This window comes from Castor canadensis, chromosome 4 (assembly GCF_047511655.1).
Source record: "Castor canadensis chromosome 4, mCasCan1.hap1v2, whole genome shotgun sequence".
Taxonomy (NCBI): Eukaryota; Metazoa; Chordata; class Mammalia; order Rodentia; family Castoridae; genus Castor; species Castor canadensis.
The window spans coordinates 101928457-102000545 of NC_133389.1; positions in this window are offsets into that span (position 1 = coordinate 101928457).

The window sequence follows — 72089 nt, forward strand, 5'->3', positions numbered from 1 at the left end:
CTCCTTCATCTCCATTATCCCAATTCTGAAGTGTGAGTTTATCACTTAAGGTAATTACCTATCTGATTCTGATGAGGCCTTTCTTGCCCTGTGCCTGAATAAGTGTAGGGTTCTGTCTCAACAGGTCAGGGACTTATGACCCAGTATGGTCTGTGACCTGTAATACCTGAGAGCTCAAAGGAAATGCGTAAACTCAAGGCATGCCTTCAACCTACTGAAATGAAATGTGTATTTCCACAAAAGTCCCAGGCTCTGCAGGCATTGTAGAACAATTTCTTTTAATTCTGGATGTCCATAGAATTACCTGGAACTTAAACAATCAAACCAAATAACACAAAACCAATAAACCAAACAACAACAGAAAAATTCTTAATGGTTAAGTTCCATAAATTTGTCTGGTTGTAGATTCAAGGTATTTAGATATTTTAAACTGCTTCCATTTTTTTCAGATAAAAAGTATTAAGTATCACTCTTCATAGCCTTCCAGGTACATAATCCAGCTACTCTCTGCCTGTTACCCTCTTAGACTGAATTCCTGTTGTCTGAATCATAACGTAAGACACTTTCCAAAAGCCCAAACACCAACTGCCACGCAAGCTTCACATACTAACTTTCCTAAGATTCCCAACTTTGCTTACCTATTAGGAACTAAAGTTATCTTACATCCCTAACATTAATTATTATTCTGAAACATAATCACTTATTTCCAAACACTTCCCAAACCATAAACTTTCTCTTACAATATATAAACAATGAAAAAGAAGAAATCCAGGCTTTGCCTCACCCCCAGATCCTTCTCTTGTACTATCAGTTACTAACTTGAACTGGACAATGGCAATCTGCTTTCTACTTCTCCAAGTCTTCTGTGTGTTTGTTTTTGTTAAGAATGTTTTCATGCAGGGTGCTGGTAGATAGCATTTATAATCCTAGCTACTTAGGAGTCAGAGATCTGGAGGACGGTGACTCGAGGCCAGCCACAGTAAATAGTTTGCACGACCACATCTCCAAAATAACAAGAGCAAAATGGACTGGAGGAGGTATGGCTCAAGTGGTAAGGTCCCTGCTTTGTAAACACAAAGCCCTGAATTTAAACCCAAGTCCCACCAAATAAATAAATAAATAAGCCTTTTTTAGTGGATGACTATTGGTTACTTATGGATCACATCAGTATTAATTGGTTTATATACAGTAATCACTTTATTAATTTCTATAGCAAAAAGTTCATTAATTGTTGATATTAGTTTGAAATTTAAGGCTTAATCATGAAAATTTATGATCTTTCCTTGATCATCAATGAAATTAGCCAAATTATAGTATTTAAAACCAACTATATAAATACTTATCTGATAAAATCAGATATTATAGTATTAAACGCTAAATACTAATAGCATAGAAAATAGTGCAATATCAAACAGTATAATCAGGTATTATACTATTTACAAAATAATTTCTCCACATGAATCTTATTCTTCCCATTACTTATAAATACTCATTCCTTGCATAGAAAGACAAAGTTTTGTTTCAGAAAAATTTTGTTAAAGGTGTGAGAAGAATGTTATTCATAATGGAATATATTTTAATACCTGTGAAAATCTAAAACATAATACTTAAATCTGTTACTCCATTGATAGTGAAATATTGAATATTGTCTTCTTGCAGTTAAACTTGTTAAACAATTTTATTCAACTCACAAAATTCTACAATTAATCTAGCCCTACTACCTTCAAAATGAGCTTACAAAAGTGAATTTCATCATACAATAATCTTCACTGGACACTTTAATTCAACTTTACAATTATCGTTTCAGTGCCTTTTGCATGTCTGCACAAATTGCATTCCAGGTGTAAAGCATTCCGAGACTTCCGTAACTTTCGTTGACATCGAGGCAGAAGAAATCTGGTTATAGACGATGAGAATGCTGCATACACTTAATAGATGATAAAGAAAATAGCTGTCTGGGTAATATGCAAAATTAAAGTTCATAGAGTTTTATGCTGTGCACGATACTGAGAATTTTTGGAATAAGACAGAGACTGGAAAATTTGAACAGGGTCTGAGTAGACAATAATACCTACAAATGTTTTGTTTGACTATTTTAGAAGGATCTCTCCAGAGACACTGGATGATTGCATTGTGATACTATGATTGATCCATTTGTGGGTAACAAAAATACACACAGAAAAAAAAACATTTTGCCAGATGATAAAGCTGACTCAGAAATTAAGGAAAAATGAACTTACATAAGTAATATTTCACTGCTCTTTACCTATAAGAGGTTCTGAAGATGGGTACTAATGTCAGTAAGGTAAATAAATCACCTACCCTACCTCTTAGTGTCTCCTAATTTAGGGAATAAAACCCATAAATAAACCTTTCAGTACCTTATGATAATAAAAAGTAAAGAAATTTTGGTGACTATCCTTACCAAAAGCAGAAAAGTTTAGATTAGGGATTGGATACCAAATCTAACTAGTGGTCTTTTTCCTATAAAAACTTTACAGTGTGGTGACACATGGTACATTAGTAGAAGACTGAGAACTTCTGCATAGTAATTAGAAGTTTAATGTTGAATTTTTAAATCTATTATAGCTAAAAGAGGAGTTTGAGATCTGATCAATGCACTACATATTAGTTGTGTGTACATGGGCAAACTTCTTGTCATATATGTACCTAAATTTCCTTGTGTATAAAATAGATATAGTAGTAGCACTCTTGAATTCTTTTAAAGCCACATGAGTTAACATATGTAAAGAGCTTAGAATTATGCCTGACATGTAAGAAAGACTACAAAACCTTTGTGCCATTTTTATCAAGTAGAATAATAAATCACACATTAACATTATCATATGAATTCACTGTTCTTTCATATAAACCCCAATTTGTGATAATATATATATTGAAAATTATTTTAGTATGAACATTTGAAATTAACTAATGCTCCTGAATAACATTATAATAGTATTTCTCTAAATAATCTCATCCCTATGACATACTATTTTTATATTGAATTTCAATAAAAATGTCATATATATACATGCTGAAAAATTAGTGAAACAAGGACTGTTATGATAACACACAGATATCCAAGACAGAACCTGAATGAGTTAAGAGATATTCAGAAACACAAACAAAGGAATATAAAATAAAATAAATATAAATAGAGAAATGCTTTAGAAAGTTTTAGGGTTTCGTATTTCAAAGATTTAGTCTCAAGAATACAGAATAAATACTGGTTGTTATACTTTTTGGCAAAACATAAAATAAGAAAAAGGAAACCTTCATAATTTATCTAATGTAGATCTTGCCCTTTCTGACTCCTTAAAAGCTTCTGACAATTTTTCCTAATGTACATTCTTAGGTAATGTTGCAATAGAAGAACTTGGATCTTTAGTTTTGAAGATCAGTATTTTATCCTAGTTCTCTTTGGGTCAAGTGTAGTTTGGAGGATGAGCTAAACTCATTACAAACCACATTATCAAAAGGTGGAAACAATAAGATTGCTTTGCAAAATGCGTGAGTGAATGAGCAAAGATCAACTAGCTGGACAAATCATAAAGCAAGAGTATTTTAACATTAGCTGGGACTGTTTTGAAGAAGACAAAAAGAGAAGGAACACATCCCCTGATTTAGAAAAATGGTTACATTCCAACAGAACGATAGGTGTGTTCACAGATGTTGATGGCAAGGAGCTGGGTGGGAAAGATTGTATCAAAGCTGAAAGGCTGAAATCTTCACTTTGTGCTTTACCTAAACAACTTCCCAAGTGTGTAAAACTTGAAATTAAAGAACCATAGACACATCTTGACTTTACTCTCTCTTTTTCTCATTAATTGGCCCATATTTAAACTATTGTAAGTAATATCTTGCTGTTTGATCTAGCATCTCACTGGGAAATGCCTATATTATCTTCTTATATATTTTCCTCCAAAAATAGGTGAAAAAGGAAAAAGAGTTTAGATAAAATGTTCATGTAATAGATTTTCCTAGACAATCTCTTGAAAGCTCAGTATCAGTTAGTAACCAAGGTTTATTGCCTACTCCTGTTGTATGTTGCTATGTGACATATGTGGCAGTTCTTCTCCTCTTATATCGGCATTACTGAAGGAACACACAGCTCCATTATGGAACATACTGTACCATGACAGAGGAGATGGACAATGGCTGATCTGTTTAAAGGACCATCAATTTTTGTTTAGATGTGGCTGCACCTCTGCCTTTGTTCCCTTGGCCAAATTAAATCATATGACTATATTTCATATTAATGAACTAGAGAAGTAAATGCTGCAGAGGGAGTCACTTTCATTTACCAGATATTAGGAAGATGTGATGATTAGTTTTTTGTATCACCTTGACTATACTAGGAATGCCAAGAGAAATAGTAGTATTATTTCTGGGCGGGTCTTTGAAGGTGTTTGGAAAAGTTTAACATTTGAGTTGACAGAATGAGTAAAGAAGATTATTATCATCAATGTGGATGGATATCATTCCATCTATTCAGGACCCAAAAGAAGGAAAAGGTGCAGGAAGGGTAAACTCTGTTTCTTCCTGAGCTGAAACATCTATCTTTTCTAGCCCCTGGACATCAGAACTTCTGGTTCTCAGTCTTCTGGATTCTGGGACATGTTATCAGTAGCTTCCCAATTCTGAGGCCTTCAGAATTCCTTGTTCTCCAACTTGCAGAGAATAGGTGGTGGGACTGCTCAGATCTCCATAATTATGTGAACCAATTCCTACAATTGATCATCTTTCATATACATGTGCACACATGCCCACATGCATATATAATACAGATGATATGTATAATACTCTTACTGAAAAGAAACAAATGATTAGGAATAATGAAATCTGCCATACTCTATCTTCTTGTCACATATGGACATTTACTTTCTATCTGTATACAACACTAACACATTTTTTCCTAAAAAAGATACCTCAATAAGTTTCAATAAAGCCAGGTCTGGTGGTACCTGTCTATAATTCCAGCAAACAGGAGGCAGATGTAAGAGGAGCACAGGTTCCAGACGAGTCTGGACTACATAGTAAGACTCTGTATCAAGAAAACCAACCAACCAAACAAAAGTCTCCACTAAATTATTAGACTCAAGTTCCAGGGTCTTATACATGATTATATTGTTTGTAACAGATTAAGTTTTATTGTTAGCTCATATTAAAATAGCAAAATAGCCAACAAATTGAAATTGTGCAATACTTGAAACAAACAGCAAAAAAAGTAAAAGCATTCAGAATTAGCATGGAGTTCAAAACACAAAACTCCTCAGCTTTGAAGACAAATTAAGCATAAAATTTATATCTGTGGAGATTTAGAAATCAAACAATACTCAAGGAAGATTAAGAATTTATCAGACATCTTTTTACAAATATCCTTACAAAATTGAAAATGTTTAATATGTGAAAAATGCATATTCTGTGCTACCCAAACAGATGTGCCATAGAAATGGAAGAACATTCAGATTTGGATTAAATTGAACTTGTCCCTAGTAAAGGAAATGCAGAAATCTCTTATTCCTGCACAGCTGCCTGAGCTGTTAACAATGTTAGCAGCTAATGGAAAAGGTGACTTAGAAGCATGATTCTGGTGGGAACACCTGTGGGGCTCATTCTACCCTTGATAACCACTACTAAATATAGTCTTCACAGTTCTGAACATAAGCTGAATGTAGAATCCAACAAAAGAACGCACTCAATTATTTCAAATTAGCATCTGAGTATATGTAATCATGGAGTTTAGACCAGAGTTATTAAGCTGTCCTTTGTAGCACAGTGACAACGATTGAAAATGATCCCATGAAATAATGTAAGGGGTTTTACAAATGCATAGTAGCATCCAATATAATGGTTGGTTGCTGACACCAACCATTTATTTAACCATTTTAGGCAGGGCTAAAAGGAAAAGTTAGACTTGATCTTTCTCGATGTATTTTCTGATCATTTTAAACATTGCCATCTAACGAGGTTTGTATTTTTATGGCAATTTCAGATTTAGAAGAGTGGATGTGTGAAGACGATCAATAGAGGTAATTTCATACTACCTAGATCTTCACAAATGATTATCAGAACACTCTAAAAATTAGAATATTTATAACCCCACAACAATGCTTCCCATGTGCCAAATGAGTCTGAGACCTGTGTTTGTGGACAAACTCTGTAGATAAAGAACACATTGAACCAAAAAACCCTAATCTACTGCTACAACCAACATCTTTTTTCTTAAGTGTTTTTAATTAGTATATGATAGTTGTACAGAGGATTTCATTGTGACCTTTCCATATATACAAATAGTATACCCCAGTTTGGTTAATCTCCTCTAATATTCTCCCTCTTCCCTTAAAATGACTTTCCATTCTTAAAATGACTTTGACAGATTTCAATGCTCCATATTCATACATGCACAAAAGTACATAAACCATATTCACCCTCCTTTTCTATCTTCATTTACCTTCCCATTCTGGCTTCATCTGTTTTACATTCCTTGTCTTTCATTGTTTAATTGCCTGTTCATTGTTTAGTGGGATTTTGCCTTGGCATTTTACCTATAGTTATATTTTACTTTAATCAGTCTAACCCCCTTTATTATTCTTTCTTACCCTTTTCCCCCTGACTTGTATTGTTCAACAGTTTTTGATGCATTTCATTATGTCATGTTCCCACACAGATGTGATGCATTTCAATATTATTCATTTTCTGTTATCCTTTTCTTCTTTTCCTCCTCCCTTAGTATCCTCTAATAGTCCCACTTTTAGGAATGTTTTTGTGCATATACATACATATATACATTTACATATATATATATATACATATATATATATATATATATATGATATTTCTTGTATTTGGATTTGGATCTATCTTCCACATATAAGAACATGTGACTTTTGTCTTTCTAAATCTGGCTCACTTTACTTAGCATGATATTCTCTAGAATCAAGGATCCAGTGATGAAACAGACAAACAAACTGAACAGAAATTTTTCAAAGGAAGAATTACAAATGGCCACAAAACACATAGAATTGCTTACCACCCCTGGACATAAAGGAAATACAAATCAAAACCACATTAAGCTTCCACCTCCATCCTGTTAGACTGGCTATCGTCAAGAACACAAACAACAAGAAATATTAGTGAGGACGTAGGGGAAAAGAACCCTCATACATGCCAGGCACTGGGGGCTTATGCCTATAATCCTAGGTACTCAGGAGACAGAGATCAGGAGGATCATGGTTCAAAGCCAGCCCAGGCAAATAGTTCACAAGACCCTATCTTGACAAAAACCCATTACAGAAAAGGCCTGGTGGAGTGCCTCAAGGGGTAGGCCCTAAGTTCAAACCCCAGTACTGAAGAAAAAAAAAAAATAAAAAAGAACACTCTTACACTGCTGGTGAGAATGTAAATTAGTACAACCATGATGGAAAGCACTATGGAGGCTCCTCAAAAAACTAAAAATAGACCTGCCGTATGATGCAGCAATACATTCCTAAGCATGTATCTGAAGGCCTGTAAGTCAGGATACAATAAAGACACTTGCCCACCCATTTTTGTTGCAACATTACTCAAACCAACACTACTCAAGCCAAGTTATGGAAACAGCCCAGATGCCCTGAAACCAACGAATGGATTTTTAAAAAGCAATCAACATCTTTAAATAAATAACTGCTTCACTTATATGATACTCCTGTGACATCCACTTATAGTGACATCCACTATAATCCTAGGTGTACGACTAGATTTTTACTTGAGTGTAGGCCCAGTTTAAAACCAATTCAAGTATGAAAATAACCAGCAGCTACTCCTTCACCTTTGAGGCAAACAATGGATAATCGAAGCCATTAGGCTGGGCAACCTACCTGACCTCCTGATACCAATGGCACCGGATTGCGCTTGTCTCTGTAATTTAACTTCTTCTTAATATACTGCAAGTCCCTTGAGAGCAGAAGCCATTTATCAGACATTTCTGCAAGTTGGGAAAGACTCTGGAATTGAAGCAACCTGATTTGTAATCCTGACTCTCTCACTTACTAGCTATAACTATTCTAGTTCCCTCTTCCAAAGAATAAATATGATCACTTGGTAGATGACTTCATGGGTTTTTTTCCCCCATCTTCTCTCTACTCTTTTTCAACCTTTGAGGCTGCCGTACATGTACCATTTCAATGACTCATTTTGCCTACTTGGGTTTAATTACTAGTTTGGGGAGAGTAGTTCACAAAGGGAAGCAAAGTAAGATGACATGAAGCTCACTGAAGACTGGAGTCTTTTAACCCCTGTGAAATGTTCACCACCAGAACCACCCTTTATCCCTTTCTTTAGGTTAGGAAACCAATCTCTCCTCTTGTTCCTTAAAGCCTAGGGTAGGGTTCCTCTTATTAATTTAAGTTACTCAATCTCTTGTGGATTACCTAAACTCTAACTAATTCTTTGAATTAATCTGTTCATTAATTAATTTAATAGTCTTAATTTGAATATGACATGTTTCCTTGAAGATTCTAATTAATAGACGAGTGTATTTTTCCCTAGATTTAAAAAAAAGATACTATTTATGCATATGTTGTTGTACTTATTATATAGGAAAATTATCAATATACACATATATTTAGTGCATTTTCAGTAAATCAATTAATTAATTAATTAAATATGTGCTGGGAAATATGTTTTCAAAAATGTTATACAGGATATGTTGTAATGATGAATCCAAAGAATAAAACTTTTGCAAATAAACAATAACATTCTCCATAGAGTCAACGAATACCTTTCATATTAGGATGATCATTCATGAATTCTTAGATGATCTATAAAATTCAAAGTCTTTTACTTATGCTTTTGACAAACTAGCCCAAAATGATTTGCTCAAATTTGATTAAGGAGAAATATCAGAACTTCCTAAAACACAGAGCAAGTATCAAGAGTAACAGTTCTGATTCCTATTGACAGCTTGTGCCTGAAACTTATGCACGTTCATGTCTGTGACATTTTAATTAAGCTATAATTCAAGTTATAAAACTCTGTTATTGTCATATAAGACCTCCAATTTGGAAATCTTTTCTCAATGAAAAAATTCTATATTTAAGTAAGTATACTTTGTTACTTCTTTGTTATTTTCCTGAGTAATTAGAATCATGAAATGATTTCTTACTAATCATAACATCATGGGGAAAGTAATATTATTCCTTAATATCAAGGCAATCAACAATAAACAAATATAACTTTAGTTTTTAGTAATTCTTTGTGTAATAATGGAAAGGACTTATCAAATGTAAATTTTTTTTGCAATACTTTCATCTCATTGTTTTACTTCCAGCTTTCTATAACCATGAGACACAAATGTATTATAGAAAAAATGAGTGAGACTATCCCTTTTGAAATGCTTCATCTATTTCATCATCTATTTCAACAATCTGCCAAAAAATTCTGAATGCTGTGAAAAGTGAGGCAATGAAAACCCAAAAGGATTATCAAATAATTTCTTAAAGTATTATAAAAAGAAATTAATATCATTTAATCATAAGATAAAGGGATCATTTTAACACAATCCTAGGTAAATTTTATGATCAAAATCTTTTTTTTTTCTTTTAGCAGTACTTGGGTTAGAAATCAGAGCCTTGTACTTACTACCCAAGTGCTCTATACTAAAGTCATGTATCTAGTCCTTTTTTTCTTTAGCTTATTTTTTAGGAAGGGCTTCTCTTTTTTGTTGTTGTTGCTGTTGTTTTCTATTATGACTGTTGTGCTGGGGGTACACTGTGAAGTTTACAAAAGTTCTAACAATATATCAAATATATTGTAGTTGAATTCACCTCCTCCATCATTCTCCTTTATCCCCCCCCAGTCCTGGAATAGTTTCAACAGGTCTCATTTTTCTTTTTACATACATGTGCACACAATACTTGTACCATATTCACCCTCCTACCTTTTTCCCCACATCCTCCCCCTTTCACTGGTACCAAACCCCAGAGAATACCTGTCCTGACTTCCTGTTCTCTGATTTTGTAAAAAATAAGATAATATTTTTGTTTGTTTAAGATAGCTAGACAGAGTGTTTCATTTTGACATTTCCATATATATATATTATAACTCAAATTGACTCATCTCTGTTTTTCTCCTTCCTAGTTTAGTACCATTCTTATGGTGATTTCAACAAAATTAAAAATTCTATATTCATTCTTGTATAGGAAGTACAACACATCAACCATATTCATTTTCTAATTATCCTCCCTGTCTTGTATGTGACCTCCCATTTGTGTGATCTGTTTTTCATAATATTTCTTGTTAGGTCTATATTCCCCATATAAGAGAAAACATGGACTTTAGCTTTCTGAACCTGGCTAACTTCACTTAAGATGGTGTTCTTCAGTTCCATCTATTTACCTACAAGCAACAAAATTTCATTCTTTTTTTATGGCTGAATAAAATGCCATTGTGTATAAATTCCACATTTTCTTAACCCATTCATCAGTAGTGAGGCATCTTGTCTGTTTCCATACTTAGTTATTGACACTAATGCTGCAATAAACATGGGTGTCAGGTCACTTTGTTGTAACCTGACTTACATTCCTTCAGGTATATCCCTAGCAGTGGTATTGCTGGGTTATATGGTAGTTTTAGTTTTAGTTTTTTGAGGCGCCTCCACACTGTTTTCCATAATGGTTGTACCAATTTACATTCCCACCAGCAGCGTATGAGGGTTTCTTTTCTGCCACATCCTCACATTTCTTGTTGTTTGTGTTCTTTTTTTTTTTTTAAGATAAATTAAGGAAGATAATAAGAGCAAAGTCATTATGAAGGAAGTAGATAATAGAGTAATAAATGAATTCAAACTTCTTTTTGGTGATACTAGGATGAACTCAGGACCTCATGCTTGCTAGGCAAGCATTCTACCAGTTGAGTCACGCCCATGCACTCAGTATTTGTGTTCTTGATGATAGCCATTCTAACAGGATTGAGGTGTGGTTTTGATTTGCATTTCTTTCATGGCCAAGAGATATTGAGCATTTCTGCATATATTTTTTTGGCCATTTGGATTTCTTCCTTTGAAATAGCTCTGTTCAATTCATTTGCCCATTTCTTCATTGGATCATTGATTTTTGTGGGAGTTTACTTTTTTGAGCTTCCTGTATATTCTAGTTATTAATCCCTTGTCAGATGTATAGCTTGTAAAGATTTTCTCCATTCTATGGACAGCATCTTCAACTTGGTGTCCATTTCTTTTGTTGTGCAGATGCTAATTTCACCTAGCTTCATTTGTCAATCCTTCCTCTTAGTTGCTGAGCCATTTGAGTTCTTTTGAGGAAATCAATGCCTATGCCTATTGATTCCAGTGCATTCCTTCCTTTTTCCAGCACTAGCTTCACGGTTTTAGATCTTATATTAAGGTTGTTAATCCACTTTGATTTGATAATTGTATAGGGTGAATGACACAGATCTAGTTTCAGTTTTCTGTAGGCAGATATCAGATTTTCCAGCAACATTGGTTAAAGAGGTTGTCTTTTCTCCATCATATACTTTTGGTGCCTTTGTCAAAAATCAGTTGATTGTAGCTGTGTAGAATAATATCTGGGTCTTCTGTTCCACTGGTTTTCATGTCTGTTTTTGTGCCAGTACGAAGCTGTTTTTATTGCTATGGCTCTGTAGTATAGATTAAAATCAGGTATTGTGATATATCCAGTGTTGCTCGTTTTGCTTAGTATTGCCTTGTCTATTCGTGGTCTTTTGTGCTTCCAAATGAACTTTAGGGTTGATTTTTTAATCTCTGTGATGCATGTCTTTGGAATTTTGTGGGGATTGCACTGAACGTGTAGCTAGTTTTTGGTAATATAACCAAAATAACTTTCACAATGTTGATTCTGCCCATCCATAAACATGGAAGATCTTTCCATCTTCTGCAGTCTTCTTTGATTTATTTCTTCAATGGGTCCAGCATTTTTTTGGCTGGGGCCCGCCTTGGACTACAATTCACCAAACTCCACTTCTAATTAGCTGAAATTATAGGCTTGTATTACCATGCTTGACTTATTTTTTAACATAGAACCTCTCTAACTTTTTGTTTGGCCTGAACTTGAACTATGATCCTCCCATCTCTACCTCCTATAAAGCTTGGATTGTAGGCATGCACCACTATACCTGGCCCATGACCATAAACAAACTAAAAGAGTCATTGAGATATATGACTTGAGCTGAAAAAAGTGAAATTACTTAATAGAGAAACCAATATTCAATATATGGATTCTGGTTTTCATTTAGAGAGTTGCCTCAACCTCAGTATTTGTGCATTGAAACATAGTATTCATACCCTGAAGCTTGGGAGAAATTCTTTAAAACAAAAATGTGTAACTGTGTAAAAGCAGTATCTCATTGCACCAAAACCTAGTCATTAAAAATTTGAGTTGGATGCACCATCTAAATCCAGTGGTCATCTTTATCCACAAATATTTCTATCTAATGTGACTCGATTCTGTGTAATTATGTAACTTGGAGTTTTAAGTGAACCTCTGAGCCAATATATCACTGATATATGGTATAAAATCCAACAGCCAATATTTTTGAATTTCCTAGTCAACTATCAAGATTATTTGTACCAACCTTTCAGACATGATTTTTTCTTTTATCTTTTTTAATTAGTGTGTATTAATTGTATGAAATAATTGATTTCACAGTGATATTTTATACACATATATAACTTACTTTGGTCTTATTCACACCTTAATTACGCTCTCTTATCCCCTTCCACTCCCCTAGCACCCTTCCTTTACCTGAAAATTCCCTGTTTTATTGTAATGGCTTTGCACCTATATTCTACATATGAGAGAAAGCATGTAGTACTTGTCTTTCTGAGTTTGACTTATTTTGCTTAACATGGTAATTTCCAATTCCATCCATTTTCCTGCAAATGACATGGTTTTGTTCTTCTTTTTTTTTATTATTCATTTATTCACGTGTGCATACATTGTTTGGATCATTTCTTTACCCTGTCCCCCTCCCCCACCCTCTCTCTCCCTCCCCTCCCTCAGTTCCAGGCAGGTCCTGTTCTGCCCTTATCACTAATTTTGTTGAAGAAAAGACACAAGCATAATAAGGAAGACAGTGTTTTTACTAGTTGAGTTAAGGATAGCTATACAGAGAGATTCCTAGCATTGTTTCCATGTACAAATGTGTTAGAACCCAAGTTGATTCATCTCTAACTGATCTTTACACTGGTTCCTGATCCTCTTGTCATGTTGACCTCTGTCACTTTAAGGTTTCTGTATTAGCTCCTCTGCAGTGGGGGCATCAAACACGTTCATGTTTTGGGTTTCTTACCTATTCCCTTACCTCCAGTATGTGCTCTCCCCTTGTCTTTATATCTAAATGAGCTTCCCTAATGTATGTGTGTGAGTGTGGTGTGTGTGTGTGTAATTTTTTTTATCCATTCATCTGATGATGGCATATTGGATGATTCTGTACCTTGGCTATGGTGAGTTGTGCTGTAACAAACATTATTGTGCAGATTATATATTATATGCTAACTTTGATTTTTTTCAGGCATATATGCAAGCTCAGTAAAGCTAGATCATATAGCAATTAAATTTTCAGATTTTTGAGGAACTTCCATACTATTTTTGTCATGGCTAGACTAATTTACACCCCTATCAAGAGTGTATGAGGGTTCCTATCACATCTGCATCTTCATCAACAATTTTTTTTTCTTGATAGTCATTCTGACTGGGGTGAGATGGAATCTCAATGTATCTTTGGTATTTATTTCCCTGATGGCTAAAGATGTTGAACACTTCTTCAAGTATTTATTGGCCATTTGTACATCTTTTAAGAACTGTCTGTTCAGATCATTTATCAAATTGATTGGATTATTCTTTGGGTATTTTGATTTTTTAATTCTTTACAGATTCTGGATATTAATTTACTTTTGGATGTATAGCTGGCAAAAATTTTCTCTTCACTCTTGTGATTATGTCCTTTGCTGAGCAGAAATTTTTAATTTGATGAAATCTCATTTCTCAATTTTTGCTACTATTTCTTGAGTTATTGGAGTCCCATTCTAAAAGTTTTTGCCTATGTCTATATTTTGAAGTGTTTCTCCTATGTTTTCCTCTAGAATTTTCATAAGTTCAAGTTTAACATTAAGGTTTTTGCTCCATTTTGAGTTGATTTTTTGTATAAGGAGAAATAGCTACAGGGATCTGTATCAGTCTTCCATGTGTGGAAATCCATTTTCCCAACATCATTTGCAAAAGAGGTTGCCTTTTCGCCATTGTTTTTTTGGCACCTTTGTTGAGAAAGAGGTAAATATAGCCACATGAATTTATATCTGGGTCTTCTAATCTGTTCCATTGGTTTTCAAAATACATGAGTTTTGACAGTCAAATTCTGTGTTGAGAGTACCAAGTTTACAAAGAAACAAGTCTGTTTTTTAGGAGTGGATGTGTTGGTACAGAAAAATATACATATCTTATGTACTTTAATACAGGATTTATTTAAAAAGCATTCTCATTATTGCAGCAAATAATTCTTAATGTTTGGATTGTTAGAACAGTACATGCAGGATATGCCAGTACTAAAGAATCAATAGGTTTTTAAATAATGAGAAGTTTACTGGAAAGTTGAACAGAATAATCAAAGTCACAGAGGATGAAAAGTGTATATCATAAGAGAAGTTAAATGAGCCTGTGATAGAGGGTGCAGCAGGGAAGAAGCAGAAATTTGAAATACTTGATATGGTATGGCTTGAAAGGTATAGTAAAGAGTTTTAACTTCTGTACACAACAGAAATCTGCTGAATATTTTAGAGCAGGGAAGAGAGAAATGACATCTTTCACAGACTTAGAAGAATATTTATTGACGAAAGAGGGTATTAGGAAAAGACACCTAAAAAACTAGCTAGCATTTGTTGCCCTTAACGCAGAGAAACTAAAGCAGATACCTTAAAGCAAATGAGGCCAATAGGAAAAGAGGAACAGGTACTAGAGAAAAGGTGAGATTAAAAAGAATTAACCTAGAAGGTAACACCCACGCACAGGAAATCAATGTGAGTCAATGCCTTGTATAGCTATCCTTATCTCAACCAGCAAAAACCCTTGTTCCTTCCTATTATTGCTTATACTCTCTCTACAACAAAATTAGAAATAAGGGCAAAATAGTTTCTGCTGGGTATTGAGCGGGGGGGGGGGGAGAGGGAGGGGGTGGAGTGGGTGGTAAGGGAGCGGGTGGGGGCAGGGGGGAGAAAAAATAAACAAAAAAAAAAAGGAAAAGTAAACTATGAAAATGAATGAACTCCGTACTTCAGTGGGTGGAACACTATAGAATTTTCTTTCTCTTTTATGATAAGTGCAGGGCAGGAGCTCCTGGCAGAATCTGGGAATGAGAAAGGATATGGCTCATTCACAAACACAGGCTTAAGGTTGCTCATCCATAATCGACAGATGTCTTTCTGAGAATCATCATTTACCATCTTAAGGGGAAGGTTGGGGGACCCAAAAGGAGCACATGTGGGAATTTTTATGGAAGTGGAAAATGCTACAACCCCACACACTCCATTGAATTGCCCTTAGTCCTGTAGCCAGATTTAACTGAAAAATAGGGTGGAAATTGAATTGTCTGGCCAGGCAGTTACATCGTGAATAAAGCTTGATTATCATGGAAGAAAGAATAACATAGATTATCTTGGTTAACTAGCAGGTTGCACCACAGACCATGACATCTTCTCTCTTGATGACTAGGATTCACATTGGAGAGCAAAGGGAACCTGAAAATTTCCCTCCTTTTCTTGGAGACTTCTTTGATTTTCCCTGTCCAAATTTTTTGTTAATGAAATTATCATCACTGATCCTATCTCCCAATCCTACTGTAACTCCTATCTATCCCCACCCCATCTTCTAGGTAGAACAAATTATTGGTAAAAATCTAACTAAAAGTAGCAACAACAACAATCAGGATGGCAGTTATTTACTCTTATTCCAAACCTTAGCAACATGGTAAATTCTATAATTGCATTTACTGATATAAAATTATCTCCAGATTATCCACATCCCCCATAAAATGATTATACATTGCTACCCATTCTCCAATGATTTACTAATCCTTCCTGCAAATGACATATACTATGGTGATAAATAAGTGTGTAAATTTTATGATTATGTATTACTGCAGCATAACCTGGCAAAAGCTAACTAACACACTAGAACCCCATATTACTCTGAAAGGTGGGGGATTTTTTGTTTCTTTTTGGTATGTTGTTAAATTCTACAGTGTGAATTTCTGCCTGGACATAAATCACCAAAACATAAGATATCACTCTTTGCTGAATAGAATGGACATTTCATTGAACAACATAATGATAATATATACTAAGTAAAAATGCTGTGACCAAAGAGAGAACAACACAAAGGAAGATTTTTTTTTCAAAGAAAACCAGTTAGGTACATTTACTTTCAAAGCACAGAAAGCAAGCATTTTTCTTTATTTCTGTTTTATATTTCAGCTCTGTCTGCACTTAAAAAGGAGGAAAGTGTAAAGGTACTTTACCCTTGCTGTTTCCAGTCTTCCAGTGCCCTTCATAAGTGAAGATTGAATTAAGATCTGTTTTTCCAATGTCCTGACAATGATGGGTCATTGTTCTTTTGGTGTAGTCATGTTCTCTTCCTCTCATGATTTATTTCTCATTTTAACTATATATGTTTACTATAACCTGTACCTCATCTTTTTTCTTTTGCAAACACTGAAAAGCATGTCACTCTATTCCCTTTCTCTGTAAGTCCCGTGTTTATATGATTTCTAATAAGAGATGTAAGCGCAGTAACAATGGTTATTTTCTGTTCTTGTAGTTTCTCCATCATTTCTCTTATGACTTTCATATCATTTAATCTTTCTCTTTTCCTTGCAGCAAATTAACAAATGTAATGAACAATATTTAGTTTATGATTTTGTAGTGGAATATGGAGTCAACTTCCTGCAATGGATGTCTATTGCTCTTTTAAGAGGATGAATATCACTTTAGTCTGTTTGAAAGAATTTTGAATATATCACAAAATCTTTAAAATAATTATTCCTAACAGAATGATATAAGCAATATCTATGAGGAGTTATTAAATAAATCAGTAGTAGACACTATTAAGATGAGGTCTATTACACAAGCTGAATATCTATTGGAAGTTCTTTGCATTTAAAAATCTCATTTTAAATGATCCTGAATTTTCATTCTATCAAATTCTGTTTGTCTTCTACCTGGCCACAGTGTGTTGATCCCTAGCACATTTGTTGGATGTGCCAAAAAATAATATTGCCACACATTTTTAAAAGGTATATTTCTGTAGAAGTATGTATAGAATAAAAATTTTAATATTTTATGTATATATGTATTTGCATTCTTAGAAACAATGCTGGATTAGTGCTTATGAAAAAATTTAAATACCTATCATTGTGCTGTATATAATAGTTATTTTTATACTTGTTTATATTTTTAATAAACACTTTTGCTTGCATACAAAAATCTGCATTTCCGACTTTACACTAATACAATTTTTTTCTCAGTTTTATTTGCTCATTGCTTGCTGACTTGAATTTATGCTTTATAAACTTTATTGTATGAATCATCCTATTCCATAAATAACAAAACAAATTACTAGAAGAAAATTGAGCCATTAATCTAGAAATGAGTACTTTTTTTTCTACTTAACTTGTGGAGATTATGCAAAGATACAGATAAGTTTAAAACTTTAAAAACCAAATTTTTGAGAGAATTATTAGTTAGCCAAAGGAATATTTTCCCTTAAACTATTTGTTCTATTCCAGATCAATGTACTCACCACAAATTGCTACATTTGCATAAATACTTCTTTATCATTAATGTCCACTGATTGTTATTGACTCTTGCCTTCTCTAAGCTATAACTTTTCACTAATTTGCTAGGTATATCTAATAAAAGCTCAGACTTTAGTTATAGATTTTGCCATATTCCATGAAGCAAAAACCTGTTACTAATTTAGTGATAATTTTAGCAACACTATTTTACCATGAATGTCATCTGAGCAAATTTCATGCTAAAAAGAAGTTTTTAAATAGATCTAATTTTTATTTAAAACAAGCTTACTATCCTGCATGGGTCAGTCCCCATTCTCTGTGTATCATGTTGGTGCTTCAAATTGCAATTTAAAAGAATAGGATCAGTAGGCACTGTTTATATTCATTGAGTAAAGTTTTATTTACTCTTTGAAATTATAGACTTCCTTGAGAACACACACACACACACACACACACACACACACAATCCAAAGAATGCATTTGAAAATCTTCTCCGATAATAAACTTTCCTAATATTTTCCTGCTAAAGATTAATAAACTTCTCTTGAAACTTATATCTAATTTATGTGACTTTAAGGGTCATGCTTTAATAACAATGATGAAACACGATTATTACTTCCTAATGCTGAAATTACAGTTTTTACATTGTAAATTTTTCCTGCTATGCGCCCCGTGGCACTAACATCTTTATCACTCCATGTGTTTCTAGTTTTAAAACCTTTACCCCTGCTGTTTGAAAAATATTTCTCATTTTCATCCCCTATGGAGTACAGAAATCCCTAAAGGCAAAGCCATTAGTGATCTCTCTGCCTTTCCCCAAACACGTATTATGATCACCAGTGCTGCTCCCCCTGCCTCATTGGCTTTTGGTAAAGTATGCAAATGAGATGTTCAAAATACACACTTTTTGCAACTGTGCAAGTTCATACTGATTTATAAAATGGGCAGGCTATTAAAGTGACTGAAAATGTCAGCAAGATTTATGCATGGGTGACAAATTATATTGGAAATGTTCATTTTTAACATGCTGCCCTAGGTTTGTTTTTTTTTTTTTTAAACAACCTAGCTTGTCTCTGTGATACATTTGTTTTAAGGCAATTTTTCCCTCCCCAAACATACTTTTGACAGTGACTTTTTGACTGGAAGAATAAACAATCATACAAATTGTATTTTGTCACAGAAAGCAGTACTTGGAAAATATAATAAATTTCTCTTTGACACCCATTTTCCCTATGTACCACCAGTACACTAACAGTTAAATAGTTTCCCTTCATAACAGATAACTTGAATTGCACATACAAATATTTCATCCCTAAGGTATAAAATTATGTAACTATCTAAACAATTACCCAATCACCTCTGAGGAAAATATTTCATTCATATTAAAAAGGCACAATATATAGAACAAAAGATGGGAGTAACAACTGATATATATATTCTGAAGTTTGATTTCACCTTTGGAAAATTCTGAAGAAAAATAAATGGCCTTTGCAATATTCAGATCACTTTTCTCTAACATTTGTGAATCTGTTCCAGTATTTTCCAGCTCTGTCTGTGACTCAAGCAGGAAGTCCAAATGTAGTTTCTGAACAGAGGTCTTGATACTTTATATCTCTGGATGACAGCCATTCATTCCTGAATGAAGCAAAGGAATACAAAAAATGATAGTGGAGCCAGTTTATGAAACATTATTTAAGAAACTAACTAGAGCATTCTGGAAGACCTCAAAACATGCATACAAGGCACAAATATCACAAGGAAAATAGTGTAGAGTGTCACAATAACAGACAAATGGATTGTAGAAATCAGATGCAGTAAAAGAAGAACCACCTATGATTAATTTTACAAAGCACATATTTTATGGCATTATTTTGAAGACTTTCTAGCTGAAAAAATTTGGTATTAGAATTCTAATTCTACTTTTTATATTCAGATCAGTGTGTACCAATACTGTTATTGCAACTGATTTTCCTAATTAGTTCATTAAGTTGCATAACAATTGGTTTACAACTAACAACTCTTCTTGATGTTAAAATAGTGAAGATAAAATTGATTTAAAGCCTACTTCTGATCAGTCATTCTTACACATTCGTATGTCCTGGTGTTTGATGAAGCTCTCCTTGTATGCCCATGCTAGCCTCTCTACCCTGTTTTTACTTAAGTGCTATGGTTACATTCTTGCTTACTAAAAAAGGCTTAACATTATGCATTATACTAAGAAATCCAAACACTGTTAAAAAGAAAAAGAAACAAAAACATCTGCTTTTCATCAAGGGGCACCATCTTATAGCTTACATGGAAATGAAGGTTTTAAGAGAAGGCAGTGGGAATTATGAACAGGCAGATTTGTATAGGTGAAGATGCAGCCAGAAAAGACTGGGAGAAATAGCGTTATCAGGTTTTGTTGTTTCTACCTAAAATACTTTTTTCCTTAAACACAACAAGTGCCAAATTTATAAGATATTGTTTGTTCAAATATTTCCAAGTGAGCTAAACCATATTTTAGCACTGACACAAACTCATAATCGTATTTCCCTCTATGTTTTTAGCTTTGCATCCAGGACTATTAGAAACCATCAGCTATTCCCAATGGTAAGTGTTTGCCTTCAAGTTATTATCAAGAAACATACTTTCCTGATTTATACTCACTCCCATAGAAATATTTTCACCCACAGGATACAAGTAAAAACGTTCAAAAAAAGGAACAGAGCGTATACTCAGGAACATCTGGTGTAATATCAAGAAAATCTGTATATGAGAGAAGAAAAATCCTTCTCTTTTTTTCATCCCTGCACTGTGATGCTAGAGGACTAATTTACTCTAAGCAGTCCATTCAGAAATCTAAACCACAAAGCTTAAAATTAACAGATACAAAGTACATATGCTTGCACATGTAGGTATATATTATATATGAGAAGATAATATTATAAGATAATTTCAAAATCTCACTTAGTTTTGTTGCTATCTTTAAAAATTAAAATAGAGGAACAGTAACTATACCATATATGTAGAGCCTTTACCTTCCATTCAGACTGCTAATTGCTCCGCTTGTACAATTGGAAATGTCATCATTTTCTTCACTGTGGTGTTGTGTCTCCTGCCAGAAGTTTCCTATTGATTTATTTCCTTAGTAATAACTCATTATTTGCATAGTTAAACTTACCAGATCAAAAATGGATTCGTTTCTACAAGAGCTGTTAACTGAGAATCTAAAAAATGCTAAATATTGAGCTGGGCTATGGGGGTACAAGGTTAAAAAAGGCATGCTTCCCACCTGTGAGGGCGTGAAGCGTAATGACATGGAGAAGATTCCCTACCTATCCCTTGAGAAACGGTTCCTTTGTCAATGTAGCCATTATTTGTTGGGGATTCAAGGAGTTGGGAGAGCTAATCAAGTATTAGAATTTTGATGTTTCATTATTTTCACAATGTAGAGTAATCTCTTTTATAAAGCAGTGTTTCTCTAATGAGGCATCTACTTTAAAAACTATATATTTTAAAATATATAAACCTTCTAAAACCTATTCCTGAAAGATACAGATAAATTTCTAATTTCACAAAAAACAATTCATACAAAACAGACCTTTTAACTGAGTTCCACCCACTTATATCATCCTCATTTATCTTTTGAAATCTCAGTCTTGATGTTATTGGACAGTAAAAGGCTGCAATGGGACCCCTGTCAAAAGACAATTTTCTTCCTTGAATGATAAGCAATGGAACATGTAAGAACAAAAAGCCAACTGATTAATGGCATGCAATTCATCTACAATTATCTTGCCCATGTTACACAGTCATTGTATAGATTGGACTAGATCATTAAATTATGTGACAGCAATCAGCCATCTAACTTTAAAAGAGGTGGGAAGAGCCAATTTAAAAACTTAATATCTCAGGATGATACAGTAGCCTGAGAAAACCAGCCAATTTAGAGAAAATTACCATATGTACCAACTAGAATGATAGATGTGAGCCTTAGCTAAGCACTTGTCCCTATGCTGCTGTTTGCAAGTGAGTAGAGAATTCTGCATTTCTTTAATAAACGTTTGGGAATTATAGTGGTCAAGGGCATCAAATACTTAGAAAAGTGAAGTACATATCCAGGAGGATATACATTCTCATGTTCCATGGTCCCACTCCAATGACTCAATCTAAACCTAATTATCTATCCAAAGTCCCAATTCCAAATACCATGATATTGAGGGGTAAGTCTTTAATATATCAATTTTAGGGGGAAATAAACCAAACATTCAGTTCATAACACATACCTTACTTCAGGTAAATTCATCTCACTGTCACTCAGTGATGACTACATTACGTGCAAAATTATGTCATCTTCTTTACTTCATATGTGCAATTTGATCTATTTTGAATGCTTATCATTGAATTAGTGGATGTCAGAGAAGTTTACGAACAGTGTTCAGGGTTAGCTAGCATTTGAATTCCCATCAAGTCAGGAATGACTGCCCCCAGTGCATCCACACTAATTCTCAATTTCTTCTCTTCTGATGAAGAGCAACTTAATTATCTCACTGTATTTTGAATGCAGTGTTAGTGGACCCTGAGCAAATGTGGCTTTAAACGGTGTGATTTGATTTTGAATCATTTTAAAAGTCTACAGGAGAGATTCATATGCAATGATTTCTTTCTCCTTTAAATTGAAAGGAAAATCCCCTTTAAAGAATTTCTACATGTTGTGTGCAAGTCATTGATAACTGACTCAAAACCACAGCTGCTGTTTTTCCTAAAATTGAAAAGAACCCATGATGTAGCAGACAGGTCAAATTCTGGATGAATCTCATGTAATGTTGCATAGTGAGCACCACTTCAGGTCACACGCTTTTCACAGAGCTACTTTATTAGAACCTATCTATCTTTATGCAGACAAATAATACATAGTTGATCCGTAAGATTTGTAAGTCTCACATACTCATTTATACCTGTTTATTTTATTGGATTATAACAGGTAAAATTTTGCCTTAATGATGATGTTAATGTTAATAGCATTGCTCATACTGTAATGAGCCTTTATTTGTCAGCTCTTCTGAGAGGTCTATCACATGGAATATCTCACTTAGCACTACAAATACTCTTATTGACACCATTTAGGTATAAATGGAGTTAAGCGATTGTCTGAGGTCATACTGGTGAAAATTGAATGGGACTTGGGTTGAACACAGGCTATCTGCTACCGCAGATAATTCTAACCATCTTGCCACAGCAGTGGGTAACTAACTTAAAATCATAACTGTTCTCTTTCTTAGAACTGAAATGAATCAAGGTAAAAACTAAAAGATTAAATACAATATGAGCATGACCTAATGAATTTCTTTATAATCCTCACTCCATTACTTCAAGTTTTAGCATGCACTATTTTGGTAGCCCTTTTTCAGAGGAAGGACTCAAAATTATGAACATGTAAATACTTACCAAAAATAAGAAAGCACACTAATTAGTATAAACTATTGAAGATCATAAACAACACAAAATCTTGCAAAATAATACTTTTTTCTCACACTTTCAAATGACCATAATTTCTTAGTAATTTTGATTTTCTTTACAATGAAGAGGTAAATAATTATTTCCTCTATCATAAATGATCTTTATTTGCTAATCAGTATAATTCGAAGAAGTTATTTTCAGGATAACAGCTTACTGTTTGTTGGTTAGAGCATGTGAACTTTTGTGCTTATTGTCAGATGTGAGGAAACTTCTTTCAAGGGTTCAATCCCCCCATATATGAGCTGTAAGACTTGGAAAAAGTTTCCAACAATTAGCTTCTGGTTTAGGAAATTCTGAACCTTATTTCTCTTCCCTTATCTATGATCTTCCAGTACCAAGATACCATAAGCCATGGTCATCCTGTAAAGTGACCCTGAGACTTCACTCTGAAAGGGCCTGGGGTCATGGGGAGTGGACAAATGGGAACAGGATACTTGGTAGCCTTACACTAGCAGAAGCAAAAAACAGGAGTACACCGTACTGAGACTTAGCAAGCAATATATAGGCTACCCAGTTAAATCTGCTTTCCAGATTAACAGCAAATGAAAAGATTTAATATACTTACAAATTTAACTAATGTTCTGAATATTGCTTTCTAACCTTGTAGGAGTGGCTAAGGAACACACTACCAACTATACTTCATATAGAGAGAGCTCTGAATGTTCAATGTCTACTCTAATGCAACCTGACCTGAGGAAAACGTAATATACAAGAAACTGGTATCTTCTCAAAGTTTGGGACTGTGAGCTGACCATAAAGCCCTTTGAAATCTATGGGAAAATTGACTGGGACTGGGGGTATTAAATGGTGATCAAAAGCTATAGTTTTGGGACATTACTTTCTTTGTAGAAGGAAAACTGGATCAAAGAAGAGAACACGATGCTATCACATTGACAATGTACAGCAATTGGCTCAGCAGCTTTCTATTGTCACTCTCAACCTACTTTACCTTCTGCCACACTTTTATTTTTGTCCCTTATCCCTCATCCATCAATGACTTGAGTAAAAAGTAAAGGGTTTTTGTTAACTCATGCCACTTCAAGCAATGTCTATTTCACACTGCATTTTATTCAAAAATCTGTTGAGTATCTCCTGTTTTCTCTCTGCCCTTTATTTATACAACTTTCAGCTACATGCCCAACACAGGTAAAATGTCAGGCAATATAAACCATAGTTCCCTGAGGCCCTTTGGTCAGATTATAAAGACAGCACCTTTCATTTATCATGTCTTCCTTGAATGCCCACAGCTGCTTAGCAGAGCTCAGCATCCTTCTGTGCAGAGCTTTGAGCAATTTGACAATTTTACAAAATAAAGGGGTTATGTGGGGCAGTCCCTTCCAGCCCTAATATTCTGTGTTGCTATGACTCTATTCCCCACAGATAAACGTTCAATTCAGTGCTGAACAGCCCTACTTCATTATATCCTGTATCAAAAGCAAGGCCACATGACAGCATGTGAAATTCCTGGCTAAATATCTGTCAACCTAAGCTATAATGTATGCTATATTATTATTTTGTGAAACAGAAGTAAAATTTCTATTTAATATCTATCCATGTACCTTCCCTAGGAATTTTAATTGAATAAGTAAGGACTAGGTAAAGAGAATGTGTGCAGGGATTTCTTAAAAGCATTATTTAACATGTGGCTAAAAACACCAAAAAAATATTCTTTGAAAAAATATAGTCTTAATGGTAATTTTATATTTATTGCACTTAATTTAACAAATTATTGCAGGAAACACATAGACAGCATTTTCCCTGTAAAATTATTATACTTAAATGAACTTTTGACAATGTATTAATTACAAGGACATGACCACATTTATTCTGCTGATCTAGTAATTACACACATTAAAGAAATATTTATCCACAAACCATGCAGCATACTTCAAAACACCATTTATTGCCAAATTACATTTCCTGGATATCTGTGCCCTATTTCCAGTTACTACTAATTTTTTTTTTAATTTCAAGAAGAGGGAAGTGATGAGAAATTTGAAAAATAGTGTATAAATAAATGCTTACTCATGTGAAAAATTGAAATGCAGATCTTTTAACTATAGACTACTTTCACTTAGAAAAATCATTCTGAGATAACTAAATTTATGTGTTTCAGATGGAAAGATTATAGGAGTCACAATATTTTAAGCTTCTTCCTTCTTTTTTGCTAAAGATGTTCTATCATTAGTTATGAATGAAACCGCAGCCTAAATTTTAAACCACAATATGATTTCACACTAAAACAATAGGAGAAAAAGTAGTATAATTTGTAGCAAACCTGACAGATTCAAATATACAGTTTATTTCAAACAACATGAAAATTTTTATGAAATATCAGAAATGGTTCATGATACAATGAAAAATGTTCTATATCTGTAGCAATTCATAGATACATCCTCAAACTCACTTCAGATGTTGTAAAGCATTGTTGAAGAAGGGAAAGAAGGATGCCTTTCTCAAAATTCTATTGCTTGGGAGTGGTATAATGAATTGTGAGTTGAAGAACTAGCCCGATGAACCTAACCAAAGGGGCTATTTCTTTTTCAGTGATGTATTTTACAATGCTTACTAAATAAGAGAAATATATCTCCCTAGAGCATTCTGAGCTCTGGTATTCAATTCACTTTTATGGACGAGTTCTTCATTGAATATACCAAACATATTACCTAAGAGCTATTTTATGCCCTTGGGTATTTGGAAGAAAATATAAGATCTACCTTGATTTTAAATTTACATGAATTCAATGGAGAATTCAAAATTTTGTAGTCCCTTATTGGAGGTTAAAAAAAGGAGGCAATGTTACTAAAAGTCTAGGACTTAGTATGAAAATGATCATAGTAAAACTAAAAAGAACAGTGAGCTAGCATTTTATACACATTAAATCATATAGTCATTGGAGTTAATTGCAAAATACACATAAACTTAAACAGGTTGATGCTAATATAAGCTATGTAAGATCTGACCAAAGTGAGAGAACCTTTAAAACATGAACTAACGCTAATATATTGGTTGCTTCTACAGTTAAACTTTTAACAAACTCGTATGAACATCATTGCATTGAGGCTTATATTGAATGTGGCAGTATGTCTATTCCTTTTAAACTTCTGCATCAATTACCAGAAAACAATTGCTTCATTTTAGCATTGATAAAATAAACGAAAGTGCTTCAAATATCTGCAAGAGACAGACGCAGAGAATTTGGTTATAAGGATCATTGACCTTTGCCTAATGCTTCAGATGCTATCAAACTCATACATGTATAAAAATATATCACCTAATTTGTTTGTGCTGGATCTAATTCAAGATGGGGAAGAAGACAGAGTAATGAGACGGTTATTAGGCCTGAATACAGAGTAGGAAACTTCAGTTTTGAGTGTCTTTCTGCAATGGAAAACAGATATATTTGGGATGAATAAAATTCAATAAAGATATTTTTTTACCAGTGGTACTGGGAGTTGACTTCAAGGGCCTTGAGCTTGCTAGGCAACTACTCTACCACTTGAGCCACCTGAAATGACTTTGGTCATTTTTGAGATAGGGTCTAGATTACCCACAGTCTGGCCTTGAAAGAAATCCTCCAATTTATGCTTCTCTGCATAGTTGTAGCTGGGATAACAGATGCACACCACTGTGCCCAAATTGTAATTTAAACTACAGTGAACACTGTTTATGTACTTGTTTTTCATCTGCCAGCCCAACCAATTGTGGATAAAAAAATTTGAAAAATTTCATATGTAATGAATATGCAAAGACATTTTTGTCATATTCCCTAAACATTACAATATAACAACTACTTATATAACATTTACGGTGTATAACAGACGATAAGTAATCGAGAGATGATTTGAAGTATGCAAGAAGATGTACAGAAGTTATGTGCGAATGCTAAGCTATTCCACATAAATGACTTGAACATCCATAGATCTGGGCGTTCATGGTGGTCTTGCAACCAATGCCTCATGAAAATTAAGGGATAATTCTCTCACTCTTATCAGAACACAGAAGTATACTACTAAAAACATCTTTTAAAAATATTTTTAGGCAAAAGGTATTGAAGACTATTCTTGCTTTGAGGAGATCAAAGTAGAGAAAAATACTGAACAGTAGCAGAACTCTCATGTGTCTGTAATTATATTTGTTAAGATTAGAACAATCTACCACCATCAAATCTAATTAGAAGTTCCTCATTGTACTTCTGTCTGAGCTACTACATAAACTGTTTCTACTGCTGGCAATGACTGAGAAATAATATGAATTAAAGTACATTAAATCAAATAGATAAATGTAGGTATAGCTAAAAAGGAAAATGAAAGATTAATATAAATTATCTTCATTTATTTTTAAACCCTCATTTTGATAGCCTACCTTTCTGTAATATTATATGTAGATGAACAGGCAGGGAAAATGTAAGAGAATAAAAGGTATTTTAGACTGTTTCTTCTTCATTTAACTATATATTTATTGTTCCTGATCTAAAACTACTGATGTTTTTGGCTTCCAAAGTACTCTAAAAAATTCAGTGATAAATGGTTTGCTTTGACTTCATACACCAAAGCCTTAACTATCTGTCCAGAAATCTATTTCTGTGGGTTTTGTGGTTATGGCAATTAGACTTCTACATCTGGCTATGTCCCAAGAGTCAAAAAGGCTGATCATTATGAAACAGGATTCACAGCATAGAATCCTACTACTGTACAATTAGATTTGAAAGCTAAGCTTTCCTTTCAAACAAGTCATGAAGTTGTCAATCCAGCTTCAATCTTTCTGTCCCTTCTTTCTCATCATCCATCACAACCAAGGTGAGTGTATGAAAGTGACAGCAGGATTTTAATGATAAGAAATCAATCACTATATACCACATCAACAGACAGAAATCACATAACATCAATATATGCTTAAACTGTGATAATATTTACCACCCATTCTTGAAAAAAATCTCCCCTGTGAAATGTTAGATTTTATTTTTTGTCTGAAATCTATAATCATGCTCAACATTTACTGGTGAAACTAAAATCAAGAGTAGTTAGCAGGTTTATTATATCAAACAGTTTTTAAAATGGCTTAGGAAGTTATAGACATAAAAACAAATCATGAAATATGAATAAAAAGTAGAGACATCATAAATAATAATGAAAATATATTTTTATAGATAAGTTTTATTCACATTATTATTACTAGTTAGGTAATATTAATAAATATTCATCTAAAATAGCAAAATTTATAATAAAATTATTTGACAAATACTTTAATAATGTTTATATAGTGTTATTTATGTTTGTTTTTATAATGACTTACAGAATATGATAAGTACATTTTAGCATATAGAACATAGAATATAGATTTATATTCACAACGACAAAATAAGGAATCAGCATAGGAGCTATCAATCAATGAATGGATAAAGAAAAACAAAATACATACATATATATGCAATGGCGTTTTATTCAGCTAAAAGAAGGAATGACACCATGTGATTTGAAGGTGCATGGATACAATTGGAGGAAATCATGTTAAATGAAGTATGAAAGACAAGATTCAGAAAGACAAAGTCTGCATGTTGTCTCTCATATGTGGAAAATAGATCCACAAGATAAACATATACACAAAAACAAATATGATCATACACAGACTAATATGTAGAACATGTTTGTAATAGTGGAACTACTCTTTGGAACTGGGGGAGCAGGAAAAGGAAAAGAGAACAATACAGTGTCAACAATATTGAAATACATAACATGTGAGCAAGTAGAGGATATAACAATGCTTCTTAAAAGCTGTTAAATAATGGAAGGTGGAAAGGAAGGGGTAAGAGAGAATAAGGGAGAATAATGGAAGGGGTTGAACCCACCAAAATAAAGTATACTCACAGCAGGGATACATTGAGAAAACCCTTTGAACATTAACTTAGGAATTAATAACAAAAAACAGGACTTTAAAATAGGTACAGTGTGTGGGGTGTACTTGTGGGTGGGGGAGGGGGAATAGAAGAGATGAGGTGAGAGAATATGGTTGATGGGCTTCATATACACATATGAAATAGAGCAATGGAACCTCTTGCAATTGCTTTAAGTAGGATGGGGAGAGGGTCAAGACCGGGAAAGATGGTGGTAATGATATAAGCAATAAACAATGTAAGTCTATTAGGAATTGTCACAATGAATCCCTCCTGTACCTCAAATTGATCCTAATAAAAAATGAAGAAAAAAATGAAATATAATAATGCAGCATTGTTTAGCCATAAAGAATGAAATTATTTCATTTGCAGGAAAATGGATGGAAATGAAGATCATCAAGTTAAGTGAAACAAGGCAGATTGAGGAAGACAAATACCAGTCTCTCACATATGTGGAATCCTTTCCTTAAAAATTAATTTCAGCAATGTAAAACAGGTTCTGTTTAGGGATGTGTACTAGCGGGAGTGGGGAGAGTGAAAGGAGATGGTGGTGGGAGTGAATATGGCTCTTTATACCTATGTATGAAAACATATGAAATTATGTCAAGAAGGTGGGAAGAAAAGATGAGGGGAAGAGATAAAGGAGGTGAATTGATTAAGGTACATTGTATGCATGCCTGGAACAATCACAATGAGACCCCTTTGTACAACTATATATGCTAACAGAAATACAAAACAAATTAATATATAAAATCAGAACTCTTAAGTTTTGTGAGTACATTATGGGAGTTAAAAAATTAATGAGACTATTTTGAGGTTAATGAGACTAATAATGAGATTATTAGCAAAATAATTCTAAAATAGATAAAAAGAAAATAAAGTGTGTCTGATGTAGTGTGGGGCCAATGTAAAAGGTATGTACTCTATAGTTATTTACAACAGTGAATGATAAACCAAGAATCAAAAGATAGATTGTTTGTCTTTATTACCTAATAAATGCTTAAATAAGCACAGCCAACTTTTCACATTTGAAATATTGGAAACCCTTTTGAAAATGCCAAGAGTTAAATATGAACGAAATAGTTAAGTACTTTCCCTCAGCTCCTCTCTTTATTAAACAAGTGGACTTTGGTTTTTCTATCAACAGCTTTATAAAATGTAAAATAATGGTAATAGTGGCATAAACTAGAAGAAAAGTAATGCAAGCATGTTAAGATTGGTCATCTCCAGGCCATGCAATTATAGATGACTGTTATATTCTTTATATATACACTTGTATCTTCCAAAATCTTGGGCCAGGTTAAGTGGTTCATGATTGTAACCCTAGCTACTCAGGAGGTGGAGATCATGAGATTCGTGGTTTCAGGTCAACCTGGGAAAAATGTTAGCAAAACCCCATCTCTCATACAATAGTTGAATATGGTGGTGAACACCTGTTACTATAGGAAAAATCAAAGTCCAGGTTGACCCAGGTATAAAGAGACCCTGATCCCAAAATAAAGCAAAAAGTGCTGGGAACATGGGTCATGTAGTAGAGCATGTAGTAGAGTTCACAATCTGGTACTGCCATAAAAAATTCACCAATGATTTCATATTATTTTAACTGTAAAGAAAAACATTAACATGAAAAGTCTTTCCATGTATTCCCTACCAATCAAGTTGGCCATTCCCTGACAATTTACCATGTGTCAAATACTGTTCTAAGCAATGTAGCAAAATAAACTCAATAAATAGTAACAACTGTTTTGTGGATTGGAAAAGTTAGACATTTTTTTACTAAATAAGTAGTAGAACAAGGATATGACCCTCAGCAATATTTCTCTAGTGCCCTAATTGATAACACTGGCTTTAGGTTTGTATCAGGTTTTCCGACTCTCAGTGTGTCTCATGTTCATACACAATAGAGGTAAGATTAATAGCTTCATGCAATGCCTTGCTTTCAAGGAATTGCAAATATTGATGTTCATATACACCCAATTAAGTGGACATAACCTGGTATATATTTTAATTGAATTACCCAATACCCAAATAATTCTAAATAAGGTGCAATATGGAAACTTACTCACTAAGCATAAGTTTATGCACTTATATTTTTAAATGCAGTACATAGGATCTGTCTTTCGGTCATGATAACAAAATTGCTCCTATGGACACCTTAGGTGAAATCTGAAGGAGTGTAACTATACAAAGGCACAATGCATAGGCCCATGAATTAATTTACTGTTGTTGACTAGAGAGCTCTCAGGTATCTGCACTCTAATTTCTCTGTGCAATAGAAGGTAGTTACTTTAGCTAAGATCAATAAGTAGTAAAAGTGGTTAAAGCTATCCTAAGAGCAATAGTAACTGAGGAATAAAACTACATGTGTGCTTTTGTTTTTCAAGGAAAAAGAGCAGTTTTATCCTTCTCATTAATATTTTTTTCTTTTGGTCTTTGGAACAAAAAAACCTCAAAACATTTTAAGGCTACCAAACAACTTTCTTTAGTGGCAGGTAGTTGTAATTTTTAACATTTAACTTATTAAAAATTAAAAATTATTAAAACATATTCATTGGATTATTTGTAAGTAACTATTGTTAATGTATTGCCTGTTAACTTCAATAACATTTTAGTATTGTTTGAAAAACAGATTTAACTTCTGAGACCCTGAGCAAGAATCATTGTCATCAGGTAAAAAGTCTGTTTTATGTTATAAAGAGTCTAATGAAAGAAAAAGGTTGGAAAGTGTACTTTGTTAACCTTGGGATATAATACCAACATCTATAAAGAAGTGATAAGTGTTAAAATGTCAGTAAAGTTCACTTAATCTTAAAGACTTTCTTCCTTCAGTTACTGATTGCCTTTAATTGTGGTATGAAATGGTACACCTCACCTCTAACTAGACCTCTGGAAAACCAACAATTGCATGTTCTACTAGAATATTTTCTGTGCATTATGTTGACTTAATTATACCTGTCACTACTGAAAATAAAACAAAAAGATAAAAACTCCTTTACTTGTGAAACAGTTATAATTCTTCAAACTCATGTCACTTCCCACATCTATTTTTTAATTTTTTTCTCACTGGATTGTATAGCCAAGTATTGTCTTTAGTTGCCAATGATATTCTTCAGTGTCCAAATCTCATCCTACACATAGAGTTTCTGTTTCTCAAATCAGATCTTAACCATACTGGAAAATAAATTATTTTATAAAAGTTAGCATATCTTTGACAGCTGAAACATACTTTGCCATCTAAATCTCATCCCAGAATGTTCACTGGAAAATTACAAAGTATTTCTTCTTTTATTTAATAAACCAAAAAAGAAATTAAATATCTGATTCTCACTGACCTTCAGAATCCAGAAATTTTGCTAAATCTTTCTTATGTTTTGGACTGATTTTAAAGTCTGTTTTATTCTCTGATTCCAGACATGCAAATATCTTTTAAAATGTCTTAGTGGTTTTAAATTTTTTCTTTTATTACTTTAGCAATATAGTTCTTTAGGTTCAATAAGAATCTGTCTACGACTTAATTACCATAACACAGTTGTGGAATCAATGGTATAGTTAAGGCCTTACCAGGAATGTTACATTGAAGAGTTATCTTTTATAATGAGGTAGAACAAGGCACTTTTTTTAATTCATTTATTCACATGTGCATACATTGTTTGGGTCATTTCTCCACCTTTCCCCCTCCCCCTCACCCCTTCCTCCCCCTCTCAGTTCCAGGCAGGTTCTGTTCTGCCCTTGTCACTAATTTGGTTGAAGAAAAGACACAAGCATAATAAGGAAGACAAAGCATTTTTCTAGTTAAGGATAGCTATACAGAGAGATTCCTAAAATTGCTTTCATGTATCCATGTGTTACGAGCCACATTGATTCATCTCTAACTGGTCTTTACACTGGTTCCTGCTCCCCTTCTCATGTTAACCTCTGTCGCTTTAAGGTTTCTGTATCAGTTCCTCTGGAGTGGGGACATCAAATGCTTTCATGTTTTAGGTTTTCTACCTATTCTTCTATCTCCCCTATCTGCTCTCCCCTTAGCATGTGACCCATGACCAACACATTGCTGCATTTGCCCTAGATCTCAAGTCCGCATATGAGGGAGAACATATGATTTTTGGTCTTCTGAGCCTGGCTGACCTAGCTCAGAATGATGTTCTCCAGTTCCATCCATTTACCTGCAAATGATAAGATTTCATTCTTCTTCATGGCTAAGTAAAATTCCATTGTGTACAACTACCACAGTTTCTTGATCCATTCATCAACAGTGGGGCATCTTGTCTGTTTCCATAACTTGGCTATTGTGAATAGTGCTTCAATAAACGTGGGTGTGCAGGTGCCTCTGGAGTAACCTGTGTCACAGTCTTTTGGGTATATCCCCAAGAGTGGTATTGCTGGATCATATGGCAGATCTATGTTTAGAGTTTTAAGAAGTGTCCAAATCATTTTCCAGAGTGGTTGCACCAGCTTGCATTCCCACCAGCTGTGGACTAGGGTTCCTTTTTCCCCCACATCGTCGCCAACACATGTTGGTGGTGGTGTTTTTGATGATGGCTATTCTAACAGGGGTGAAGTGGAATCTTCGTGTGATTTTGATTTGCATTTCCTTTATGGCTAGAGATGGTGAGCGTTTTTTCATGTGTTTTTTGGCCATTTGAATTTCTTCTTTTGAGAAAATTCTGTTTACCTCACTTGCCCATTTATTTATTGGTTCATTAGTTTTGGGAGAATTTAGTTTTTTAAGTTCCCTGTGTATTCTGGTTATCAGTCCTTTGTCTGATGTGTAGCTGGCAAATATTTTCTCCTGCTCTATGGGTGGTCTCTTCAGTTTAGACCATTTATTTTGTTGTGCAGAAGCTTTTTAATTTTATGAAGTCCCATTTTTCAGGTCTGATATTTTGGTCCTTGATCAATTTTGAGTTGATACTAGTACAGGATGATAGACATGGATCTAGTTTCAGTTTCTTGCAGATGGATAAACCACTTTTCCCAGCAACATTTGTTGAAGAGGCTGTCTTTTCTCCATCGTATATTTTTGGCACCTTTGTCAAAAATGAGGTGGGTACATAGTTGTGTGGATTCATATCTGGGTCCTCTATTCTGTTCCACTGGTCTTCATGTCTGTTTTTTGCCAGTACCATGCTGTTTTTATTGCTATTGCTTTGTAATATAGTTTGAAGTCAGGTATTGTGATACCTCCAGCATTGCTCTTTTTGCTGAGTATTGCCTTGGCTATTCGCGGTCTCTTGTGTTTCCAAATGAACTTTAGGGTTGATTTTTCAATCTCTTGATGGAAGTCATTGGGATTTTGATGGAATTGCATTAAACATGTAGATTGCTTTTGGTAGTATAGCCATTTTTACTATGTTGATTCTACTGATCCATAAGCAAGGGAGATCTTTCCATCTTCTGTAGTCTTCCTCGATCTCTTTCTTCAGGACTTTGTAATTCTCCTTGTAGAGGTCATTCACATCCTTTGTTAAATTTACTCCTAGGTATTTGATTTTTTTCTTTTTTGAGGCTATTGTGAATGGAATTGTTTCCATATATTCCTTCTCAATTTGTTCGTTGTTGGTGTATAGAAAAGCTAATGATTTTTGTAAGTTGATTTTGTACCCTGCCACCTTACTGTAGCTGTTTATGGTGTCTAAGAGAAAAGGTTAGATCAAAGGGCAAAATAGTTTCTTCCAGGTGTTGAGGGGGTGGGGGGGAGAGGGAGGAGGTGGAGTGGGTGGTAAGGGAGGTGGTGGGGGCAGGGGGGAGAAATGACCCAAGCCTTGTATGCACATATGAATAATAAAACAATAAAAAAAGAATATCTAAATTCAAAAAAAAAAAGGTATAGCATCATATCCATTGCAAATAAGGATATTTTGACAGTTTCTTTATCTATTTGAATAAGACACTTTTAAGAAAGAAAACTTAGTTTACATTTTGAAACAGTGGCAATAATGACTTTGCAGGGAAACTGACTGGTACCTGATTTACTGGGTCCTAACCTTATAGAAATTAGGAATGTTCTTAAATCAGGCCCAGGATATTTAAAAATTATAGGGATTTAAAAGAAACGAATTCATCAAAATTTACAGAAATAGCTTCATATATCTGGTAGAGTTCCTTTGGCTTAATTTCCTTACATTGGAAGAGCAAATTTTCAAGCTGTTAAAAATCAGATGTGCGATTCCGTATGAAAACTTCCACAGAGAATTTAATTTATGGCTTTACTAATTTTAGTGTCTACCTCAAGATATAATCTTTGAGACTTTTATGATTAAAATGAGGGTTTGCTTAGGAAAAATGATGAAAGACTGTGAAATAGAACTAAAAGGTTGCCAGATGCCATGACTAGGGCACCCCTGGAGACTATCTTTCCTTACTGTGTGTTGCAGCTCTTCTATGATTTGGTGATTTATAGAAAACAGATAGTCATGAAAATGATTCTTGTCCATAGAATCTAAACAGATGTTGTCAAGTAGAATGCAAGTGATAATCGCCCTGTGATTACTGATCAATATTCAATGTTACCTGGTGATATTGATCAGATTTTAATTTTATTTGTAAATTCCTTTCAGTGGTCCTTGCTGCCTCTGTCTCTCCATTCACTTACATACAACACATGTTTATATGTATATGATATATTCTCAATTCTTTGCATTTTATTCATATGTATATAATACATTAAAATTTCTCTCTTTCTCTCTCTCTTTTGGCAAGATTGGGCTTTGAACACAGGGCCTCATGTTTGCAAGAAGGTGCTCTACACCTTGAGTCACACCTCCAGCTCATTCCTGCTCTGGTTATTTTGGAGATCAGTGAATTTTGGAGTCTTGTGAACTATTTGCTCCAGCTTGCCTTGAACCACAATCCTCCTGGTCTCATCTTTCCAAGTAGCTAGGATTACATGTGTGAGCAACCAACACCAAACTGACTTGAAATCTCTTTTAAACTTGTTATACAATCTTACTAATTCCCTGTTAATTAATTAGTTAAATAAAATATTGTATGTGTATCATAAAAAATATCAGCAACAACAACTTGTCCAGAGGAGAGTAGGAAGAAGGAAGAATGAGGTATATTCCAGAAGGTAAAGAAACATGAGTAAAATGCCTGCAGCAAAGGTTATTCAAGGAACTGAATAAAGGAAAGGGCAGGAACACATGAAGAATTAGGAGATAAGGCTCAGGAAGGTAGGAAGAATCTTATAATGTTAGAAACTTCAGTCCGTATTGAAGAGTTTCATTTACATTTTTATCTCAATGGAAATGCAAGTCTATTGAACTGCTTTCATGTGGATAAGAGGAGATGGATTTTGGGTACTTACATCTGACTTTAAAGAGAGAATATGTGCATTGTGGAGAATGTATTAAAGAAGAGACCATAGAAGCAGGTTTATTGTAGTTTAATTGAGATATTGTGGAAGCTTAAAAAAATGGTAGCATTGAAGAGAGAGATAAATGGATTAAGTTTAGAGATACTTTTGAAAGCAAGGACTCATCTGCTCATTATTTTTCTAGCTTTGAGACATATTTAATTTTGTTTTATAATATACTGAAAGATGGGGAATATTCTATAAATTAAAATATAAAAGTAAATATAAATTTTACTTTTGCATGTGTATTAGAGTCACTATTTGATTGAGACAGACATGAAGGAAAAAAGTATAGAAACATTTGGCAAGTGACTAATGACAGGCAGTATTTGTTAGGGATAGTTTTTGTTTTTGTTTTTTTTTAATTGTTTTATTATTCATATGTGCATACAACACTTGGGTCATTTCTCCCCCCTGCCCCCACCCCCTCCCTTACCTCCCACTCTGCCCCCTTCTTCTCCCCCCACACCCTCAATACCCAGCATAAACTAGTTTGCCCTTATCTCTAATTTTGTTGAAGAGAGAGTATAAGCAATAATGGGAAGGAACAAGTGTTCCTGGTTGAGACAAGGATAGCTATACAGGGAGTTGACTCACATTAATTTCCTGTGCATGTGTGTTACCTTCTAGGTTAATTCTTTTTGATCTAACCTTTTCTCTAGTTCCTGGTCTAGGGATAGTTTTTGAATGAGTGAGTCAGAGTTGCGCACTGTTGACACCAACCAGCAGAAAAGAGTAAAATTTATTACAGCATAGAAATGACATGAATTTTCTTTTTATTTTTTAATGACTGTGTGTGAGAATGTGAGGGGGGGCTCAAAAGGGGGAATTGAAGGAAGGAAAGAGGGGAGGGAAGGAAAGAGAAAGAGAGAAGCCCTTGGAGCAATTTTGTGCTGACATTATGGGACTTCCAGTCAATCACTGAGATACAAACCAGATTCCAGTTGCATGTAATTGAAAGAGGTGGAGCTAGGAAAGTCATGGTTTTGAGTCGTGGGACCATCACTATCCTCCCCAGGAGGACTTGAAATAGGACTGTAGCTGCCAGTTTCACTCACCTCCACCAGCAGCACTTTAATTCATCACAGAAAATAAATAAGTAAATATTCAAAAACTCACAACTATATTTATTTTAGAAAGAAATCTTGAAGATTTTACCTGATAAGCAGAAAATCAGTTCATTCCAGTTTCTAATATATCCATGCATGAGGCCGCCTTGGCATTTGTAGAATGTTTCCTAGGTTTGTGAAGAGAAACAAAACAAAGTGGAATTAAACCACAGAGTCTAGGTTTAGGAGAATTGTATTTATTCAATTAGGAGTGTGGCAATGAAAGTAAGAGATACTGTATTTAAATTGGCATGAGTATTTTAAGAATCCTATTTCTACAGAGACAAGGGAGAAACTACACATACATGTCACAGATTCTGAGCCTTTACAAATGTTCTTTTACGGAATTCTGTGAGATAGCTTTTGTAAAAAATAGTGTAGTATCACTGCCATAGATTGCTTATTATTTACAAGACTCAAAAGGTATAATCACTGTTGAGAAATATGGCAGGTATCAATTAAATTAAGTGATAATTCAGCCTTTCCCATAATGAGGAAAACTAATATAGCTCTCCACATTTCTGGACTAAGAAGGTCTCATCAACTAAATAGTAGTCCTGAAAAAAATATTTAATTGAACTCCAGTCATGAGAAAAAGGTTCTGACAAATCCAAAAGGAGAGATATTAGATCTAGAAACTTAAAATATAAATCTTGTTAATTTTAAAATGCTGAAGAGTCAAGAAGTAAGGTGCATGATACATTACTGCATCCTGGAATAAAAACAAAATTTCAAAAATCAAACATACAGACAACAAAAACTGTTATAGAACATATAAACAAAATGGGGGAATATTGAATGTAGAATACTTATTGTATAAAAGAATTATATCTGTGTTAATATTTCCTGAACATTCTGTCATATGCTTATGCAGAAAAATATTCTTGTTTTCAGAGATAAATTCAAAGGAATTTTAAGTTGAAGAGAAAGACTGAAGGAGAGGTGAATAAGGCCAAATGTTAACAGCTCAAAAATTTTGTTGAAGAGTTTATTTGTTCATTTTACTATGCTTTCAATTTATTGAAGTTTAGATAATTTACATTTATTAACAAAATAGAATTATTAAAAATCCATTGTTTCTAGTGCATAGTTGTTTTTAAATATAAATCACTGTTAGGTCACTTATGTGGGTTTAAGTACAATGGTTACTCTCAAAAAAACTAGAAGTTAAGTGACCTTTTCCTTTTCTTGATGAAGAAATACTAAGTCAAAGATCGCAAGAGTCATGTGCCAGTTCTACCTTTCCACGCCCAGTGCCACTGGTGCATAACCTTTTCAGAAGTAAGTCAGGCTACCATTCAGCAAGTCTTCTCACAACCTCTTTAAATTCCTCCAAGACCCAGATTAGAGAAAATCTTCCTGTACAAATTGTATTTCTGAAAATCAAAGAATGATTGCTCTCAAAACAAGAAAATTTAATTTTGTTTCTATGCCATCTTCTAATCCTTAGTTCATCATTTCACCATTTTTAAAAGCAGTGTCTCCAAAAGCCCTTTTAACATAAACAATAAATATTCTTCTCAATGTTTGTCACTTCCTCCCAAGAATCTTTAAGAGCATTTTGCTTAAGTCTTCAATTTCAAGTTGCCTAGTGAGTTTATCAACTAAAATATCAAAGAACTCTTTCTGCAGTTTAAACTTCACTGTGCCTACCTAATTGATTTCTCAAATGCAGCTAACAGCCACACAACCTGTGGTGCATATCCTGCAGTTATGATTGTGCTATCGTGCCGGCTTCCCTAGGGGGCTGCTCCACCATGGCTTAACATTAGACCTCTCCATTCTTTTTCCCCAGGATCTGCTGTACAGAGGCACTGGCACTGCTGACATCAGCACTGTGCTGTCACTCTCAGAATTCCTTGCTGCTCCTTTATTCTTAACCGTTTGTAAATTTTGCTATAAATCTGGTGTTTGTACGAATCATGTTTTTTTCCCCATGTGTATTTTTGTTCCTCACTCTTTTTGTAGGGGAAGAGTTATTTTGCGAGTTTTTTTTCTATGAGATATAAGACAAAACACAAGTGCTTTTCAAAATTTCCTTTGCCTCCCTTTTGTTTTGTAGAGGATTCAGCTTGAACATTATATAATTTTAGAATACTAGGATATTTATATTTATCTGAAAGCCAAATAGAATGGATTGAATAAAAATGAATTTTGATACATTAATTGAAGTACAAGTGTGAAGACAGAGGACATCTTAAAGGAAAAGAGAGTAGAGATGTTTTAAAGTCAATGGTTGTGCCAACAAAGGGTGACTCACCATCCCCCTGTTCCATCTCTTGTGAACCCAGGCCTGATTCATGAGGAAGAGGATATAATAAATGGAACTAAATTCTCTAAAATTCTACTGGACACTGAGAGCATGCCACCAGCACCTCAGCACTGGTAGAAATTCTGATGGCTCAAGCAAGCTTGGCAGTAGCTAGTGGTGATGGCCATAGTGTCACTACACACAGCAGCTAAACTAGTGATAGCAAATATTTGAGATCCTGGAGATTTGGAGATAAGATATAATTTAATACAGAACTAAGAAAGAGCAATAGAACTTATTATGAATGGTGAATTTGGTTTCGTACACACCAATTATAGTATCACTATGTAATTTATTAATACGTTACAATGAATAAGCTGTGGAGTAGATACATATGAAGTGTCTATTGCTGGGAAATAATGATGACATCTTGGCTATATTCTATTGGTAATACAATGCAGCTAGGCATCAGCTCAAATCAAGAGCCTCCTGATGATATAATGACCATCTACACAGCATCATGTCCTCAAAGATGGGAGGACTGATCAAATGAAGATAAATTCAGTAGACATAGAAGAGCAAAGAGGAATGATACCTTGAAAAATAACAAGTGTTTTTATATGGTTTTAGTGCCTGATCTGGAAGAATTTAAGACTGGGTCTGGGTGGTATTGACAGTATTTATGGCATAAGAGTGTGGGGAGGGGATTATGAGAAGCCTATGAGAACTTGACATAAGCACAGTTGTGCTCAATGACAGATTGAGTTTGGCATGGCCCCAGCCACAGAAGACAGTGAGGCAGAATGGAGCACAGCTGCTTTTCCTAGGTTGTTTATGTTCTGAGAAGTGGGAATGCAGGTTTCTCTTGTTACAGTGTCACGCCCCTCCTCCAGAACCACTGCTCCACCTCCTTGTTTACCACTGAATATAAAAGACTGAAAGAGGATGTGAGGCTTTTTGATGTAAGGTTTTTTGAAGGGGAATGGATTGATTGGTGGGCTGCTTTCAAGAATGATGCTGCTGGTGGAATGCTGAGTTATGCTAGAGATTATAGAGAACAAGGGACAGCATAAATCTGCCCTGAGAACTTTATACATAGACTTAAGAAAAGCTAAGCTAAAGAGAACATGGGACAGTGCAAGTCTGATGGGACAGTGCAAGTTTGAGCGCAAAGACTCCAAGAGAGATTATGCTAAACAAAAGTTAAAGAAAACATGGGACAGAGTGAGTCTAAAGAAAGAGACTTTAAAGAACAGAAAAGAAGACTTTCAAAGCAAGGTTTTAAAGAAAGACTTTAGAAGCAAGGCCTTAAAGAATACATATAGAGAAAAGAAGCAGAGTAAAGAGAAAAGAAGTAAAAAAGCAACGAGGTTGTTGTTTGTCTCCATCCAAGCACCTAACACACCTGATCCCAACTTTCTGTCTGTCTGTCTATCCTTTGTCCTTTCTGCATCTCCCATAGCCTCCAGTTAGCCCCAGTTAGGTTCAGTAGTAACAAGAGCTAGAGAACGCTCATTCCATAAAAGCTTCAGGCTGTGCGTACTGAGATATGGGTGTTGAAGAGTATTACGGTTTGAATATGAAAATAAAACCCCAGCTGGTGGTGTTAATTTTGGAGGTTCTGGAATCTTCCAGAGATGGGGTTTAGATGGAGGAAGTAGGTCAGTGGGGGGTCTGTCTTGTGGGTATCTGGACCCTGGCCCCTTCCTATTTTACTCTTTGCTTTACATCTGCCATCAGGTGAAAAAGCCCCTTTGTCTCATGCTCCTGTTGCCATGATTTTCTTTGTATGCATGTAGGAACAAGCAACCGTGGACTGAATCCTCTGAAACTGTGAGCTAAGCCAAATTCTTCCTCCTTTAAGATGTTCTGTCAGATATTCTGATACAGATGTAAGAAAAGTAACTAATACAAAGATGCAAACATATTTTGGTTTCTGATTTCACAAGATATAAAATTTTAAACTCATTTGTAAAACTTTCCCTTAAGAAAAGAGTGCTCTTGTGGTACCCTGCTCACACTGAGCTACCTGAAAGTATTTTCCCAGGTTCAGCTGCCCAGGCACTCAGAGGCTATACTGCATCCTTTGTACAATGAAGCTTGAATACTGCTCAAGGCAGCAGAAAATTTTGCTGTCATCTATATTATGCTGGTTTTGCAGGCATGCAAAATGCAAGAGTTGACGGTGAGGGTGGGTGTCAAGGATTTTTCCACCCAGGTTTTGAAGGAAGACCTGAGGTACTCACAATGTGTGGCATCATATGGATGCTTGCAGGCAGCCCCCAAGATGATGATGCATGAGGGAAAAGAGACCCCAGGGTGTTAGAGATGCCAAGAGCATAGAACATCTGCCAAAGAAGCCACAAACAATGAGTGGAGCCAGGCTAAGTTAAAGACCATGTGGGCTGCCAACAGCAAAGCCATAGGGATGGAATTGCCCCAGCCTGTCAAACCTCACATTAGACCACCACATATCTCAAATTCTGGAAACAGAGCTGCAGGATTTAATGTTTGTCCTGTTAGCTTTTAGTCTTGTTTTAGTCCCCTTTTTCCTTTTTCTATGCCCCCATTCCTTCCTTTTGGATCATTGCATTCTGGAATTGTTTAGCTTTTTATTTTACAGGGGATCACAGCTAAGAGTTTGCCTTGAGTCTCAGCAGAGACTTTGAACATAAGCTTTTGAAACTGTTGGCATTATTAAGTTATGGGAACTCATGGGGAAGGGCTGAATGCATTTTGTATTAGGAGATAAACATGAGACTTTGGAGAGCCAGGGATGGAATGATATGGTTTGGTCATGAAGTGTTGCCCCCAAAAGCTCATGTGTTGGCACTTTGTCCCAGGCTAGTGATACTAATTCAGAAAGTTCTAAAAACTTCAGGAAATAGGACCTAATAGGTTATTGAGGAAGGGGTATCTTGATCCTGGCCCTTTCCTGTCTTATTGTCTGCTTCGTGTCTGCCATTAGAAATGGTCCTCTTCCATATACTACCCACACCAGAATGTTCTGCCCAAGCACCTCAGGATAAGCAACCATGGACTGAACTTTCTGAAATCAAGAGCCAAAATAAGCCCTTCCTCCTTTCAACATGTTTCTGTCAGTCATGAGAAAAATAACTAATACAAACATTTTGGCTTCAGAATTCACAAAAAATTCAGATTTATACTTTAACTCTCTTGGGTGTGTTTATGTTCTTTTCCTACCTAACAAATATACATTCTTTGAAACTCGGTCACCCAAACCAACAAATGTAAACTGACTAAATTTTAACTTAAACAAGTAACTTTGGCCAGCAAAAGATCGATGACTTTATATTTCTAATTTTCTCTAAGTAAATGTTAATCCTTTGATCACACCTAAATATAAAAAAGTGTGCACATATATGTCTGTCTTCTGTGTGTATATGTTCATGTATGTATGTAGTGGATATAATAGGCAGAATATGCATATACATGCTTATAAAACTTTAAACATAGCTTTTGTTTTCAAATAATGGACATATGTAATGAGGCATTAGTTTTTAAAAGATATGTTCTTAGAACTTCAGTTATTTTTCTTATAATATGCTCTGAGGTTTTCACATATGTTTCTATCTGTCCATAATCCCTGAAATGGGGGAAAATAATTTTTACTTCATAATTCTGTTATGTGGCCTATGTTAGCATATGTAAATTACTTTGAGAAATGTTAGGCACATAATACATATTACAGTATTTTTTAATACTTTTCCAGTGTTACAAATAATAATGTGTCATATTTTCTACAGAAGCTTGAGTTAAAGTTTTAAGCTAAGAAAAATTATTTGTCTATTTAATTTGAAATATCACATTTTTTATATTAATGAGGTTATGTATATAAATTATTTTTTCTCTAGAATCATAATATATTTTTCTCATTTATTCTGTGCTTTTATATCTATAAGGATGTTTTATAATTGTTTTAACAGAAAATTTTCATATTTCCTTTATATACTTAGGCATTTTGATTTGCTATTTCTTCATGTATGGATTCATTTATTAATAAAAAAAATTTCTGAATTTACTTTCTGATGTTTAGAAAAACTATTTTGTAATTTGATTTGTATCAGGTATCTTATTTGACCTGTCTTTCCTCTAGATGTTCTTCTAATAATTATCCCAAATTATCTAGAAAAGTTAACATGTCATCTAGAAAAAATGATGGAGCCAGACTCCTTCACCATTTTCTTGTCCAAATTTTTTTCTTCTTGATAGCCTAAGTTGAACATCCAGTAAAATATTCATAAGTAGCAGTAACAAAGGGCATAGTGACTTCTATAATATTTAGTAAATTTATGTTTTCATCATTTCTTTTTCCCCTTACGATATAAGAATACTAGTAACATATTTTCACATGCATCCCCTCACTTCTATCTCCTGTATTTAATTCAAATAAGATCTTACTTTTAAAAAGTTGTTTTAACACAAGCACATTAGTGTTAGCTATGTATTACTCTTTCCTGGTGTTTTCTTTATCTTTTCTCCTTTTTAGAAGTATGTATTGATTGTACAAAGGGCTTCATTTTAAAGTTATACATATTTATAGTGTACTTTGGTCAAATTCACCCCCTCTACTACTATTTCTTATCCCTTCTTCCTCCATTTTTGAAGAATTTTAATGGTTTTACTATTCAATTTTCATATATGCATATGAAGTGCTTTTAACATATTCACCCCTTTAACCTTCTTTATTCACCTTTCTCCCTCCTGTTGTCATTTACTCTTATGCAGTCTCTCCATTTTTATACTCATGTCCTACTTTTTTTAGGTCTACATTCTGCATATGAGAACGAACATATGATACTTTTTCTCAGTCTGGCTTATTTCATATTACATAATGATTTCCAATTCCATTTTCCTGCAAACAATATAATTCCATTCTTCTTTATGGCTAAATAATATTTCATTGTATATATATATATATATATATATATATATATATATATATATACACAATGTGATATATATATATCACATTTTCTTTATCCATTTATCAGTTATTGGCTATCTAGGCTGATTTCATAGTTTTGCTATTGTGAATAGTGCTGCTATAAATAATGTAGGTATCTCTATTCTATGCAGACTTACATCCCTTCAAGTATAGGCCAAAGAATGGAATAACAAGACAATAGTTCCACTTTTAGTTTTTTGAGAAACCCCATACTGATTTCCACAGTGGCTGCAATAACTTACAATGCTAACAACAGTGTATGAGGGTTCCTCTTTTGGCACATCCTAGCCAACCAACATTAGTCATTATTTGTTTTTTGGATGATAGTCATTCTGACTGAGGTGAGACTGAACTCATAGAGTGAGTCATTTTATTTTGAATTTCCTCAGTGGTTAAAGATGTTGAGCACTTTTTCATGTGCTTTTTGGTCATTTGTACTTCTTTTGAGAACTGTCTGCTCAATTCACTTGCCCATTTTTTAATGGGTTGTTTTTGGGGTGTTTTGTTTAATTTTTGAAGCTCTTTAAATATTCTGGTTATTAATCTTTTATCCAATAAATAGCTAAAAAAGATTTTTTCCTACCCTGTAGGTTTTCTCTTGATTCTGGAAATTGTTTATTTTGCTGTGCAGAATCTTTTTAATACAATCCCATTTGTCAATCCTTGTTCATATTTCCTGAGCAATTGGAGTCTTATTCAGAAATATGTAACCTATGCCAATATTTTCAATGATCTTCCTTATGATTTCAGCTAATTGTTTCAAAGTTTGGGGCATTACATTTAGATTATTGATCTACTTTGAATTAATTTTTCCATGGTGTGAGAGAAAGGAGTGTAGATTCAGTTCTGTATATGTGAAAATTCAGTTTTCTTAGCACTATTTGTTGAGGAGGCTGTCTTTTCTCCAATTTTTTTTTGCACTTTCATTGAATGCCAGATGGTTGTAGCTGTGTGGGTTTATTTCTGGACATTTTATTTTATTCCATTGGTCTATGCCAATGCCATGTCATTTATGTCACTAGGGCTTTGTAGTATAATTTGAGTCAGATATTCTGATACCTCTAGCTTTGCTCTTTTTTCTCAAGATTGCTTTGACTATCCAGGCATTTTTGTGCACCCATATGAATTTTAGGATTATTTTTTCTATTTCTTGGCAAACTGCCACTGGAAATTTTATGGGAATTACATTTAATCCATGGATTGCCTTCCACAGTATAGCCATTTTCACAACATTAATTTTGCTGATTCATGAACATGGGAGGTGTGTCAACTTTTTAGTGTCTTCTTAAATTTCTTTCTTAAAAATTAGATGGTTTGGGAGAAATGACCCAAGCCTTGTATGCACATATGAATAATAAAAAAAAAAAAGTCAGAGCCTAGCACAAATATCTTCTTTTCTCAAAAAACTCAGCCTGGGGTTGGAATTATGGCTCAAGTAGTAGTGCTTGCCTAGCAGGCACAAGACCTTGAGTTTGAACCCTAATAAAAAAATATATAAAAACAAACAAAAAAAATTAGATGGTTTTCATTGTACAAGTTTTTTACCTCCTTTGTTAGATTTATTTCAAGGTATTTAATTTTATAAGTATATTGTAAAAAGAATTGTTTTGTTAATTTCTTTCTCAGTCCATTCATTATTAGTATAGGAAAGCTACTGATTTTTGTATTTTGATTTTGTATCTGGCCCTTTGATGAAAGTGTTTTTCAGAAATAAGAGTGGTTTTTTGCTGGAGTCTTTAGTGTTTTTAAGTACAGGATTGTATCATCTGAAAATAGGGATAATTTGATTTTTCCTTTTCTATTTGTATCCCTTCTATGTCTTTCACTTCCCTTATTTATTCTAGTTAAAAATTCAAACACAATATTGAAGAAGAAGGGAGAGAGAAGAGACCCTTGTCTTGACCCTGAATTAAGAAAATGGTTTCAGTTTCTCCACATTTACTATGATGTTGGCTATAGGTTTATCATACACAGCCTGTTACACTGAGGTATGTTCTTTCTATTCCTACTTTGAAAAGGCTATATACATGAAAACATGTTGAATTTTGTCAAAGGCATTTTCTGCATCTATTTAGATGATCTTTTTTTTTTCTTTATTTGGTTTATGTGCTGTATTACATTTATTTATTTGTATATGCTGAACCATCCTTGGATCCCTGGAATGAAATGAAGATGATCATGTTATATGATCTCTTAAATATGTTATTGAATTTAATTTATAAGTATTTCATTGAGAGATTTTACATCTATGTTGATAAAGGAAACTGGCCTATAGTTTTTCTTTTTTTGTCATGTCTTTATACTGTTATTGGATCAGAGTAATACTGGATTCATAGAATGAGTTAAGTAGGTTTTTTTTTTCTGTTTGTATTTTATTGAATAGCTTGAGGAGACTTTTTGTTAGTTCCTTAAATGTGTCGTAGAATCCATCAGCACATCCATCTGAATTTGGGGTTTTCTTTGTTGGAAAATTCTTTATTATTGCTTCAATTTAATTACTTCTTACAGATCTATGTAGGTGGTGTATATCCTTCTGGTTCAATTTTGTTGGGTCAAATGTATCTAGAGATTCACCCATTGCTTATAGATTTTTTTCAGTTTATTAAAATATAAGCTTTGTGACTTTTTAAGCCTTTTATTTCCAAAATTTCTACTAATTTTTTTTTAGAATTTCTGTCTTTGTTGAATACTTCTTTCATGTCTTCCTAAACTTGTCTTCTTTATTTTATTCAGGTCTATATTTGCATTTTCTTGGAATTCACCAGGCATTTATTCATGTCCTCTTTAATTTCATTGGTCATTCCTATAATCATTTTTTGAGTTCTTTGTCTAAGATTTCATTCACTTCACTGTCATTACTATTGCTGTTAAGGTGTTGAGTTTGGAGGAGTCATGTTGCCTTATTTATAAATACTTATTATGTTTTTGTATTGAGATTTACACATCTGACAGCAAGTAGTTGGTTAGTTCTAATCCTCTGTAGTCTTTCAATTTAAGTATTCTCACAGCCAGGGCTGTGTAGAGGCTGGGTTGAAGTGCTACTTTTTGTCACTATACCAGGGTCATGGCACAGTAGCCCAGCATTCACCCATGTGCTCAGGGCACTGGACTGACCCCAAGCACTACTCATATCAAGGTAAACTAATTGGAATCTCTTATAGGAGAGGCAGTCAATTGCCCTCTTTTGGTCTACTTTCTGTATAATAGAAGCTTCCCTTCTTTGTGTACTGTGAGCTGCTGCTGGCTGTCAGGAATTTTTTAGGCTACAGGATGAGCAGGTTCCCACTTGTTCTACTAGCCACCCCAGTTTGTTTCCCCAGGGTAGCAAACATCCAGGTCTTGAGGTAGCCCCAAAATGTGTCAGAGAGTAGGGGGAAGAAAACAGAGAACAGAGTTCTGCACTGGCTAGGGGAGAACTGAAGTATCTATCTATCCATTTTGCCTATTGGTCTCAGTGCTTATAGACTCAATCTAGTAGTTTATCTCCCTATGGTTAGGATAAAGTTGTGGAAGTCTTGTGATTCTGAAATTTTGAAATCAGGACTTTCAGTTCTTCTGTCAGCAAATACATGGCAGGGTACAGGTCCTGGAGGTGGTTCTCAGTGTTTTTCTACTCCATACAGAAACTTATCTTGCTGTGGAGCAGAGGAGGCTATGGGAGTCACATGATTTCAGTAGGGTTTCCTCAAACTGTCCTGGCAGGAAACAGAGGCATAGATGCAGTCCAGAGGTGGACCTCAGTGCTTTCAGAATCTGTTGAACCACTTACCTGCCTCTTGAGGAGAAAAGTCTGTAGGTATCACATGATTGAAAGAGTCTGGTCTCAGGGCTCTGACCCACCTAACAGACAATACAACAGCCAAGAGTCAGGCTCTGGAGGCCCAATACTATGGCAGCCATGGAATCAATAGGTGTTTTGTTTCCACCATGACCCTTAGGCAACAGGACTTGTTCCTCACCAGAAAAGGTGGGGCTTCTGCCCACCACACTCTTTGCTGGAGTATCTGTCCCCTGGTTGAAGTTCTCTGCAGAAGCACATCAGACCTTCTCCATTTCCAAGAGCATTTCTCAAGGTCATCTCCCTCCTTGACACTGGCAAGAGTCACAAGTCTCCCTGAGTCATGTGACATGGTTTTGAAGCCATGTTTTCAAAACCCCAGATTGTTTTAGAACCTCGAGATTATCTCAGCCTCAAACAGATCCTCTCCAAAGATAGTATTTTGCTATAGCTTTGCAAGATGAGGGGAGGGTCAGAAGGCTTTCTTCACCAAAGCTAGCATTCCTCACAGAAGCAATCACTGTCTCACCAAATCTCTGCTTGAGGTTTAAGGCTTGAGGAAATACAGGTTTATCTTGCAAGTAGCATTGCCAATTTCTTGCAAAGGGCATCTGCTTTACCTTGTGAATGCACCTTCAGCTTTCCCTCTCCCTCTCATGGAACCAGAGATGAGGCTTGTAACTATTGACTATTTTGCTCTGTTGCCTCAGTTTCTCCATGCTTTTCTGCAGTCTTGCTACCTCTTTTAGGATTCCTAGGCTCTTTCTCTCTTTATCTCTTAAGAATACAATCTCTCCATTGTCACCTGACTCTTCCTTTACAGAGTCAAATTGGTGGATGCTTCTAACCTGCTAACTTCAAATAGCCTCTATCTTAGCCTTTTATATTGTGCTCTATCTCTATACTTTCTCTTAAATTAAGATGTTTTTGCTGGAGTACCACCTCTAAAATTTCTTCCAGGTACAGTCATGTGTAGGGAAATTTTCTAAATCATTACATTTCCGGAAACGGTTGTATTGTTCTGTGATTTAGAGCATTGTATATGAGATAATGTATTATATATTAGATAATGAGTTTAAATTAATTTATTCTCAGGACCTTGTAGATACTGCCATGGAGAAGGCTGCTGACATTCTGATCATTGCTCCTTTATTTAGACTTAATCTCATGTTGATTTCTCCCTATAAATAAAATCTGAGAATATAATAGGCTACTTGCATTTTGTTGATGCTATTTTTAGTCTCTACCCCAACTCCAACCCTTTACTTTTCAACAGTATACACAACACAACAAAGAACCTTATCAAAGTCATTGTGTTAGAAGTCTTAGAAGTTATGTTAAAGTAAAAGGTAGAGTCTTGGAAGTCAGCTGGAAACAAGGGATTATTAAATTGGTGAGAGGGGATAACTTATTTGAGTGGAAAAAAAAAATGGGAACAGCAGAAAGCCAAGTGTTGAATCTCAGGACAATTGTACAGCTAAGTAGAAAAGGCTGTTCTTTGTACTGTGTTGATAGCTGCTGATATTTTCTCCTGCATCCTCTGACTAGAATAGGTATGTTTGCCTGACAATGTAAAGAGTCACCTGTAATTAGTGGCACATTGTTTGTTTCTTTAGCAACTTATTTTGTCTAAAGTACTAATTTTTGCACTATTTTATCAACAGTTCTAGGAAGCAATATAGAAGCTTTTAAGTTCAGCCTTGATGATTTATTTAGGATACAAATGTTTATTTTACTATCATACATTGAATACTTTACACTATGTGATATAGTGATTTATATTCTTAAATATTTCCTTAAAATATTAAAGATATCTCTCGATTTATAAAGCTAGAAAGCTATTTTTTAGTTTATATTGTGTCCAACACATTGCATTTGTTAATTTTGTAACATTGTATGATAATTATATTGCACATTTATTATTAAAAAATAGATGTAAAAGAAAAGAAAATGAAAATCATATGTATTCTACTATCCAGAAATAGGTACTAAAGTTTTTAGTATGAATATTTCCCCTCCTTTATCTGAGCTTAATTGTGTCAGATTTGAAGAGAAGAGGCAAGTTTGCTGGTTATGTTTCTTATGACTGCCCTTGAAATCACATTTTTCTTTATGTCCTATTTGTTTCTCCAAATGTAATTTTAACTTTAGGTTAGTAATCTTAGAGCATGATACCATATTAAAAAAATGATTTTAAATCTTACTTATTCTTCATTTGATTTGCACAAGGAAACTAAGACATACGTCTTCCCTAGACTACTCTTCTTGGACACCCTGGGTATGGCAATGACTGAGTACTCCCATGACCTACTTCTTCATCATTACCCAAGGACTGGACACATTAGAATCAGTTGAGTTCTTGTTAGAACAACAGACCTAGGATCATCACAGCATAGTAGACTCAGAATCTGCCATTTAACACTGCCTCAAGGTGATTTTTGTACACATGAAGGTCTGAGGAACTGCTATGCAGTTTCAGCTTCTGGCAGGCTTCTCCTTGCCAATGCCCCAGCTCTTCCCAAGCTCTGCAAACATTACCTCTCCATTGTTCTCACCAGTCTAAGGATGTAAGTGATTGCCCGTTCACATCACTCCTCAGGTTCATGATCCCTCTTCCTGTGAATTCCTTCAACCCTATTCAAACCTCCATAAATGTCTCCTTCAGTACTGTCTCCTTAAAGATCTATAGATCTATGCCAGTATTCTTTCCAGGAACTGACAACCTCCTGATGACAACTGATGACCTCCTGATGAGTGGTGTGGGGAGGGCAGAGAGCTGACAAATGCTTTTATCTCTGTCTTTTCTGAAGTCTTGAATGAATTCATAAAACTTCATTTGACTCATTCTTCTAACCTACTGTCTTACATTCATTGAATTATTCTGAACTCATAGTCATTCTGGACTTTAATGTGGTTTGGTTGGTTTTTCTTTTTCACTTGTCATTTCAAGTCAACATATAAGGACTACTTGTTGATCCAAATTCTGGTACAGTGTACACATTCTCCTTCAGAATTTTTTGACAAATAATCAAAATTTTATTGTGCACATTTTTTTTTGTTTTGATAAAACTACCTTACTTAATCCTTACAACAAATTCAAGTTTTATTTTAATGCTGGGAAAACTGAAAGAAGAGGATAAAACACTTTCCTAAAATCACACAGTTGGTGGCTGGCAAGTCTCTCTGATTCCAGAGCTGATTGCTTTTAACAGAGTTACCTCTGGAATCAGAAAGCTTTGCTAGCTACTGAGGTGAAGATGCTCCTACCCTATGCCTCTACTTTTACATCTTAAGGAAACTTCCACCTTGAGAATATACATTGTGGTTTCATTGTAATCATCCTAAACTGGAAACAATCTAATGTTCAATTCAATGCAAATTCAGTAAGTTATGTTTACATATAGGATATACAGAGCAGCTACAATGAATGACTTAAAGCTATGTGTATCAAAATCAACAAATCTCTCACATAAGACTAACTGAAAATAAGGAAGATGCAAAATCATACTTTATGAACCATTTGTTTAGGTATTGACACTTTCAAAACCTTAACAAATCATCCTTATTTCTAACTATATATTAGGAAAATATTAAAGTAATTAAATATGGGATGGCATTTACTTCTGAAGAAAAATAATTGGGAATGGATACATACAGGGAACACAGGAGATTTCAAACATTATTAGAAGTGGATTTTGTCTGCTTGTGTTCTGCTACTTTAGGTTACATACTCCTCTCTAATTTGAAAAGAAAAAAATATTAAAAAGATAAATGTGAAAAGTTGTAAAATGACGGGATACCATTAAAAAGTGCCCATGACACATACATAAAGGAATACCCATTATTCTGGGAAAGAATCAAAATAATGACTTATATCAGTATTGTTGTCCTCCTGATTGGTCTGTGTTACAATAATTTTGTAAAATGTTACCTTTGGAGGAAATTAAAATATATTCAGGATCTCTTTGTGCACTTTCTTAAAACTATATGTCAATTTATAGTCATAGTTTAAATTTAAAAGTTAAAGTAATAAAAGATAAAAATACATTATTTTCACAATTATATCTAAGATTTTTTTTCCAATAATGAATAAATTCCTAAGGATGAAGATTCTCTGTAACAACTGTCAAGTACAAAACACTGTTTTTGGTTTTCAGGTTATTATTTCTGTTATTTAACAGCACCTTTATCCCACAGAGATAGCATATGGGACTTGCTTACCAATTCAAAAACAAAATGGCAAAATACATAAGAAAAACAACAAAGAAAATTGTCTGCACTCTTGGAATTACTGATGTAGTCATGAATAATAACAAACTCCTTAAATAAAAGAAAAAGGAAATGTATTAACTTCTATATATAACAAACCTACAGCCAGCATTATACTTAACGGTGAAAAACTGAAACCATTCCCTCTAAAATCAGGAACAAGACAAAAGGATGCCAACTATCCCCACTCCTATTCAACATAGCAGTGGAATTCTTAGCCAGAGCAATTAGGCAAGAAGAAGGAATAAACTGAATACAAATAGGTAAAGAAACTGTCAAAATATCCCTATTTGCAGATGATATGATCCTATACCTTGAAGACCCAAAAAACTCTACCCAAAAACTCCTAGACACCACCAACAGCTATAGCAAGGTAGCAGGATATAAAATCAACTTACAAAAATTGTTAGCTTTTCTATATACTAATAATGAACAAAATGAGAAAGAATATATGAAAACAATTCCATTTACAATAGGTTCAAAAAAAATCAAATACCTAGGAATAAACTTAACAAAGGACTTCTACAAGGAAAACTATAAACCCCTGAAGAAAGAGATTGAGGAAGACTACAGAAGGTGGAGAGATCTCCCATGTTCATGGATAGGTAGAATCAACATAGTAAAAATGGTTATACCACCAAAAGCAATCTACATGTTTAATAAAGGTCCCATCAAAATCCCAATGACATTCATCAAAGAGATTGAAAAATCTACCCTAAAATTCATTTGGAAACACAAGAGACCACAAATAGCCAAAGCACTACTCAGCAAAAAGAACAACATGGAGGTATCACAATACTCGACTTCAAACTATATTACAAAGCAGTAACAATAAAAACAGCATGGTATTGGCACAAAAAAAGACATGAAGACCAGTGGAACAGAATAGAGGACCTGGATATGAAGCCACACAACTACAACCAACTTATCTTTGAAAAAGGCGCTAAAAATATATGATGGAGAAAAGACAGCCTCTTCAACAAAAACTGTTGGGAAAACTGGTTAGCAGTCTGCAAAAAACTGAAATTAGATCTATGCTTATCACCCTGTACTAGTATCAACTCAAAATGGATCAAGGACCTTAATATCAGACTCCAAACTCTAAAGTTGATATAGGAAAGAGTAAGAAATACCTTGGAAATAATAGGTATAGGCAAGGACTTCCTCAATGGAACCCCAGCAGCTCAGCAACTAAGAGAAAGCATAGACAAATGGGACCTTATAAAACTAAAAAGCTTCTGTTCAACAAAAGAAATGGTCTCTAAACCAAAGAGACCACCCACAGAGAGGGAGAAAATATTTGCAAGATACACATCAGACGAAAGACTGACAACCAGAATATATAGGGAACTCAAAAAACTAAACTCTCTCAAAATTAACAAACCAATAAAGAAATGGGCAAGTGAACTTTCTCAAAAGAAGAAATTCAAATGGCCAAAAACACATGAAAAATGCTCACCATCTCTAGCCATAAAGAAATGCAAATCAAAACCACACTAAGATTCCTCCTCATTGCTATTAGACTAGCCATCATTAGAAACACAACCAACAACAGGTGTTGGCTAGGATGTGGAGAAAAAGGAACCCTTATACACTGCTGGTGGGAATGTGAACTAGTAAAACTACTCTGGAGAAAAATTTGGAGTCTTCTTAAAAATCTAAACATAGATCTGCCATTTGATCTAGCAATACCACTCTTGGGGATATACCCAAAGGAATGGGACACAGATTACTCCAGAGATACTTGTACACCCATGTTTATTGCACCACTATTCACAATAGCCAAGTTATAGAAATAGCCAAGATGCCCCACTACTGATGAATGGATTAAGAAAATGTGATATTTATACACAATGGAATTTTATGCAGCCATGAAGAAGAATGAAATGTTATCATTCGCAGGTAAATGGATGAAACTAGAGAACATTATCCTGAGCAAGGTTGCCAGACCCAGAAGACCAAAAATTGTATGTTCTCCCTCATATGTGGACTTCAGATCAAGGGCAAACACAACAAGGGGATAGGACTTTAATTACATGATAAGGCGAGTGCACACAAGGGAGGTATGAGGATAGGTAGGTAACCCAAAAATAAAAAAAGGATAGCATTTGATATCTTCAATGCAAAGGAACTAATGCAGAAACTTTAGAGCAACAGAGGCTAATAGGAGAAGGGGACTAGGAACTAGAGAAAAGGTTAGTTCGAGAAGAATCAACTTAGAAAAAAAAAAAAAAGAATCAACTTAGAAGTAACACATATGTACATGGAAGCAAAACTAGGAATCTCCCTATATAGCTATCCTTACCTCAACTAACAAAAACCCCTGGTCCTCCTTATTAACGTTTATACTCTCTCTTCAACAAAATTAGAGATAAGGGCAAAACAGTTTCTGCTTGGGGGTGGGGGTGACAGAGAGGGAGTGGGGGGAAATGGAGGGGGGCGGGAAGGTGGGAGTAATGACCCAATCATTGTATGCACATATGAATAAAGGAAATTAAAAAAAGAAAATATGTTAACTTAAAACTTGCATAAATGTATAAGCAAAAGTTTCTTCATGAGAATTGATAAAATTTATGATGTATCTGTACTTAATAGTTTTTGTACTCACATCAAACAGAATATCTTGAGCCAGATTTTGTGCTACTTCACAACAATCTTAGATGCCTATGAACAATGCAGAATCCTAGTCAGGACTCAACCTTTCCCAATTGGAATTAGTTAAAATGTGGCACAGAAGTTTATATATCTATGTAAACTTTTTGAGTTTTGGTGCAATAATGATTGAGAACTGCATTTTAGAATATTTGAATTATTTTTGTTGGCTCTAATAGTTCATGGCATCAAATCAACCACAGTCACCTTTCATTTATCATTTGCACTTTAAATCCCCTTCAACCCAGTACATTATTTTGGGTTTCACTGTCTATGGGTAAGTGCCATTTGTATCCAAGTGAGATTCTTCAAAATGTAATGATGTGACCTTAGGTGAGCTTAAGAGCAACTGGAGGGACAACAGGGTTTTTGAACTCTTGTATTAGTATGTATTGCATATACATGAAAAAAATGTCATGTGTAAGATCAGAGATAATCATAATTTTGTCCCAAGTAATTTCTAACATGATAATATTAAATTTTTTCTATTAAATGGATTCTTAAAACACAATATCATGAGAAGAGAGCTTTTGAGTTATTTTCTAAAGTATCTTTTAACCAGCCCTTGGAATAATTAGGGTTTCCTACTGTCAACCACACTAATAATGTGAGGTTGATGTCTAATTTCAATGTCTTTCCACATCTCCAAATTATTTTGAGATCACCTGATTTTAACCCATATCCAGGGCTGTCTTGCTGGGTTAATAGCAAGGCATGTGGTACACAGCAGGGGGCAGTTAAGTAGGATTGCTCCTGCAGCTTCTCTCATTGCCCAATTATCTTACTGACTTTTGAAAGTTATCACTCATGGACTCCTGAAACTGTGTACACCAGGGCACTTGATTTCTCAGACCCTGAAGTCACATTTCAGCTTTATTTCAGGCCACAGTGCTGCTAAAACTCCTACATGACTGAGCCTAGGGTATTTTAAATCGCTTCAGAAAATGCCAAACTTTCTGTCAGATTGAGTGGTTCCTGTCACTTTTTTAGAATACCTGACTCTCAGATATTTAAATTACAATTCCAGCTTTAATTTGAAGGAATTAACAATAAGCCCTTTCTGTTCCCACAGTACTTTACATTTGACTTTTCATTAATTTTCTAAAAATGCAGATTTGGGAAATGAAATTTGCAATGCAAGGTGAACCTAGTGTGAATTTTACTGAGATTATGTAAATGCAGAAAATTATAATTCTATCAGGATGTCATTACATGTGTCTACTTAGACACACATTTTCTGCTATGTTTAAGTTAAACAAAACACTAAATGACTATGTAGTATGACATCTCATTAATATGTTTCCATTCACATCTGTGCCTTTAGTATAAAAAATTCAACTGCTTCAGTGATAAGAGATTAGGTCCTTTAATTAGAAACAAATGACAAATCACTGTTAACCCCATGTGATGCTTTCTAAAACTTCCATCAAATATTCCTCTTAAAACATTATTAAACACAAGTTCCCCAGATCTACTTCCTAGAAAGTGCCATTTAACAAAACCCAGGCAGGATGTTAATACTGGGGCCGAATTACAGGTTGCCAAACCATTTCCTGTGAGGGGATTGACAGGGGATCATTTTGTTATGGGGCCACCTCCAGTGTGTTGTGACAACCACTCATTACACCTCTAAGCAGAGCACTCAGCTGTAGGTTTCTACAAGATGCAAATAGCTCCAAATGGGTTCAATTTAGAGTGAGTGGATAATGTATCACTCACTTCTTTAAGGTAGAAGCTTTTAATTTCCCAAGAACAGGGAAGAGAGGAACATTTCAGTTTCTGGAAATAAAGATTTAGTTAACCAACTATGCCTGAGAAATGGAGTCACAATAGCAATATCTGTTACATTGTAAATAAAAACACTTCACCTGCCTTGTTTCCCCTTGGCCCGAAACAAAACACCAAGTGGTCAAGTGAACATCACCTCTCAATAAATATAATTATCCACTTAAGAGCTCAATGTCAAAACCTAGTAACCTCTAAGTGATGGTAGGTTTTTCTCTTACAAAAGGAACTGCATACAAAGCTACTATAGTTAATTATAATAATACTCAAAAAGTGTTTAAAACACATTTTGATATGGGAAAAAATATCATGGAAAGCTTTTCACAGTTGGACTTTAATATTTCAGTGTGTTAGCTTTTATGCATCTCTGTGATTTTACTCCTACTGTTAGTTTCTGATTTTAGTGAGTGTTGCTAACAATGGAATACAGCAATCTCTACTAACAGCTATTTAGAAGAGAGGTATACTGATGTGAGCTGGAAAAGTCAATAAGCCCATTTAAGATGCCTGTGTTTAACAAAGCCACAGGAGAAGCCAGGGAGCTACAAAACAAGCCATGAAAAGATTGCTTGTTTTTGCTATGAGTCCATTAATGAGCAGAATCTTCTTTGCTGTATAACTCACATGATGGCTAAAATCCTCTAGATGTTAATGTCCTTTTGTTTGGGGCACTTTACTAAGAAAATAATTAGCTGCTAGAAATCCACTGAGAAGAGCCTACACCTGAATTATGTAAAAATAATAATGAATCTGTCTAAAAAGATTTGACTTGAAAGTAGAGAAAGGGATTTTCTTTATATGAATGTAGAATACTTATAGCAGTATTCTTATGATTTGATACTCATTTCTCTAAAATTCAGCTATAAGTATTATTTTGGAGGATAAATTATATGTTACAAATATAATTATATATATACATGCAAACAAAATTTTATATATAAAAATATAAATGTATATGTATTTATGCATATATAAATATATGTGTATATGTTTATATAAACGTATACATGTATATATGTATATACATAAAAATCATACTCTGTGAACATATACACATATTAGGAAGGAGCCAAGAGATAACAGGAAAGAGAAGTCAGCCACCAAAATATTCATAGAGAAGTGAGTTATTCAATTATTCTTAGGAACTCTGGAGGTCAGTGTAAAATGCTCCTCAGAGTTGTTGAGCCAGGGAGCAAGAGAGACTGACATTTACAGACTCGTCTCCATCAGTCATTATCTGGTTGCTGTTTCTAGGGTATAATAATTCTCCAACATTTAGATAATTGAATAAAAAGAAAACTCAAGGAACAAGACTGTTGGCTTTATTCTATTTTGTTTCTTCTTTCTGGTAATAGAATGAGCAGTTTTTAGTTACTCGTGTGGCAATCTGGACAAAGATTATGTTTCCCAGACACTCTTCGTTGCCGCTCAGAGAAATGATACTTCAAGGTCTGACACTTTGGCATGCCAAGTACTTTGAACTAGGGGCTGGTGGAGTGGCTCAAGTAGTAGAGTGCCTACCTAGCATGCATGAAGCCCTGAGTTCAAATCCCAGTACCACCAAAAAAAAAAAGTACATTGAACTAAAGGACAGTGATGCACCTCAGAAACAAGAAGTAGTCTGATCTCCTGCCCTTTATTCTGTTCATCTTTTTTCTCCAAGGCATTCCTCCTCAAGAGGGGTCTTAGATACCAGAACCTGATTCCCCCAAAGCTAGCCAGGAAAACTAGAAAATATATTCTAAACTTTCTCCACTCTTGTGTATAAGAGCTGGTGATAAATTCTTTAACCTACCTTGTGTGATTGTAAGTCATAAAATTCACATTTCAGAAGAGGCCTTATCCCATACTGAGAAGGAAGGAATACTGTGTGTACAGGTCAAGAAGAATCTATCTGTATACACAGACTTTGCTGAATTTTCCCACTTACTCTTACCATTACATCACAGCTTCCTGTCCAATCACATTTCCGTATTGCTGCCAATTCTTCATGGAATCTGACCATAAAAACGAACACTTTTCCCTAGATCTTTGTACCTTCAGTTTTAAGTCTGTCATATTATGCATGGTTTTTATTTAGTAACCCCTTTATGCATTACTCTTGTTACTGTGTCTTTTGTTACAGAGGTATTGGCCATGATCCTGATGACAGGTGAGAAATGTATCACACCTTTCTGCCTCTACAGGATATAATCAGAGGTATTTCTGCAACATCTGAGCAGTGATCTTTCTTTTTTTCAGAGTGTACTCTTTTATTTTTTTGAGACTGATCATATTTATATTTATTTTTAAATTTTATTTTATCATTTTTACATTTACTTACATGTATATATGTTATCTGGGCCATCTCCCCCCACAGAGGAATTTCTGTTTCTTGAATTCAGCTCCCTTCACAAATGCTGCAATGTTGACTTAAAGGCTAGAGTTCTAGTAGTCATCTGAACATAAGGATAAAATCTTATGATAACAAGGGTGAAATTCTGAGATACACATCTCCGACTTCTTTAAAATGTGAAAGACTAGTATTTATATCTTATTTAAAATATCATTTTGGATTTTCTGTAGCATATAGCTGAAACTAAAACCAACTGTTACAATTACTGCATATAATAGTTAAAAACCCACATGATATATGACTGCAATTTTCACAAAAGGCAGATACATGATGTATCTGGAAAACAATAATAAAACAGTAAAACTTATTAAAATAGAACAATATTAAAACTTATTAAAGAATAAACTCTATGGGATGGGAAAGCTCATTTGAAAAAGTCCATGCTCCATGATTTATCCTGTAGAATCTGTGTAATTTTAGGTAAAATTCAGGGTATTTTTCTAAGCCTTATGGATGTCTTCTCCCTATGTATCATAGACAAGAGAAACACCCAGGAATAATCAAAACAATCTTAAAAAAGGGAAACTTGACCTATCAGGTTAAAAATAAAATTATATTGATGAGGAAAGTTTGATTTTAACACGTTTGGAAAACTGAACAAAATAGTCTCTATATAAGCCTAAAATATCTATATTTATATATGTACATATATGTAAAGTAAATACATACATACACATAAGTAATAAAGTGAAAAGAATAGATCATTGGTAGAAATAAAAGAAAAGGAAAATGGACCACTACTTCATAATTATGAAGTTATTAATGATGACTGCATTTCACTATAGCTGAACAAAAAACTTTAATTCAACATATTTATAAAAAATATAGTGTGCTTATGTCCTTGAGCTAAGGAAGGTCAAACAAGTCACAAAGCACTAAATTTATAAGAGCTCTTTTTATAAATTATACTCTAACTAAAGAATTTCTATTTAATAAAATTATATGCACACACATAGTAAAACAAGCTAGCAAACATGAAAACGTATTTTCAAAATCAAACAATAGTGGTTAAGAACCAGTTACTCTTGTAAGTAGAAAAAGTGTTTATCCTTTAGAAAAACTGACAAAAATTATGAGACCTTTCACAAAACTGGAAACAAATATAATCAAAATATATATGAAAAAAGTACTTAATGCTTAATGTTATTAATAATCAGAGATATGTAAATTAAAACTACAATAAAAAACCATTTCAAATTATCATCAAAAATTTAATAGTTTGACCAATCAAAACTTAAACACTGTAAGTAGGAAGTGTAAACTGGTGCATTATTTTGGAAAACAATTCAGTAGTATCTAGGAAAGTGGTAGGATTACATTCTTCATAATTTTCAACATATTGTTACATATATGTGTATGAATATATATGTGTGTATACGCATGTATTATACATATATATTATGAGTAATATATATACATTGTATATATACATATATATGTGTGTTAATGAAACTAGAAGTCCTAAGAGATTTTTTTTTTATTCCCTTTATTCATATGTGCATACAATGATTGGGTCATTACTCCCCCTTCCACCCGCCCCCCTCTCTTGCCCCCAGCCCCTCACTTCCAAGCAGATACTGTTTTGCCCTTATCTCTAATTTTGTTGAAGAGAGAGTATAAACATTAATAAGGAGGACCAGGGGTTTTTGTTAGTTGAGGTAAGGATAGCTATATAGGGAGATTCCTAGTTTTGCTTTCATGTACATATGTGTTACTTCTAAGTTGATTCTTCTAGAACTAACCTTTTCTCCAGTTCCTAGTCCCCTTCTCCTATTAGCCTCTGTTGCTTTAAAGTTTCTGCATTAGTTCCTTTGCATTGAAGACATCAAATGCTATCCTTTTTTTATTTTTGGGTTACCTACCTATCCTCATACCTCCCTTGTCTGCACTCGCCTTATCATGTAATTAAAGTCCTATCCCCTTGTTGTATTTGCTCTTGATCTAAAGTCTGCATATGAGGGAGAACACACAATTTTTGGTCTTCTGGGCCTGGCTAACCTCGCTCAGGGTGATGTTCTCCAGTTCCATCCATTTACTTGCGAATGATAAGATTTCATTCTTTATGGCTGTGTAAAATTCCATTGTGTATAAATATCACATTTTCTTAATCCATTCGTCAGTAGTGGGGCTTCTTGGCTATTTCCACAACTTGGCTATTGTGAATAGTGGTGCAATAAACATGGGTGTACAAGTACTTCTGGAGTAATCTGTGTCCCATTCCTAGGAGACATGTTTACGAAACTTCACAGCAGCAATATTCTAACAGAAAATTGTGAGGGGGGAGGGGATAAAAGCTGATCAGCAGAATAATAGATAACTTGATTTTTCATTCAATAGAACACAATAGAGTAGGGAAATAAATGAGGTGTAGTTATAAGGAGCACAATGCATGTATCTCTAAATATAACATCAAATGAAAATAAATAATAGAATATATATGATATGATTTACTTTATTTAAAGTTTATTATAAAAGACAAGAATAAATGTGAATTATTATTGTCTATGCAAATTGGCATACCATTATAAAAACATAAAAACATGGGCCTAAGGATGTAACTTAGTGGCAGAGGATGTGCTTAGCATGAGCAAGGGGTTCAATCCTACATCAAAACAAAAGAATAAAACCATCAAAATTAGCTCAGTGGTAGAGCATGGACAAGGCTCCAGGTTCAATTTCCAGCACCATAAAATAAATAAATAAATAAATTTGATTTAAAACCTAAGTAAATAATAGAATAAATAAAATTAACACCTAGCTAAAAAATTATAAAATATATGAAACTACTTTTGGATATTTGACAACAGGCTGCATAGAACTGTGACCCCTGAGGGAAAGGAAATAAATAAGGTGAGCTATCAACTGCCTCAATTTACCACCAGGATTGTTTCCCAGCTTAATCAGAAGGAGGAGGAGAGCAAAACAGAGTCTGCTGGTCTTACTGAGGGAAAACAGATGTGGAAATTCAGGGAAGCTGAGGCAACAAAATTTGTAGGAAAGAATACTGAAAATGATGGAACTAAGGACAAGAAAAGCTCCCATGGTTTTCAGAAGGGACACATTGAGTGCCTTTAATGAAGTACTGATTTGGCTAGTTATGCATAAAACTCCACAAATTGTGGGGGTAGGAGGAAACGAAGGAGATGGGCACGTTCAGGGTGGTATGGCCATAGATGGAAGGAGAAAACAGATCTAATGATTTCTGAGGCAGTCAAAGTTGGCATTGTTGAACTTATCACTAGTCAGAAAATTTCATGAAAGAGTAAATATAGGTTAAAAATTTCTGAAGAGATTTCCATTAGTGTCTGTTGACCCAAGAATAAATGCAACCCTGCTTTTTCTAATAAAACTTAATAAATAAGAGTTAAAAGCATCAAACTGGTCCCTCTCATTATTCAAGTGTATTCCAGAACAAAGTCAAACTCTCTTTAAATGGCATTGAAAACTTCAGCAATCAGCAACATAAATTTTAGAATGCCTGGGCTCCAAAATATACTAGAAATTTGAGAACACAAAAAAAATCAGTTAATAGAAACAGACCCAGGGTCTAGTGATGATAAAAATTAGGAGACAAGTCTTAAAACAACTTTCTCAAAGATTATGGTAGGGTATAAAGTACATTATGGATATAATGAGGAGGAAGAATGGTTATACAAAACACAACAAGAACTACTTGAAATAAAAATAAATGTATGAAATGGAAAGTATATTCAATGGTAAAAATAAGCAATAGAATACTACAAAAGCAAAGAAAAGCAAATTTGAACTTGAACAAATCCTCATAGAAAGTTTTCATTGTGGTACAGTGAAAAGGAAACAATGCAAAACAATAATGCAAAATAATAATGAAATTGTTATTGCATTGCAAAACAATGCAACAGTAATGCATCAGTGATCGTGAAACTATTCATTTTCTATGGCCATGAGGAAATTCCACAAATCTGCCTCATTCCTTGGCTTACAGTCCTTTCTTCTGTTTATGCTATCAATAATGGGCGGATGTTATAGCTTGCAATCACAACATAGAGGTCTTTTCAACATATAAAATAATATATTCACAGGTTCCAGGAATTAAGATGCAGTCCGGAGTTGGAGAGGGATTATTCTAAGTACTATAGGATGTTTATGTATACTATTATATATTATATATATGTATGTATATATATCTGCAGTTGTACATATAATAGATATATATGAAAGGGGGTTGGGGGGCAAGGAGGGGAGGTGGCCCAAACAATGTTTACACATGTGAATAAATGTAAAAATGATAAAATAAAGAGAAATTATTTAAAGAAATATTACTTGAAATTTGATAAAATTATAAAGCCACAGATACCAATATTGTCATAAAAGCTCAAGTAAAATAAATAAAAATAAGAGTATAATGTATGCCATGACAACATGTCAAAGTGAGTCTTTTTGGTAATCAATCAAGGCACTTCCATAATAGCTATAAGACCACACCATCAGAGATGAGCTGGCACACCACAATTAGTTAAAATGTTTATTTTTCTTATGATCTTAAGGTCTCAGAAAAACTGTTAGTAGGACGTGCTCTAGACTGATATTTTCCATGTTAAAATTTCAACTCTTCCATCTACTTGCTGTTGTCCTAGGGCAAGTTGCTTTACCTGTCTGTGCCTTATTTCCCTCCACTGTAGAATGAGAGCAAAGAGCCTAGGTTGTTGTGAGGTTTACACACAGAGGCAATCAAAACAATTGACCAGGGGGCTAGGGCATGGCTCAAGTGGTAGAGCACCTGCCTAGCACGTGCAAGGCCCTGAGTTCAAATCCCAGCACCACCAAAAGAAAAACAATTGACTATTAAAATCCAAGTTGGCATTCTTGATGGATGACTTTGTTGTAATTAAAATTGTTGAGTATAATAAATAAAAAAGATATTTATGTTTTTTTTAAAAAAACAAATTAGCAAAAACTAAAACTACTAAACAATATTAGACTTATTAAATGAAACTACTACATAACAAACTCTTAACATGCATAAATCATTAATTGAAAGGGAAGGGGCATATGTTAACTTAAAATAAAACTTGAATACATCACAAAGTGACAGATTCAGTTAAAAGCATGTGTTAGCTTACTAGGGCTGCCATTACAAGGATAATATACTGAGTGGCTAAAGAATAGAAATTTATTTTGTCACATTTTTGGAGACTAAAAGTCTCACACTAGCACTTTATACATTTGATATCTTCTTTGGCCTCTTTCCTTAGCTGGTAGGTAGCCATCTTAACTTTCATTTAACAAGGGACTAATATTCAGGATATATGAAAAACTCCAAAATCTCAATGGCCAACAATAACAAAAACTAATAATAATAACAGTAATCAGAGTTAAAAGTGGGCAACAAACCTAAACAGACTTTTTTCAAAAACAGACATGCCCAGAACAGGTCCTCTCTGGGGGTTGGTACCAGTGGGAGGGGAAAGAAAGAATATAAGAAAAAGGTGTAGAGGGTGAATATGGTGCAAGTATTGTGTACACAAGCATGAAAATTGAAAAATGAACCCTGTTGAAACTATTGCAGGAATGGGGGGAAGAGGGATCAAATGATGGAGGAGGTGAATTCAGCTATATATTGTAAGAATTTTTGTAAATGTCACAGTATACTCCCAGAACAGCAATAATAATTTTAAAAAATCCCCAAATTGTCAATGAGTATATGAAAAAGTGCTCAGTGTTACTAAAATCAAAGCCAGAAGATATCACCCAATAAGAATGACTATTTTTAAAAATACTAAAGATAACAAGTTCTGGAGAAGGATGTGGAGAAAAGGGAACTCCTGTACACTGTAATGGGAATGTAAATTAATACAGCCATTATGGAAAGCAATGTGATAGTTTCTCAAGAAATTAAAATAGAAATACCATGTGATCTAGCAATTTCACTCCTGGGTATATATCCAAAGGAAATAAAATCAGTATACCAAAGACACGTTTTCACTCCCATGGTGATTATGTTCACCAAATAATAAATTAATAATAAAGAAATTGTGGAACACATAGACACTGAATACAGTTCAATCATAAAAAATGAATGAAATCTTGTCATTAGTGACAACATAGATGGAACTATAAAGCATTGTGTTAAGTGAAATGCATCAGTCACAGAAAGTAAGTACCACATGGTCTTACTCACATGTGGAACCTAAAAAATGATCTCATAGTAGCTGAGAGTAGATTAATAACTATCAGAGGCTGGGAAGAATAGGAGGTGGAAGTAATGAAGAAAAGTTATCAATGGGTATTAAGTCACTGTTAGGTACAAGAAGTTCTGATGTGCTATTGTGCAGTGGGGTGACTATAGATAACAACAATATATTGTACATTTTAAAAAACATAGAAGAAAGGATATTGAATGCTTTCAAAACAAAGAAATGATAAATTGGAAGATAGATATGTTTGATATGATTCAAACATTACATCATGACATGGTTCCCATTAATAAGTGTATTTTATATTTTTATTCATCAGAAATAAATTTTTTTGTCAATATTGGCTTTTGAACTCAGTGCCTTGTTTTTTTATTGTCTTGGGTGGGGATACACTGTGGCATTTGCAAAAGTTCTCACAATATATCATATGTATCATACTTGAATTCACCCCCTCCACAATTCTGCTTTGTTCCCCTCTCCTCCCACTTATGAAATAGTTTCAACAGGTATTATTTCTAAATTTACATACATGCACACAGTATATGCACAATATCCACCCTTCTATACCATTTCCCCATATTCTCCCTTCTCCCACTAGTACCAATCACCCTCCCCCTACCCCAGGAAGGACTTGTTCTGCCATCTTGTTCTCTGATACTATTAAAGAAAAATGAATGGCATTTTTGCTTGTTTAAGATAACTACACAGGGAGTTTCCTCATGTCCCTTCCATGGATATATGCATTATACCTCAATTGGGTTCATGTCCTCTATTTTTCTTCTTTCTTATGGTAGTTTTGACCAGTTTATAAATTCTATACTCATTCTTGTATGAGAGCACATCAATTATACTCACTTTCTTGATTTCCTTCTTTTGCCCTCCCCACTCCATATATGACCTTCACTTAGTGTGGCCTATTTTTTATAATATTGCTATAATTAAATTTGGTCTATATTACACATATGAGAGAAAAAAATGCAGCTTTTGGCTTCTGAACCTGAATAACTTCTTTTAAGATGATGTGATCCAGTTCTATCCATTTACCAAGAAATGACAAAATTTCATTCTTCTGTGACTGAATAAAAATCCATTGTGTATAAATACTACATTTTCTCAATTCATTCATCATTTGTGAGGCATTTGGCTGTTTCCACAGCTTAACTATTATAAATGATGCTGCAAAAGACATTGTGTGCAGGTGCCGTTGTTGTAACCTGACTTACAAATCTTCAGGTATGTCCATAGAAGTGGAATTGCTGAATTCTGTGTGTAAGATACCTTTCTTTCAGAATCTACCATAGTTGTGGTTTAGTGGTCATGTGTTGTTTTCATTTCCATTTATCATGGGAGATTCTTATTCCTCCAATTCTGAATGATAGCTTTGCTGGGTAGAGTTTCCTAGGACTGAAATTGTTTTCTTTCACTACTTAAAATACTTCACTCCATGCCCTTCTTGCTTTTAATGTTTCTATTGAGAAATCTGGTCAACAAGGGGTTTCCTTTGATATGTTATTTGGCTTTTATCTCTCTTACAGTCTTTAATATTCTTGACTTGTTCTCTGTGCTAATTGTTTTAACTATAATATATCAGGGCGGGGAGGGGTCTATTTTGATCAGGTCTGTTTGATGTCCTCGAGGCTTCCTGTGCCTGAATGGGTATTTCTTTCTCAAGATTTTTGAAATTTTCTTCTATTATTTTGTTAAATATATTATTTAATTAAATACATTATTTAATATATTACCTTTGGCTTGCACCTTTCTCTTTCTTCGATGCCCATAATGTTCAGGTTTGGTCTTTTAATGGAGTTGCAGAGTTTTTGCATATTCCTTTCACAACTCCTGAGTCTTTTGTCTAAGATTTCTTCTGGTTTTTTCTTTAATATACATGTTGTCTTTGACTCCTGAAATTCTATCTTCCACATACTTCAGTCTGCTGGAAGGGCTTCCAACTATGTATTTTATTTGATTTAAGGGACCTTTTATTTCCAGGATTTCTGTTTGATTCTTTTTTTTTTCTGAGACTTTGCATATCTTTATTAAACTCCTCTTTCATATCTTTTTCTGTCTTCTTTATTTCATATACCTGTTTTTTAGAATCATTTTGTAGATTGTTGAAATCCTCTCTGAGTTCATTTAGCTGTTTTTGTGTCTTCTTGAGTTTTTTATGCTTGTTCTCTTGATACTAATTAAATTTTCTACATTCTCTTTAAGCTCATTTAACATTCTTATCATCATTCTTCTGAGGTCAGCTACTGGAGTTTCATCCCTTCATTTTCCACCAAATTCTCTATTGCTATTGTTAGTCATTTGAGGAGTCTTATGTCCTTGCCTTCTTTTTCTCCCCATTTTCTATTTTATGCTTTGCTCCTAATTGTTGATTAGTTAGTTGAAAGTTTTAATTATCTGCTATATTTCCCTTTATTTAATTTCTATGTTCTTACTACCTTAGTTGTTAACTAGGTTGTTGTAAATTTTTGTTCCCTGACCTAGAAGTATAACTTAGCAATAACAGATTCATGAATTCAATGAAAACACACTTATTTACATAATATATAAGAAACCTCATGGCAATATTATTTATCAACAGTGGGTATTAGATGCCCTGTATAGCTATCCTTATCTCAACCAGCAAAAACCTTTGTCCCTTCCTGTTATTGCTTATACTCTCTCTACAACAAAATTAGAAATAAGGGCAAAATAGTTTCTGCTGGGTATTGGGGGGGGGGAAAGGGAGAGGGCGGAGTGGGTGGTAAGGGAGGGGGTGGGGGCAGGGGGGAGAAATGAACCAAGCCTTGTATGCACATATGAATAATAAAAGAAAAAGGAAAAAAAATAAAATAAAAACAACCACTTATTTATCTTAAAAAAAAAAACAGTGGGTATTGGAGAGATAACAGTTTTTTGGATAAAAGTAGATATTTAGGTAATTAAAATGATGGTGCTAAAAAAAGAGATAGGAAGGGGGGTTGAGGTGAGGGTTAGAGGTGTGAGGAATGGGGGTAAAGGGTAATAAGGCCATAATATGTATAAAGATATAGCTTAGTCATTTTGGGTATGTTGTTATTATCAGGGATTGCAGAGAAATAGGAAGGATGGGAGTAATATGTAAAGTTGATGCAATAGATTTTTCAATAAGTGGTGAGTTTGGAAGAGGTAGGGGCTGTGGGGTTACAGGGACAAGTAAGAGAGGAAGGAAAGGAGAAGAAAGAAAAAAAGAGAAAAAAGTTGGGGAACAGAAAGGAAAGTCCAAGATAGGGCTAAGCAAATTGAGTTTTAGGCAGTATGGAAGAGGAGCAAGGTAACAATAAATTGGAAAAAAATTTAAAAAAATAAAAATACCACTAATATAAAAAAATCAGTTCAATGAATGTTTTGGACTCTTTCCTCTGATTTCAAATTCAGGTGCTGACACTTTTGGCAGGGCCTCTCTTTGTGTCTCTGTCCCTTCTTAAGGTTGGTATGCTATGCTGTGTAGAAATGGATGTTGCTTCTCCTTGTCAGACAGCTGTAGTTGTCTCACAGTGTTTGAGCCTAGGCTTTCCTTTTTGGGTTGAGCCATCTGGTACAGGCAGGTTCTCTGAAGTGGTCAATGAGCTGGTTTGTGAGCAGTTGTTAGTCTCTTCCACTCACAGGGTAAGCCTGGGAGCTAGACATGAACTTTTTAGTCAATTTTAGTTCAGTACCAGTTTCTTCAAGGTAGTTGTATATGATGTTATTTTCACCAGACTGCAGCTCGACCACCTCACCCCCACACAGGCTGGGTTAGGTCAGAGATCCATCCCACCCACACCCAGAAGGGGGCGAAATATTTCCTCCATTTGTTTAGCCACCAGTTATGTCCAGGGAGGTGTAATCTGCCCACTAGTGGCACTGGTCTATGTGATTCCCAACAGAGCAGATAATGTATCATGCTCACCTCAGGGGGTTGCAGATTTATTCAGGTGGAATGTCAGTCAATTCTGGGATGGTGCTGGCAGGCAGGAATCTGGGGTTCTGTGTCCATGTATCATGTCAAGTGCAGGATGTTCTAGATGTTTGTAGAACTTGTTCTGTAGTTCTCTGCATTGTGTTTTTGCTTTTCAAGACAGGATAAAAGAAGACAAATAAAAGGAAGGGGAACAGCTTTCCAGTGGGCAGACTGGCAGGACAGGCAACTGCTGTGGGACCCAGCACCTGGGCTTCCCTGGCTGTTAATGCTATAAAAAAGCTAATTTAAATGTTGGTCATTGAACATTATGTGTACCATGTGTATTGGTGGTATCTTTGTTGGCACAAAAAGCAGGGTTACCCAATCCGTGCTACTATGAATCTGAAGTATTTTTCTCAAACTGTAGAGTTCAGAGTCTCTAGTTCCCACAGCTATCCAACATCTTGGTCTTCCTGAACTCAGTGACTTGTGCTTGCTAGATAGGCACTCTACCACTTGAGCCACACCTTCAACCCCATGAATTTAATTTTTAAAAAAGTTTTAAAATTCTAGTTCCATTAGAGTGTTTATCATGAAAAGATGTTGAATTTTGCTGAGACTTTTTCCTTCACCTATTGAGATGATCATATGGTTTTGGTCTTTGCTTCTGTTAATATACTGCATTACATTTAATGATTTGAGAATATTGGACTATATTGTACCCCTGGGATGAAGCTGACTTGATCATGGTGTATGATCTTTTTGATATGCTATTGAAATCAGTTTTCCAATATTTTATTGAGGATATTTGGATTGAAGTTCACTAAAGAGATTAGCCTGTAACTCTGTTTTTTGGTTGTTGTTGTTGTATTCTTGTCTGGTTTTGGGATGAGTATAATACTGGCTTCATAGAATGAGTTTGGCAGTGTTCCTCCCATTTCTGTTTCATGGAACAGTTTGAGTTTGAGGGGTGTGGGTATTAGTTCTTCTTTAAAGATCTGGTAGAATTCAGTAGTAAATCTGTCAGGTTCTGGATTTTACTTTCTTGGAAAACTATTGCTTCTTCAATCTCATTGAGTGTTATAGATATATTTAGGTAACTAATACCCTCTTGATTAAATTTTTAATGGTCATATGTATCTGGAAATTTGTTCATTTCTTCTAGATTTTCCAATTTATTTGAATATAGATTTTCAAAGTAGACCCTGACGATTCCCTAGATTTCCATCATGTTTGTTGTGATCTTCCCTTTTTCCTTTCTAATTTATTAATTTGTCTTTTTCCTCCTCATTTTAGCCAGATTTGCTAGAGGTTTATCAATCTTATATATTCAAAGAAGCAACTAGGAGATCCAGTATGGCTGATAGCAGAGGAAAGCAGAAATCCTGGGCACCACAATTTCAGAAAACATTTCAGAATTATGGTAGTTACATTTGGGTGATTCTGATTCTTTTTAACCAATTAAATTACCACCAACACATGGGGTGCATATAAAATTCAATGACCAACCCTTGAAACAGCTTTTAATTGCACGTAATAGCCAAGGAAGACCTAGCACAGATCCAGCACAGCCAACAGTGCCTCAGGGAAAGTCACCAGCAATTTTTTTCCCTTTGTTTCTTTTTTTCTCTTTCTTTTTTTTTCTTTCTTTTATCTTGGAAAAAGCAGAAGACTGCAGATCAAATTGAAATGGATTCTGTGACATACTGAATTGTACATATACCCCCACCAGTTTGGATCCAATTCTGCTGAAGTGAATCTGTAACCCCAACAGGTGAACACCACATACCACCTGCTCTCCAGAGAACCACATAGTCCAGTGCAGCTTGTGGGCAGAATGCACCCTCTCCTGAACAAAACTGAATAACATAGACAGAGAACATAATTTACCACTGCTTAGTGTAGGATGGGACAAAATGTGGAACCAATCTCCCAGTGTAGGGGTGGAGTGAAATATGGAACCCACCTCCCAGAGCAGGGGCAGAACAGAATGCTGAACTTAACTTGCAGGATTTTGAGCAAGGCCCAATGCTGAGTTGTCCTACCTTATGGGGTGAGGGACTGACCTGCCAGTGCCAGAGGAGCTGTGGAGTGACATAGCTGCCTCCTGGTGACAACAGAAATATATTTGACTACCTTGGAGTAGCTAGTAGTGAGTGATCACAGAGCTCAATTACAACTTTCCAGTGGGTAGAAAAAACCATCAACTCCTCACAAACCAGTGTCTTAGCAAGACCACTTAAGTGA